The 61,560-nt window shown below is 38.5% G+C and overlaps 1 protein-coding gene, 1 long non-coding RNA gene, 1 other non-coding gene and 1 pseudogene across 3 annotated transcripts; 3 read left to right on the top strand and 1 right to left on the bottom strand.

The window, feature by feature from the left end:
• Nucleotides 1-13,352: 13,352 nt before the first annotated feature.
• Nucleotides 13,353-16,270, top strand: LOC112177824 (annotated as a pseudogene).
• Nucleotides 16,271-16,457: 187 nt separating this feature from the next.
• Nucleotides 16,458-17,738, top strand: LOC112177822 (probable GTP-binding protein OBGC2). The gene is made up of 4 exons (XM_024316073.2): nt 16,458-16,683; nt 16,850-16,941; nt 17,099-17,182; nt 17,372-17,738. The coding sequence occupies exons 1-4, from the start codon at nt 16,458-16,460 to the stop codon at nt 17,465-17,467; spliced, it is 498 nt and encodes a 165-aa protein (XP_024171841.1). The 3' UTR covers nt 17,468-17,738.
• A 9,203-nt stretch (nt 17,739-26,941) lies between these two features.
• LOC112181100 lies at nt 26,942-27,048 on the bottom strand. Its single transcript, XR_002928705.1, has one exon. It is a non-coding gene; the product is annotated as a small nucleolar RNA R71 (small nucleolar RNA).
• Nucleotides 27,049-39,582: 12,534 nt separating this feature from the next.
• LOC112179972 lies at nt 39,583-42,589 on the top strand. The gene is made up of 6 exons (XR_005804181.1): nt 39,583-40,493; nt 40,767-40,959; nt 41,038-41,126; nt 41,222-41,311; nt 41,473-41,547; nt 42,309-42,589. It is a non-coding gene; the product is annotated as an uncharacterized LOC112179972 (long non-coding RNA).
• The last annotated feature ends 18,971 nt before the right edge of the window (nt 42,590-61,560 follow it).

The raw sequence follows: 61,560 nt of genomic DNA, 5'->3' as shown, positions 1-61,560 counted from the left end.
ACCGGCCACTCTTAAAATTCAGAGCTCGAACGAATTGGAAACTGAAATAATGGCTATCTAGCTAGCAAACCATTCCACTTTTGAAATCTTCAGAAACAGTGTAGTAGGAACTGAAATTATAGAGAGCAATGGAATAATAGAGGTTCTGAGAATGTGATGATGATGAGCATCTCAGAACCTCAGAAGGAAGATATGAAATTGGTTATTTTTTGGATCCGAGCCATCATATTGTCCGCAAATATGTGCCACAGTTTTGATTGGCAATACTCAATCATCATTTGCGTCTGCATGGCACATCGCGGGTCCATGTGAGCTGCCATGTATAGAAATCGCATCTACTAAAAGGCAGTGGTGTTGTGCAACACGTGCTGGAATTTCAAATATTAACTATACATTAAAAAAAACGCAGGCAAAAATATATTCTTTTTTGGAAGCCATCATAATGTAAACATAAGAATTAGAAGCCAAATTCATTACGGCAACTGTTGTTACATTTTAATATTTTATTATTTTAATTAAATTTGAGTGAATTTATTTTGTATTTAAATTTTGAATTTATTTGTGTGTTTAAATTCAAAATTTATTTTGAATTTTATTTTTTAACTCATGGTGTTTTATTTTGATTTATTTTGGGTTTTAATTCTTGTAACCTATGACTTTTAGTTACTACCTTATTAATTGTAGGGAGTGTCCTAAGAGCCTATAAATAGCACCATTTGTTGCATGCTAATATATATATATATTTATTTTTTACGTAATACTATTACAAAACACCACTATTCACCCATCAACTTCTTTCTGAAATCCTCCAGAGTGTCTTGTGTACTTTTTGGCCAAAGAAAAGAACTTTGGTGGAGCTTCGGGTTCCTCCACTTTGTGCAGATTGGTGTGAGCCACACAACTTGTTATTGGGCTGTTGTATCCTGGAGGGGACAAGTCAAGAGATTTCTGGTGCACCGGCATTGTTCCGCAGAGGGCTTGAATCTCCTTAAAGAGAGCGAGATACCCGCGCCTCAGCCTATTATCAACGAGTTTCTCATATAGAAATTATAATTTTATTGTAATTTCACAAACAATTTTAAGGAGATTCATCGAAGATGGAGCATGCACAAGAGAAACCGTATGACAATATGGGAAATCTCAACTTGAGAAAGATGAGTATAACTATTCTTTTTTATCGCTTGACTTATTTCTCATATAATGTGTATGATTATGATGATTTACTCACTGTTATTCAAAGAAATATTGAGAAGTTTTGTAGATTAACATGGAGAGAGTTCCAAAAATCCATGCGTCACAAACAAAATGAGATTTCCTTGGAGATTTTGATCACTCACATCCGCGTTGAGGAGGAAGCAAGAGATTAAGATGTTCTTATGCAAGATACAAACATTAATGACACCTCTAAGGTAAATTTAGTATCTTCTAATAATAATATGCCCAATGGTCATTTTCATAAAAACTCTCATATGCAGGCAAAGAAGAAAAGTATGAAAAAAGTTGGTAAACCTCACCAACAGAATAAAGGCAAACCAAGCTATGTGAATAAGAATGTGCATATTTAGGCGATATAGAATCCTTGGACTTATTATCAATGGGAATAAAGACATGAAATGCAAAAACCATTGAATTTCACTCAAATAAAGTGTATGTTTAGGGTTTGAGAGAACGCTGCCCTGATGGGTGGACGTTTCTGCAATTTTCTCCATCTCCGATGGAGATCAATGTCGGCTCCTCCTTTGGTGACGTATACCTCGAGTGCAGTGCAAACTGTCTCTTCTATCCTTCCAGTTTGCTTTTCAAAGGCGTGGTTTTCGACTCCTCTTGCGGCGGCGGATTGCGATGTGTTCCCTTTCTCTCAGATCTCTACAACTTGGGATTCCAGGCTACGGTCGATCTGGGCCTGTGGTCGACGACCTTCCACCTGGAAATCGGAGGTGTTGGAATGGATCCGGATCTGGGATTTAGGGACTATGAAGACTTCTTGGAACCTTGGCCGTGCCTTCTTGGACTTTCTGGTAGTAGGGCTATGGGAGGGGCTTGAGATAGGAAGGTTCACGCCTCAGCCTTTCGACGGAGTGCAGCTGTCGGGTTTTTTTTTTCTGGTTTCTAATTCCCAGATCAGATCAGAGGGAGTTCGCGGCAGGAGACGGCGGTGCTGCAGTCCGTGGGTGATGGTGACACGACGTTCTGGCTCAGAAGTGGGACGTACAGGCTTGGGGCTCCAAGGGTGGAACGACCTCGGATGGGGCTGTATGACTGGTGGTCAGGGTAGTGGCGCTTGGAGTCATGTGAACGGAACTGGGACCTATGTTTTCTGGCGTTGCAGATCTGGCAGGTTGGTCGGACGGAGGGCTGAAGCCAGGGTGCTCAAGTGCTTGGGTGCCCAGATAAGATTGAGTTGGGCTTGCGCATTTGTCAAGGTTGACTCGTCAGCCTTGATTTTGGATTAGAGTCGAATTTGGATCCGCATTTAGGATCCGGGTCGTATTCAAATCCGGATCTTGGATCCGAGACGGCTGCTCATATTGATCTGGTATTTGTTCTGGTTCTTGGGAGTTCGTTTGCTAATTTTTGAGTTTCTGACACCCTCGGTTACTTTCGAACTCTCGGTGAGCGAATCATCTCTCCTAGGTGATCATATCAACGGTTACGGTTACTATTATATTTACACTGCTTTTGTGACATATGCAGTGCAACGATGTCGTTTGGCATCAAGTCACATGGTTACCTTTCATTCTAGATGCGTCTATGCATCTTGTTATCTTTTATTGTTTTCCTACACTTTAGATGCGTTTGTGCATCTTGTTATGCTTTATTGTTTTTATTTCGATGTTTTTGCATCTCTCCATGTACTTCTCAGTTTCACTTAATATAGTTTGTCGTCTTTCCCTTCAAAAAAGCTATGTGAATAAGAACCAATATCCTCCTTCAGAAAATAAACAATAATATACTTATTGTTATGTTTGTGGCAAAAGTGGGCATATTGCTCGAAATTGCAATTATCGAAAACGTGAGGCTGTTCCTCAAGCTCACGTCATTGAAGAATCATATGTGGCAATGATAACTGATGTAAATATGGTTCAAAGTGTTGAAGGATGGTGGGCAGATTGTGGTGCTAATAGGCACATCTGCTATGATAAAGATTGGTTCAAGAAATACACTCCTTTTAAGGAGCCCAAAACGGTTACGCTTGGAGATTCACATACTACTCATGAGCTTGGAACTAGTCAGGTGGAACTTAAATTTACTTATGGTAGGGTGCTAATTTTGAAAGATGTGTTGCATACACCCTCCATGAGAAAAAATTTGATGTCTAGTTATCTTCTTAATAAGGCTAGTTTTAAACAAACTATAAATCTGACCACTATGTGATCACCAAAAAAATGTGTATTTGTGGGCAAAGGTTATGCTTGTGATGGCATGTTCAAATTGAATGTTGAGAATAATAATAAAGCATCTACTTCAGTTTATATGCTCTCTTTTCTAAATTTTTGGCATGCACGTTTATGTCATATAAATAGCAGATATGTAGGAATCATGAGTAGATTGGGTTTAATTCCTTCAGTGCAAATTTTTTTTGAAAAATGTGAGACTTGTAGTAAAGCAAAAATTACTAGAAGGCCTCACAAAAATGTTGAGAGGCATACCGAGCTATTGGAATTAATTCATACAGACTTGTGTGAATTTGAGGGAATTTGAACTCATGGAGGTAACAGGTATTTTATCACTTTTATTGATGATTGTTCTAAATATACTTATGTCTATTGTCGAAAAATAAAAGTGATGCTTTTGTCAAATTTAAAGAGTTCCTCCTTGAGGTTGAAAATCAATTTGGTAGAAAAAAATTAAAAGGCACCGAAGTGATAGTGACAGGACCCGCCCCGACTTTCACCCTGAAATCCGAGGTGGCCCTGTGGGGCCCACGTTAGGGATAACTCTACCAAAAATTTGGCAGAGTCACCTCTAAAATGGACTACCCAAAAACCTGTAAAACACACTAAACACTTCAAGCAAACCAACCTTATACTCCTGGAGCCACCCTGCTCCCAATTACCAACAACTCCACTTTCACAAAACACAAACTCAAAATACTAATCCCAAGGTTATGCAGAGCAATACTACTATACACAGGGATATAAAAGAAGAGTAAAGGATCAAGCGATCCTACACTGCGGAAGTAGTGACAACTATGCCTCAAATGTCATGTACGCCCGACCTCCACTAATTTGCCTGCAAACTGGGCATTAGAAACCGAAAGGCCCAGGGGAAAGTAGACAAAAAAACGTTAGCGTGAGTGGACAAAAATAAACAATTTAAAGGAAAAAGGATTTCATACTTTCCCACATTTATTCTCTTTAACAACCGATGCACGCAACAATTAGAAAAAAATACATTTAGCTTTAAATCCAAGAATTCCAAAACGATAAATCGACCAGCCTCGCTAGTCACCACATTCGAAAACTATATCGTAAAACCGAAATCTCATTTCTCAAGAAAATACGACCAGCCCCGCTGGCTACAGTGAAAATCGGACTAGCCCCGCTAGTCAAGCAACGATAATATATGGGGAAGAAGTTTCACCATACAAAAGAAGGGAGCCTTATTGGCTCGGGTCGGAGTGTCCCACACTCTAGAGCATCCCATGCTCTCCTCTACTCGCCTACGAACACATAGTAAGTAGGGAGGAGTACTAATAGGCTAGCCAGTAATATAATATATATATAACGACCCTGGGTATGGTGGTTAAAAACCGATAAATCAATAAAGCTTCCCCATGTCCACGTATAAAGACAACACGGGTACGATTCCCAACCGCACCCGGAAATTCTCGTAAAGTCGTATAAATTAACAGCGTGTCCCACACGCTAAAGAAATAAGTAGATTGTCAATGAGGCATTCCCAATGCCAAAAATCGAATAAATAAACAAGAATTTATTCCATCGAAATCCCATTTCGAAAATCTTTCAGAAATCTCAAATCGACGATTATAAAGATAATATAAACAGTATAAATCTCGAAAATCACATCGAAAATCAATTCGTCGAAAATCAACATCATTTATAAATTCGGATCCGAGCATAACATCTTCATAACCAAAACTCACAACCGGTATAAATCATACTTATTCATGAGAATTATTATTTAAAAGCAAATCCATAAGATCATTTGCAATCAACTTTATATGCTCGGAAAAATAATATGTTGATAAAATAAAACATGCTTTAATAAATAAATGCATGCATCACTTATTTAAAAACAAACGTCCACTCACAGTACTATTGGGCAACCACGCAGACGAGTTCCTTCATCTAACCGTAGCTCGCGACATTGCCCTGTACACAATTATATTTCCATAAACGGCAATCCGATAAAATAATTACGAACTTAAACGAAATCCGAAAATCCCTATCTCCAATACTTCTCAAATTCAACCCAAATCTCTTCCACAATTCTAATTCCTCAATTTACATATTCCATAATGAAAACGAGGGAAATCCGACGGCCGGATTTCCCATAATTCCACCACAAAACTCCAAACTTTGAAAATTCACAAACAATTCCAAACTCCTCCAAAATTCACCAAACTTCATATATAAGCTCTATGATAATTATAGAATTTAACTAGCTAAAAATTAAAATTTATAAACTACCCTAGCCGCCGCTACCGCCGCCCACAGTGGCGGCGCCGCCGCCACCATCTCCGATGGCCACCAAAATTTGACAGTAGCACCTTCTCAACACACTGATTCAACTTCTCAACTACAACATTCCCAAATAACAATTAAAAACGGCCGAAATCGATCAATGAACAAAAACCCAGAAATCCTCAAGAACCCTAGAATTTCAATTCGTCGATTCGGCATCTACACAACAAATCGTGATACAAGGCCATAGGGGAAATGATCAGTGATGAAAACCGAACCTTCGACGGCGAGATGGGGACCGGAGGTGGCCGGAATCGCCGGAAATCGGCAAAAGTACCCAACTGCCACCGCAGCTTCCTCCGCTCCAAATCGAGGTTCTCCGGCCAAATTGTCGTGAAATACCTCCACAGACGTGACAAGGGGAAGAAACCGAGCTTGGGGGTGGCCGGATTGTGTCCTGGGTCGGCCGGAGGAGGAAGAAACCGGAGGAAGAAGCAATCGGGCCGAAGAGGAAGGAATCGGGGGAGAGGAGAGAGAAACAGCCGGGTAAGTTTCCAAAAATGGAAACTTACCACAGTAACTCGGCTATTTATAGAAACTTACCATGAACAGTAACCGTGAACAGTAATTTTGTATTTCGCTTATAACTTTTGCATACGAGCTCCGATTTTAGCGTACCACATATCCACGCGCTCGGTTTAACGTCCCCTACAACTTCCATGAAGAACATTTTCTCAAATTTTGACCCGAACAAAAAGTCAACTTTTAGGGCCACTAAAAGTACTAAACCGAAAGTAAAAGTGAAAGTAAAGGTCGTTTACCGTCCAAATGACTAGTAAACACGTGGATTTAGGTTCGGGACGTTACAGATAGAGGGAGAGAATATGATTATTCTGAATTCAATTCATTTATTCAATGTTTAGGAGTGATTCATGAAGTTACTCCACCTTATTCACCTGCATCTAATGGTGTGGCAGAAAGAAAAAATAAAACTTTGATTGAGTTAACAAATGCCATGTTGATTGATTCAGATGCTCCCTCTAATCTTTGGGGTGAAGCAGTTTTAATTGCTTGTTATGTGTTGAATAGAGTGCCACATAAAAATACAAAAATTACACCTTTTGAGGTGTGTAAGGGGCATAAACTAAATTTGGGTTTTCTTAGAGTTTGGGGTTGTCCAGCCTTTGTGAGGTTAACTGACCCTAAAAGACCAAAATTGGGTGCTAGAGCTACTACTTGTGTTTTCGTTGGATATGCTTTAAATAGTACAACCTATAGATTTCTTGATGTTGTTGAAAATCATGTTGTGATTGAATCTGGTGATGCAATTTTTAATGAAGAAAATTTTCCTTTTAAATCGAAAAATAGTGGGGGTCAAGAATCTAGAGAAAATATTTTTACCCAACCTTGTTCTTCTTCTTCTAATTTACATATACAAGAAACTTATGAAAATGAACCTAGAAGAAGTAAGAGAGCTGGAGTTGAAAAAGATTTTGGCCCTGACTATTATGTTTATAATGTTGAGGAAAATCCTATTTCTTTACATGAAGCTTTATCATCACCAGATGCAATTTTCTGGAAAGAGGTTGTGAATTATGAAATGGAGTCTCTAATGTCTAATAATACTCGGAAATTAGTAGATTTACCAACAGGTTTTAAAACCATTGAAAAAAGCTCAAACCGGATGGAAGTATAGACAAATATAAAGCTAGACTTATTGCTAAAGGCTTTAAGCAAAAGCTGATCTAGACTTTTTTGATACTTTTTCTCCGGTTACAAGGATTACATCCATTAGATTATTGATTGCTATTGCTGCAATTCATGATTTGATTATTCATCAAATGGATGTGAAAACAGCTTTTCTAAATGGTGATTTAGATGAAGAGATCTATATGGACCAATCAAAAGGTTTTATAGAACCCGGTCAAGAGTACAAGGTATGTAAGCTATCTAAATCCCTTTATGGTTTAAAGCAGGCTCCTAAACAGTGGCATGAAAAATTTGATTCCTGCATGATTGAAAATAGTTATAAATCAAATGAATGTGACAAGTGCATATATTATAAATCTTGGAAAAATTCACATGTTATTATTAGCCTCTATGTGGATGATCTGTTAATTTTTGGCTCAAATTTGCATTTAATTGATGAGACAAAAACTATGCTTGACAGCAATTTTGATATGAAAGATCTTGGTGAGGCTAATGTTATTTTGGGCATGAAAATAACAAAAACATGTGATAGTATTTTTCTTGATCAGTCACATTATGTTGAGAAAATTTTGAAGAAATATGATTATGTTGGCCACAAGCCTATGTCTACTTCTTTTTATTCTAGTGTTCACTTATTTCCTGTTGAAAGTGAAAATGATGTGATTAATCAAAAGAAATATGCTAGCATAATTGGCAGTTTGCGCTATGCAACTGACTGCACTAGACCTGACATTGCGTATGCAGTTGGAGTACTTAGCAGGTTCACAAGTAAACCAAGTAAAGAACATTGGCATGCAATTGAGTGTGTTATGAACTATTTGCTTGGTACTAAAAATTATGTATTATTTTATAAAAAATATCCTGCTGTACTTGAAGGCTTTTGTGATGCCGATTGAAATACTCTGTAAGGTGATTCTCTCTCTACCACTGGTTATATTTTTACATTAGGTGGATGTGCTATTTGTTGGAAATCAAAGAAGCAAACAATAATCTCTAATTCAACCATAGAAGCTGAACTTATTGCTCTAGCTTCAATAAGTGAAGAAGCAAATTGGTTGAGAGATTTATTGCATGAAATTCCCTTATGGGAAAAACCTATACCACCTATATTGATTCATTGTGATAGCACTACAGCTATTGGTAGAGTAAATAACCGTTATTATAACGGTAAATCCAGACCTATAAGAAGAAAGGTCAGTACTGTACGTGAGATCATATTTGAGTGATGGAATTATTAATGTGAATTATGTTAAATCATGTGATAATCTTGCAGATCCTTTAACTAAGGGTTTGGCAAGAGAAAATGTTTGGAGTACATCGAGGGGGATGGGATTGAAGCCCATATCGTCATGAGCCATATATGAGGACACCCAACCCGGTAATTAGAGATCCTAAAAACAGGCTTCAATGGGAAAAATGAATCATAAGGTGGCCGTAAGAAAAATGCACTATATTTTCTTACTCATCCCTATGATGTAAGTGCATTAATCTTGTAACGTATATGAAGGTTGAGTTTACTTAAAACTCTTAATAAAATCTGTAGCTCATATGAGTGGGATGTCATAGTTACAAGAGCATCCTTGAAGGATTTTACCTATATGAGTGTGAGAGTGGGGTCGCTCTCTATAGAATTGGGCTTATTCTTGAAAAGCACGCATGAAAACCGGGATAAGCACAAGGCCGTAACGTGCTGGCTAATAAAGCTCATATTAACACCTGAATTATTATGTGTGAGCAGTAGTTCTTATTTTCACTTAAGCAGTTGTAGTTCAAGTATGAGACCACTATCAACTCTGGAGTAGGGATTGTTGTTTCACTAAGTGAAGGTTCAATGCAGAGCACACCTTCATGATGCATAATGGTTCGTCTTTGGCCGGTAACTTTGGTTTATATTTGTTTTTAAAATATTAAAATGAGTGGGGGAATGTTGTTACATTTTAATATTTTATTATTTTAATTACATTTGGGTGAATTTATTTTGTGTTTAAATTCTGAATTTATTTGTGTGTTTAAATTCAAAATTTATTTTGAATTTTATTTTGTAACTCATGGTGTTTTATTTTGATTTATTTTGGGTTTTAATTATTGTAACCTATGGCTTTTGGTTACTACCCTATTAATTTTAGGGAGTGTCCTAAGAGCCTATAAATAGCACCATTTTTTGCATGCTAATATATATATATATTTGTTTTTTATGTAATACTATTACGAAACACTACTATTCACCCATCAACTTATTTCTGAAATCCCCCAAAGTGTCATGTGTGTTTTTTGGCCAAAGAAATGTGTTCTTTTGGTGGAGCTTCGGGTTCCTCCAATTTGTGCAGATTGGTGTGAGTCACACAACTTGTTGTTGGGCTGTTGTATCCTGGAGGGGACAAGTCAAGAGATTTCTGGTGCACAGGCATTGTTCCGCAGAGGGCTTAAATCTCCTTAAAAAGAGCGAGATACCCGCGCCTCAGCCTATTGTCAATGAGTTTCTCATATAGAAATTATAATTTTATTGTAATTTCACCAACATCAACCTACTAAACCCACATTAGAAAAAGTGAAGAACAAAATATTTGTATGACAAATATTTTTCTTTGGTTTTATTGAGTTAAAGAAATAATATATTCATCACAATCCATAATAGGTCGTTACATACCCTTCCGCTGTCATTTAAAGCATAGACAAAAAAAGCTAGTGCTAGTACCCACAAGTGATACGTACATATATTCCTACTCATTATACATTCAAATACGTAGGGGTAGCGTAGTTCCTCCATTGGTACTTCTCCAGAGGCGCTAGAGATACATAGAGTGCACGTCGGTACTTAGCTTCCTAAATACAAGAAATTTATTGTAATTAGACAAAACTAAAAACATAGGCATGGGTCTAGGACAAAAACCTTAGCCCAAATACTAAGGTCCAAAAGCAGCCCTAAGAGGAGAGGTCCCCTCCAAATCCATCAAGTCGGCCCAAGCCAAGCCTCAGCCCAACCATGCCATACAGCAATCCCACCTTGACCTAGCGTCACCGCCAACAAAGCAATTATGACCACCAAGGAGCCCAAAAATCGGAAATCTAAGCAAACCTGAAGCACACCGATTTGGGTTCACTCGAATACCCAATCGAAGCATCCACCAGAAGCCAGCACCGTGTCTTGGAAGCAAAAGGGCCGAGATCCATCCCCTTCCAAGCCGTTGAAGACACCCTAGAGACTGATCAAAACCGATCACCATACAACACATCTGTTGCACTGGAAACTGCTGAACTGTCCACCAAGACCTCGAGTACCACTGTCCCAAGAGAACCTGCTTTGGAACCATTGCATCACCCGTCCGACAGCAGTTGCATAGCGTAGCGTCAGGGAGACACAGGCTCGCCACCGGACGAGAGGGAGATTGGAGAATTTTTCTTTAGTGTGTACATAGCTTTCGCATTAATAGTAAAACCGGCAGTTATATTTGAAATTCCTAATAATGTCATTACTCATTTATTAATCAACAAAATTAAATTACAAATAATGACATATTGATTGTCAAAAGAGTCATTACATAAATGAAACTATCTTACACAACTCATGAGAAAATAATAAGAGGCACAAAACTGTGAGAGATAGAGAGACCCTAGATTTTTGGTGTCATCCAACGATGCGCCTTTGGGTTTCCATCGTTAGACGGATTAGTACCTTGTGAGGGGAGCAGCAGGGTTGTCACGCATGGACGGGATCTTAAGCTGGTTGGTGGATGGATGTTTGTGTGGTGGTTGGTGATCTGCTAGTTGAAGGACATGGAGGCTGGTGGCTTATATCTGGTCATTGCTTGGTGCGAGATGGTGGCAGGTTGGCTAGGCGGGTGGTGGACTTCGGCTATGATCTAATGCAATTGCATCGTAGTCAGAGACTACGGTCTTAGATCTGGGGTGGGCGAGGAGTCGCCTTTTTTTGGATTATGTCCTAGTCTTCTAGGCTACAATGTTGTGGCCGAGGCTCGTTGTCAGTCGCCGAAATAAGGACGGTGGGTGATATGCTAAAAACAAGTACGCAATTTAACCCTGCAAGAGTATCGAATTATATAGAATAACTAGGGGATCGTTCAAGGCTAAGGATTGAGGGTATACAATTAATCAGGCAAACAAACTATCTAAAATACAAAAAAAAAAAAAAAAACCTAGAAGATAGGAAGGAAGAAGAGAAAATTCACTAAAAATAAAAGAAAACAAAGTTTAGGGTTTTACGGTTTTTAAGAATTTAAAATAAAACAAAGAAAGAAAATCGATTTAGCTAGGGTTTTAAGAAATCAAGATAAAAAGAAGTTAGAAGCTCAGTAATCTACCACCAACTATGCTCAAAACAAATTATGCATCCTAGTTTCAATTACTAAGTTTACGAGAAAGAAATCAATCAAGAAACAAATCTTTCACAATCATGTACGTCCCTTATTAATTTACTTCTCTTAATTACTTAGTCTACGAGAACACCTCAATAGCTAAGCCTATCAAACATGAAATCAAAGTATAGAATGCTATCCTATCAAAGACATATTTGAAGCATTAAGTACATGTGGAAGTTTGATCGATTATAGAATTACACCCCTAATGTGGAATGCCTACCTAACATGCAACTCTAATTGTTTGAAACTTAACTTTCATCCAAAAGTTTTTACTACTTGTGAACATAGAAGACAAAACTGTTAGGTGAATTTTTTCTTAGTACTAGCTCCAATTCACATAATATATAAGAGTTTTCCATAAATCGGAACCAAACAATTAGTCTCATAAACTAAATTTTGGAAACTAAAATAGCATAACTAAGAGTTTATCACATAGTTGGGGCTTCAAACATTTCCCCTAACAAAAAGAATTTAGTTACACATTGTTCTGAAAACCAAAATCAGAAACATAGAATAATAAAAATAGAGAAAAGGAAAAAAAAAGAAAAAGATGGTGGCAGACGAACAACAAAGTGAGATAGAAGAGAAGGTCAATGGACAGGCGCCCCTCTAACAAGAAAAGGTATAAATATGGAAACTTCTCTACCATTTGGATCGAAGAATTTATGGAGGAATCAGGTGAAAGGTGTGGTTGTGAATTGTATGTGTTGATACCACCTATATAACATATACAGCCAAACATAAGCAACGACCTCGTAGGTGGTCCCCGTGACATGGTTTACCTCGCCTACATCATATATCTGGTAAACCGACACCCGAGCTACCTTGCAATGGTGGAGGTCAAACTATTTCTCGCCAGGAGGCCACCCTCCCATGCTCTCCAAAAGGCTTCAAGAGAAGCAATATGTGTATTGTGTCCCACATCGAAAACATGTAAATGGAATGGGACCTCTTTTGCTATAAAAGGGAGTCCTCCCCTTCTTAGAAATGATAGAATCCGGCCATGATTCCCACACTTCACAACTAGAATTATGTTATTAGACATCGCATGTTTTAAATCGGTCAGACTTGCCCACGATGTAAAAAAGTAATCTAACATCGTTTTACGAAAATATCGATTTAAATGTATATTATTAACATCGGTTCTTAAAATGACTGGTGTTAAAAGTTTTGTTCGAAAATTTGTGGGAACCTATTTTTGCAAAAAGCGCTAAGTCTTTTAAGTGAAATGAAGAAGCGGGTACTAAAACTCAAAACTTTCACACTTAGAAAAAAATTGCGCCCAAACAGAAACAGATCGAAAACCCTAATGTTACTCTCGCTCGACTCCTTCATTCTGAACTCACCCCAAACTGGATCTCCTCCCAAACTCGACCTCCATTCTGGACCCTAAGCTCACTCGAACTCGCCGCCATTCTGGAGCTCCTCATTGCTTCCTTCATCTCCCTCTCTCTCCCTCCCTAGTTTCACAGGTAGCTAGCTCACACAAATCGAGCCATGGCTCCTCCTAGTATTCTCGGTCCTCCCGAGTTCCACAAACCCTCACCCACCACCACCGCTCCGCGCGCCACCCCAACCCAAATCCAAACCCACCATCGGCAAACCCTTCGTGGACCTGATGGTGGCGAATTTCAACGACGTCGGAACCAAGCACGACCTCACAATGGGCCTGACGGAAAACGAATCTGCCACGTTTCTCTCCACCGGCAACCCCTGCCTCGATCTCTTCTTCCACGTCATCCCAAACACTCCAGGCGACTACCTCACCGATGGGACTCCAATGGTGGCCAGTGTCGTGTCATTGGCTTCTTCCTTTATCGCAATCACTTCATCTTCTTCACCTTCATATTCTTCTTCGTTTTTAACGAAACTAAGGCACGCGCCGAGTCTGTGACTTTGTTTTGCAATCTCACCCTTGAGAGGGAAGAAGCACATGGCTCACACAATTGCTCACACCACTCTCGGCCTCACTCAGATTTCTCCGGTCTTTGAAGCCCCAAAGGTTTTGCTCTACTCCGTTTCGCTGAAATATTTGGAATTCTAAAATTGCTTGGCATGCATGTGTTATTTGTATAGAGATTTTGTTATCTGGATTAGTTTTTGGTGTTAATTTTGGGAAAATAAAAATCTGATCTAGAACTACTTTGTAGTTGTTCATGATTGTTCTTATTAGTTGTTTGATTGATCTTGAGCTTTATATATGTAAAGGATTGATCTATTTTGATGTGGTGATTCGATTTTTGTGTTTATGTGATTGACTTTTGTGGAATTGAAGCTATACATAATATGTGAGCAATTTGATTTGATTGTAACTGGATTTCGTTGTGTGATGTATTGATTTGATTGTGATTTATGAAGCTCACTTTCGCGACGAAAGAGATTGATGTAACGGAATGGAAAGGGGCAGGTGTTGGTGTTACGCAGAAGGATTTGGCGAAAGATCAGAACTCGAAATTCGAAAATCTGATATTGAAGAAGCTGGATTCCTGTTTGGGTGGGGTGTTGGCTGAGGTCTTGACTGAGGAGGACTTCACAGGATAGTCTGGCCAGTCTACGGTTGTTAGGCTTCCTGGTCTTGGCTCGAAGAGGGTTGGCTTGTTTGGGCTTGGACAATTTGGTTCGTCTACAGAAGCTTTTAAGAGACTTGGGGAGGCTGCAGCAGCAGCGGCAAAGACTACTCAAGCAAGTGATATTGCTATGTGCTTGCTTCCTCGGAGGGGCTTTCTGCGAAATCTTGCAAAGCTTCTGCGATAGCATCTGGTACTTTGATACAGAATTTTTTTATTCTAGGTTCAACTGTTCAAGTTATGGTGATAGTTGTTATAAACAGTGTGGAATTGCTTGACTTGTTGTAGGAGCAGTTTTGGGTATATATGAAGACAATAGGTATAAATCTGAGTCAAAGAAACCAGCTCTTAAGTCTGTGGACAGTCTTGGTCTTGGAATTGGACCTGAACTTGAGAAGAAGCTCAAGAATGCTCAAGATGTTGCTTCTGTAATAATACTTGGGAAAGAGCTCACAAATTCACCTGCCAATGTTCTCACACCTAGTTCGTTTTAGCTTTACTATTGCCATTTTGGTGGGCCATACTTGTAATTTTTATGTTGATTGAGTTATATCTGGTATTGGATGGATGTGATGCTCATTATGTTTTCAGGGAAACTAGCAGAAGAGGCCACAAACATTGCTTCCTTATATAGTGATGTTCTACAGGTAGAGGTTCTGGGCTGTTGGTTGGGCTGATTGGGAAAAGGTGAAGTTTTCTAAGGTTGAATTGCTCCCAAAAGGCTTGGAAATCCGGTTTCAATTGCTCGCAATAGGCTTGGAAATCTGGTTTCTTTCACAGAAGGTATGGCCTTCAGCAATATTAGTTGCTCTCTTTTCAATTTACTTTACAAATTGGTTTCCACGTAAAATATAACTAATTTCTTTTTATTCATGAAATGCACACTATAGTATCATGCTCTATTTTTACTTGTATTTCTTAGGCAAACTTAGTCCATGGTTTTTTAGGCTAAATGTTTTCAGTTTCGGTATGATTCGATTGGTTTTAATCTTTTGTTCCTTCAGGGTCTTAGCCTAGCTATTTTGTTGTACTTGCATGGTGCTATGAATCCAGATTTCTTTATAGGTGAAAAATTTGTATTTTGTAAGAAAGTTAGGGTGAAGCGATGAATGCAAAGTAACATTATGAAATTTCAGTTTATGTGTACGCTAGCTATTCTGCATTATTTACTTTCTCTGTTTGTTTTACTTCTGTATCTAACAATACAGAATAGATGAATAGTTTTTTCTAGGTACCCTCTCTCAGATTATCTTTCTCCTATTTTGGTTTCTGAAATTGGTTGAATTTGATGTCTGGATGAAAATGAAAGATACCTATTTTGTGCTGGACAATACGTAATTTTTAGCTGTTTTTCATAGGGTGAGGTTTGTAATTTCCTGGGTTCGTCGTTTATCTGTAGTTGTATGTTCTTTTGCCTGAACCCAATGTTTATCAGAAAATTACAAACCCAGAATTTGAGAATTTGGGAGATGCATTGGGTGTTATTCAGTAATCCCAGTTGTTATTGTTGTTGTTTTTCTTTTTTCTATTGGGGTTTTGTGTGGTTCTTTACTTTCTTGACTCAACTACCCGCCTAATAGTGATTGTGGTGATTTTGATTAATTGTCAGGGTTATGGTAACCAGGACATAATCTCTTATATGGGATCTTATATCTCTTATTGCCTAGTCAAGTGTACAATTAATTTCATTCACTCCAAGCTTTTCGACTTGGTCTATATGCCTGTGTTACCAATATTTAGACCAATATGTGATTGTAGAGGGTTTTTGCTTTTGTCTGCAAAAAAGGTTCTACCTGCATAAATATTGAATGAAGAGCAATGCAAAGATCTGAAAATGGGTTCCTATTTGGCTATGGCCGCAGCCTCAGCAAATCCTCCACATTTTATTCACCTAACCTACAAACCCCCTGGTGAACCTGCTAAGCTTAAATTAGCATGGGTGGGTAAAGGTCTGACTTTTGACAGGTGATTACAGATTTACTTAGAACAATGTATTTTTTACCCTAGACCCTAGTCCTCATAAGTCATAACTCTTGGAATAGAAGAATAGCATTGTTAGTATATTGTAGATGCCTGTAAATACAGAACTGATGTCCTATAAGTGGTTGGTATTTTTTTAAATAAAAGTATAATGCTTCTCTTATTCAGAGCTTTCCATGGTTGCCAATTCCTTCATTCTATGGTCCCTCATTCTTTCCACAGGTGGCCATGGAGGTGATGTGGTGATATATGCTGATGAGGAGGAAGATACATTGCTGGAGTTTCACAAGAAAGGGAGGTACAATGCGAAGCGCGGCGGAAATGTGGCTGCTATGGGGGTTTTGACCTCCCAATTGAGAGATGGAGTTGCTGCCCCAATTCTGCGCATTCCTGTGCCTGTAGGTTTGTGGAAGAATAGAATTCGGAAACTTTGTTTATTGAAGAATTTTGGTTGTATTCGGAGTTGATATGTTCTGTAGTGTCATTAGTAATTAGTGGAACTATGTGATAGGATGGTGAATGTGATTAATGTGCATTTGGCTTATATATGAATCTGTGCTTGTGTTAGGTACTGTTGTGAAGCGGAAACGAGGGACGCTGTTGTGTGATCTAGCCCAGCCAGGTGATGAAATCCTTGTAGCAAGGGGTGGACAAGGAGGGGTGAGGCATCATGCATCTTAATTGGAGTGGAAATTTTCAGTATTTTCTGTGCAGATTTAGAACTGTTTGAGTATTATCGAGACTATCTTTGCATAATACTAATTTGAATATTGATGTGCATTTGCATTTGCATTTGGTTCTCTTGGGTTTTGTGCAGATTAGCTTGGTAGAAATGCCAGAGTGTAGCAAGAAAAAGTTGATGGCTTTGACCACTAATGTGATGAGAGATGATAGTGATAAGGTAAAGTGGTCATGCTTATTCTCACTTGGTATTCCGATGTGAATTATGTGTATTGAGATTCACTGCCTTTTTAGTACCTTTTAAGCTCAGTCATGTCGGTATTTCTTTTTGTTGAGTTTAGTAATACCAGAAATCACTGTCATTAGGTTTATGTTGCACTGTGAAACTGACTTTGTCATTCTCTTGCAGGGCCTTGGATTACAAGTTGTGAAATATTTGGCTGCCAAATATGAAGAGCTAGGGTGTGAAGTGAAATGGATGGGCAAGTCTGATAAGGTGATCTAGTCACATTGGTCTGGTTACCGCTGTTAACTTCACTTCATGTGAACCTTTAGCTTAACATATTTCTCTTGCACTTGACTACCAAGATGAATTTTGAGCAAGGCTAATTTTTGCTTTGAAGCAAAGTTTGGTGTAGAAATTTTGTAGATTGTTGCTCATATGTTTCTAGGCTATCCTTTGTAGGTTTTGGGGTTTTCTTTTGTGACATATGTTCAATCATGAATTTGGAAAGAAAATTAATGGAAAGCCCCAATTTTTGGATGATTATGAAATGCATTTCTTTTCCCAGCAGCAGCTAGATGCAAACTTAGCTCATCACGCTTGTCAAAATGAAGTGAAGTATATAAAAGCATAACAAAATAGTAATGCCAAGGAAAACGAAGTCACTTGAGAGATTAGAAATCAGTATCAAAATGAAAATCGATGTCTTATGATTATTAATGTATCGAGTTGTGTCCGCAGAACCGATGTACTCAAAACCAGTGCACATCGATTTTACAAAACAAAAGCGATGTCTACAATGAAACAACACATCGGTTCTAGAAAAAGCAAGCGATGTACATAAAACCATTGAACATCGTTTTGCTTAAATGAAAACGATGTGCTGTGTTAAATGAAATATCAGTCCTTAAAAAAAAACCGATGACGCCTAAAGATACAGACATCGTTCCTAAGAAAATAATGTGCCAAGCTACATGTAAAAATGGCCACGAACAAACAATAATCATGGGAACTGATGTCTAGAAGTGTACTAGACATCGCTTCTGGAATAGAAATCGATGCAAATGTTCACGTAGGTATTGTTCGACATATACTTTATTAAGCATAAAATGTGAAAATATGAAGAATTAGACATACCTAACAAACAAAAATATGATGATTCACTACTACAAAAATTGAATCAGACGACACCCCTTAGAAGACGCATCATAGTTTTCCGTCGTCTGATTGATTTTTATTTTTTTGGACGTCGTTTTTATAAAATCTGTCGTCTGATGTGAAATTATGAGTTAGTTCATAAGACGTTTAAGGACTGAACCATTGTGTGACCCTAAAAAAATTGAGCGGCAAGTTTCCCACCATGTAGTGGTGCCAAATCCCATCTCAAACCCCAAATTTCCTCCTCAACTTTTATTGATCATACGACGAAAAATAATAAAACTGTGGTCTGATCAATATATTTGGCTGAAGGAGGGAGATTTCCCACCAGCATATTTCTCTAACTCCCCAAAGAGGGAAGTCAAATTGATAGGAGACAAATCCTAAATTTAAAATGGTAGTCTTCAGACCACATTTTTATAAAATTCTATTGTGTGTCTTTGTCCAAATTGATATAAGCCCTAACACTTGAGCAAAAGAACAACAAAAGTTGCCACAGGTCCTCAATCTCTCCACAGCGCCTCACTCTCTCGAGTCTCGACACAGACCCATAACCAAAACCCACAACTATCAGCGCCCTTGCCCTCTCTCCCTCTATCTTCTACCCCTGACCCCAAATCCATCATTTTGAAACCTTGGACCTCTCTCCTCTCTCCTCTCCTCGACAACCAAACCATTTTCCGCCTCATACGATTGATGGTGAATTCATCCCATCACTCTTACTTCAAAACAGACTGGAGAGAGCCCTAGATTGGAAACCTTCTCTTCTCCAATACTTTGAGTCCTCTTTCTCTTACATAATCTAAGGCGGCCTCTCTCTATATATGAGCAGAAGAACCAGAAGCTCGAGCTCCTACAAATGAATGGCTCGATTATGGGCATTCAATTCGAGTACTTGGGAAGATAAGGGTTCGGATTCCTGCCTTAGTTCATTGAAAGAGGTTAATCAGGTGATCTAGGTTTAGTTAATGTTCATACTTGAATTCACATCGACCCCAAATCCATTAGGTTTTGCTTCGCATTCGTTAAACTTATTGTTCTTCACATCTCTTCCTAATCGAATCCAATCTTCACTAGTAGACCGCGTCTACTCCATTTCCAACGACACCAGGTACTCTCTATCTCTCTCTCGCTCTCTGATTTTGAATCTAGGCTGCTCAATATAAATCAAGCCTTTGTTTGGTTTATTTGTTTGATTTTTGTGGGTTTTGGTGCATGATAGGGACTCTTTCCCTCTGCCTCCTCCTCTGCTCTCACCATCTCCACCACTACTCACATTCCCTTTCTAACTTCACCATTCACTGAAATTTCAATTCAGCCACTATAAACTCCCAAGCTTCCATATTTTGGAGCTCCGCTAATCGATTTGTGTCGGGTTTTTTGTTCAGGTATATGGCAAGTTTGCAGAGATGTAGCAGTGTGTACCTGAGAGAGTTGGTTCTCTTGCTTCCGTGTTGCAATGCTAACGATAGCTACAAGAGGTTGGTTTAATCTATATCATAAGTTTAACTTTTGTAGTTGATTAAATAAGTAATTATTTCTCAGATTCATTGAGTTTTGTTTTAGGTTCTACTTGACTCAGACTAGGATTCAGGTTAAGTTGCAGATTGTGAGGGAAAGAAGAAAAGGGTAAGCTTATTTGATATTCCAGGCTATATGCAAATACCTCTTCAAATTGAACACAATATTAAAACAAATTGCTTGATCTGTCTAGTTTTGGAGGTACAGAGCTGGGTTGCTTTTAATCGGTGGTGTAGATATCATTTGGGTTACCTCTATCGGGTTCAAAAAATTTTAATTTTTCGGATCATTTTCATTTGCTACAGCTTTATGTTTGATCTGTTTTGAGGAATTTGATTGTGTGTGGATCTTTGTTTGGTTAGTGAGAGAGTCAATATATGCTTTTGATATAGTTTTCTGGCAATGACCATAAACATGAGCTTCATGTTTCTTGGAGCTAAGGTCAAAATATCGTCGAATTTGACCATAGTGATGTGAGTTTCAATGAAGTCTCACGAAGTACACCACCCTTTGTGTCCAGAAGGGACCTTCCTCATGCAGCACCATTTGATTATATTTTTTAATGTTGTACTGTATAAAGAATCTCTTAATTAATTGTATTCCTTCACTCTATGTATTTCATATTTGTGTCCCCAAAGTCACAGATATAATAACAAAGCATAATGGGCATCTCTTCCGAATAATTATAATGAAGCAAAGATTAAGCTGAGAGTTTTGGATATAATATGTTAGTGATTTGATTGTAATATTTTAGTGCTAGGATTTAAGTGTGCCACTGATATTGAAACCATGAAATCATATGAGAAATCCTACAAACTAGAGCCATGCCGCTGGTATTAGAATTTCCAAGCCAGGTTTTGTTACCTATTTTTCATTTGTGGTCTTCTTTTTGTTGGTTTGAAGTAGTAAACTTATTCCAATAGTCATGCATATCTTCCTTCATGAAAACACAAAGACAGTGTTATAAACAATCTTCTTGATGAGAAACCTTAATTTGTTCCAATCGAGTTTTCATGCTTGGCCTTTTTATCATTGATGTCAATTTTTAATGTGTAATTATCTGTATTTGCAGGTGATTGTTTTGAGTGACAAATTTCATTTTTTGCAGTTTAATGTTCCTTTAGATATCATTAGTGAATTATCACTGGTTTCCATGAGTATTATATTTTCTTCCACCGATGACTGATAATGTTGTGAGTTTCTGTTTAGGTGAAAGATCCATTATACTTTAAAGTTAGCAACTGATGTATAAGTATGATTGAGGAATGAATTAGAATCCTTCTTATTTGAAATATAAAATGTACGAAGTTGTTTTTACTTGGTTTCCATGATGATTATTATATTATCTAAAGAAAGTGATTTATATGGTTATTTCAAATATAGAATATGAGGAGCTATTCTTATTTGGTTTTCATAATGACCAACTATTCTTTTCTGTTGTTATCTTATCAATGTTTTATGAGTTCTTATCTATGTTGTGATTCGCTCACATCCATGTTGAATCAATGACTTCAAATCAGTTTATGCTTGGTGTATTGATGAAGTTAACTATTATGTGCTTTTTTTGCATATCCAGCAAAGTTAAAACGTTTTCATTTTTTATATAAACTGAAAGTAGTTGATTAATTGTTTTCTGAGATGTATTGGTAGTGATCATTAGAGATTGGCATGGACTAATTGTCATTTTGCTATAATAAGACAATAAATTTGCAGTGTAAGTTGCCACTGACAACGGCCAGTAACTTTGGAGTGCCTACCAAGTTTTGGGATTATGCTTTATAATGCATGCTCTAGTCAAACTTTCTTGCTGCTTCTGTACATTTCAAATTTGGCTTTGTCAATGTTGCCAGTGTCGATTTGAATAGATCGATATTATAATATGAAGAAATAGATCAGTAAGTTTTTGAAACCTTGATTTCTTATATTGCTAATAATATGTCTTGTTGTATCTAAGGTAAGATATTGTATAAGATATTGTAATTGGTTTTTGGTATATGTTTATGTTTTTGTGTTAATTGATTGTTGCACAAGAAAGTATGCATCATGAAGTACAAGTAATATCTGATAGAATTTTTCATATATGTCATGATTAATTTCATAATCTCATTACCATTCTGTTTTTCTTTTGCAGACCATATGCAAAAAAAGTTTGATCCTAATTTTTTTCTGCCACTCCTTTATCTGTGCTTTCGTAGTATCTTCATCCATTGTTTTTCATTCACGTAAATTAGCTAAAGCTTAGTTAAATGTTTTTGTATTAAATTTACAATATCTATAGCAGTGGTGATGTTCAATTCTTAACTGTTAGTGTTTGATTATTTAGATTCTGGAAACAATAGAAATGTACATATCCTATATTCAAAGACTTTGTGTACAAGAATGAGCGTCATCCTAAGCAATTGGAAATATTTCCTAAGCATGCTATTCCAGATGGTGAGAATGCATTTGATTGACCAAAAATATAACGCATTTCCTTTCCTAAATGATGAGAACATGTATAAATTCAGTATTTCATTGACCACATATATGAATATTTCTGTTGTTTCCTTGTTTCTAATCTCAGGTACATGATCCTAGCATTGACTGGTGAGAAAGGGTATAATTGAATTGCATGTAACTAGTGTTCTGCCCATGTTGGTCCAGTTTCTGGTCTGGCATGTGTATCCCTCAGTGAACTATTGATCCATATGCAGTTGGAACTGCAGAAAGAGAGGAAAAAGCACCTACAGAAGCTTCCGAAGCTAGACTCCAATGAGGCCATGAGAGCAGCAAAGCTAGACTCCTTTAAGTAAATTTCTGGATGTATATTGTTAGGAGAGTAGTATTAGATGTACTCCTTTTGTGGATGAAAGATTACCTTTGCACAATCCATTTTGGTGCATGATGTGGATTATAACAATTTCTTCTATATATTGATAGCTACTGTTAATTTGATCATTTTCGATTTCAGTTCCAACATATATAATGCATTGAATCATTCTATTGGGACAACAATAACCACAAAAAACTGTCGTATGTGCACAATGTTCACAATGACCCCAAAATAAAAACTGTCGTGTGAATAAAAGTCACACAATGGTTATAGAAAAAAAACGACTTCTGAATTGCCTTCACACGACTGTTTCTAAAGTTGCCCATTGTCTGAATAACACTCACACAACAGCTAATGCTGCACCCCATGCTGCCGAGCCCTTCACACGACGGTTCCCTACAATTGATCTTCATTAGACGGCGCCTCGATAGACGACGCTTTACCTCCATATCAGACGACGGTTTTTAGCCATCGTCTGATTCAATTTTTGTAGTAGTGATTATAACGATTATACATCTATTTGTTTTTTAGAATCGATGTTGGTTGTTATCTGGGACATCGGTTAAAAACGCACTTATACTGATGTCTATATCTTTCTCTACACCCACTAAGACATCGGTCGATAATTAGTTTAACATTGGTTCTGAACTGATGTCTATGAACAAAATTCTAGTAGTGCTTGTATTACTACAAAGGCTACTTAGCCTCACTCATAGTGAAATCTCTAAGTGGACGTAACCTTGCCTCATGGGCAAGGTGAACCACTATACACCTTGTGTCACTATCTCTCTACTCTATTGTGCTTCTTCCTTAGCATATAAATTCACGAAGAAACATTGGCGACGCCGTCTGTGGGAAACAATACTAAAAGCCGTGTCGCTTACTCATGTAGCTCTCTTACTCATGCATGCAACCATGCAGCAACTCCAGCCTCATATGGGATACTTGTCTATAATTGACCCGCATGGTCACTCTTGGGCCATGCAACACAACTACCCATCTAGAAATCAAGGTCCAGTTGCATGTGGACTCGAACAGAACCACTGGCCACATTCATCAACTCGTCCGGGAGTCACCAATTTGTACTTGGACCCTCTAGAATCATTTCTTCACCGGCATCATCAACCATGTCAACCGAGGTTCCATCGGCAGTACACCCAAAACTCCTCACTAGGCACCCATGTCTCCTACACCACTGCGTCGCTGATTACAAATATTTCTATGCATGTAATTGTATTCAAAATACTAGAAATAAGTTAATCTTCAAGTTAACTATTATGTAATTAATCCATTTTTATTTATTTTGTAGGAAATAAGCGGAATTGAGGAAATCAAGAGAAAATGACCCCAAATTGGAGCGAAATTGAGTTTCCGACAAAAGGACGAAATTGTCAATGCGGGTCAACCATGGTCAACGCCATCAAGGGAGTGAATCCAATTGTCTCTGATAACATATGCGGAAGTGCATTGAGAAGAGAGAAGAAAAAAGCAAAAAGTAGGAAGAAGAAAAGAAAAAGAAAAGAGAAGAAAAAGAAAAAAGAAAAATGACTTTGCTAACGTCAGCATCAGAATTCTTCCCCCCTCCCCCCACGTGCATGTTCTTCATTTTTCTTCCTTTTTCTTTTTATTTTCCTTCCTTTTTCCTCTCTTCCTATTACGATATGACACGTTTCCATCATCTTCTTCTCTTCCAGCCCTACACCACCGAGCATCCATCCATTAATTCGAGACCTAATCAATCAATCAATATATATACATCCTCCAACAGTAGCCGACCCATCCATATATACTCTCTCACCCAACCATCAATTAGGCTATTCTTCTTCACCTCCTGCCGCACACCACCACCAAGACCCCAGCTCCATTACTCTCTCTCTCTCTCTCTCTCTCTCTCACACCTTTGAACACCTCTCCACACCATTTCTTCTCCTTACCAAGATTCACTTTCCTCCTCACCAAGAACCTCCTCACGAAGATCCATTTATCACCTCACCAAGATCCATTTTCCTCCTCACCAATATTCACCTCACCAAAATTCCATCAAATCCTCATCAATTTCTCAAAGGGATTTCAAGGAGCTTCAAAGGATCTCATCTACATCAAGACTTGAGATTGGGTATAGTGGGAAGCCATAAATCAAGGCTTGTCATAATTGCTCCATAGCAATTTGTGACTTGTTCTTGTTACTTTTCACTCTTCTTCACCTTTACCTCTTTAATTAATTGATGAATATTGTTGTTGATTTGTGGATGGGTTGTGAGTAGTCTATTTAGGAAGCTAGGGTTTGATCCCTAGCATGATTTAATGTAATAAATATGTTTTGATTTAATGGTTTTCAATTTCGTGTTTGGCATATGTTCTATTCTATAATATTTGGCTTAGATGCATGCTTAGGAGCTTGATTAACTCTTGAATGTGTAGATGAGCATGTCTAGAACAAATTAGGGGACCTAATCACTTCTCTAATTTATGGCTAGGACACTTGTTTAGAACATGGTTAGCTACAATACCAATTTCGATTGCCGTATTGGCTAGCTTGGGAATCTTGATTCTAGGGCTCTTCGCCTTTTGGTGCAACTAGAGACCCTAACAAGGCTCTAGATTGTCCCAATTGAGTTTCTACGACCCTTGATCCGGAGTAGGAATACCCTTTAAGGAATCTATTGACCCATGAGCCTTAAAAAGCCTTGGGTACGGTTCTTGATGCCATTATGAATTGAATGACCATTGTCAGAATATATTTGTATATTAAATTTGGCTAGGAGGATACCCTAGTGGCCTAATTTCCATTTCTTGATTAGTTTCTATTATCTTTATTTTTAATTTTAATATTAATTTTCAACTGTTAATTTTATTCTCTTCGCAATTAAAAAAATCAAATTTCACAAACCACTTTCATTGTCCATACCATTTGGTTGTGAGTTTCTACATTTATTTGTGGTTCTCTTGACCAATTTTAGGCTTGGTTGTTCCAAGCCGGGCATGTAAATAGCTTGGTGCTATTTTTCTAGGTTTTGTTTGTTAAATTGTTGGTGACTTAGTTATCGGCATAACCAAGGATTGAAGTTAGCTTTTCAATCCTCGTGGTACGATAATTTCGGATTCAAATATTTCCCACTTCTTTGATGACCGTGCCCTTATTGCGCGTAAGCTGCATTCCAGCACCAAATCAAATGGCGCCGTTGCCTGGGATTAAAGTGATTAAAGTGTAATAGCTTTAATCCCTTGGGTTTTCAGTTATTAGGTCACTTACATTATTTTCTTAGTTTTAGTTAATTTTTCTTTGTTTGTTTAGATTTAAAAAAAAAAAAAAAAGTGTGTTCGTTTATTTTACTTTTCTTATTTTGTATATTTCATACTTGTGTGTTTGTTTGTTGAGACATTGTGATTATTTCTATCGAAGTGACGGGGTTTGTATTACTTTGTAGTACATGTAAGACATGAGCATCGATAGCGATCGTCACTTGCCTTGACTTGTTTGCTAGTTTTTTATTGGGTTTCCTACTTAGTCATTAATTTCTTGAGTTGTTAGTTTTCATCATTTCTTTGCTTTTGTTATTTTATTTTCTTGTTTAATTGTTGTCTTACTTTCTCTTCTTAATCCCTCTCATTCATTGTAAAAAGTGAAATTTGATTCTCATTGCCTATTTTGTGAATTTTTGAGTACTTATCACGTGGTCTCATTTTTATTTCAAGGTGTATGAACGAAGCATCTTCTTCATATCAACCGATCACTCTTAGAAGCGGAAGGGTATTGAGTGAGGATACTAGAGGGAGACCAAGGAGGAGGATCCGAAGGCCATTAGTGACCAAGAGTGCTCCACATCGAGATCTTGATCAAGAGAGAGTACCTTTAAGACATTCACAAGGACAAGTCAACATGGGAGACGCACAAAATCCTCCCCAAGGCAAGACCATGAGGGAGTACACTAGTCCCACAATTGTTGATCACCCTTCTTGCATTTGTACTCCTTCCATGCGAGCATCACTTTGAGATCAAGCCAACTACCTTGAGCATTCTACCCACATTTAATGGCATGGCTTTGGAAAACCCTTATAAGCACATTGCGGAGTTTGAGCAAGTGTGTACTACCGTTCAACCTAATGGTCTCACTTCTAATGGTTTGAAGCTTAGATTGTTCCCTTTCACACTCAAAGACCACGCAAGGAAGTGGTTAAGCAAGTTGCCTCCTTGATCCATACGCACTTGGGTTGAGATGCAAGAAACTTTCTTGGGAAAATATTTTCCTCCTTCCAGAACTTCCAATGTTAGAGATGAGCTCATTGCATTTAGACAACACCCTCAAGAGAGTTTTCATGAGTGTTGGGAGCGCTTTAAGGATCTTGAGATGTCATGTCCTCACCATGGGTTAGAGAAGTGGTTTCTTGTGGACAAGTTCTATAGAAGATTGATGGCGGACAAAGACAAAGAGTTGACACTTTTAGTGGTGGAACTATTGCAAGCAAGCTTCCCGATGCCGCTTGGGACACATATGAAGAGCTTTCACTTAATTCCCTTCATTGGAATGATCATGATGCAAGGAGACAACAAGCACCTAGCAAGGAGAACACATCAAGCCGTGGTGGGTCATTTATCATCTAAATTTCCAAAATTTATGGAGGAGCATGTTAATCAAGTTGGGGTGCACCAATCAAGGAACCAAAGAAATGATCCTTACTCTAACACTTATAACCCCGGTTGGAGGAATCATCCCAATTTTTCTTGGAGATACCCGGAAGTTCATCTAGTGCATTTCAAGGGGGAAAACAATGCTTTAGACGTGGCCAAGGTCAAGACTCATCAAATTTTTCTCATTATGGCAATGCACACCAAGGAAGCACTCATTTTTCACAAAATGGTCAACATGGACAGCAAGCATATGGGGCTAATTATCAAGGTCAATCAACCTCAAGTCATGGATTTCATGGTCAAAACACCCCTCCCGGGTTTACACAAGGTGTTGGCTATAGTGGTAGCAAGTTTCAAGGCAATCCTAGCTCATTTCAAGGCCCCCACCAAGGCGAGAACTACAATTCCCCTCCTATTCTTCAAGTCATTCCTATTCAAGCTCCAAGTGAACAAAAGAAGCCTAATTTTGAAGATTTGATGGGAGAGTTTCTCAAGGTTCAAACTTCTACTAATGAGGAGACCAAGCAAAGCATCTCTTCACTAGTTCAAGGGTATCAAACTCTACAACAAGGCATGGCTAGACTAGAGGTACAAGTGGGCCAAATGGCCACCAACATGAGTGAGAGACCAAAAGGAGCCTTACCTTCACAACCGGAGCCAAATCCAAGAGGCCAAATCCGTGAATGCAATGCCATTACCACTCTACGTTCGGGGAAGGTATATGATAATCAAGTTTACATGCCCACATCTTCTAGTTTCCATACAAATCCTTTATTTGATGACGATGTTGATTTGCATTCATATGGGGCCAAGAGGGAAGAAAATGTACCTGTCACGCCCCGAATTTAGAATAAAGAAATTCAAATCCGAAAGGCGAAAACTTAACCAAATGCCCAAAATACTTAGAAACTTTTTCAAATAAACCTGAGCGACAATAATCGTCAATAAAGACCCGATCACTTAAGTCGAATATCACATCAACAAGTGTATACAAAACTCGAGAGAACTAATATACAAATGTACACGCTCACAAAGAGCATACCAAAAACAGCAGTACGCTAACAAAATAGGTTATGAACCTAACACTGCTACACTCCACGCCCTCGTACTCAGCCCTGGTGGTCCTCACCTGCAGGAATAACCGCTACATCATAGAATAGTGCACCGGGATTGCAAACAACAAACCCGGTAAGCTTTTTAAGCTCGTATGAGTAAACTCAATTAAAATGACTCATGTCACTCATGCTTATAATTTCTCAACTCGTGAGATAAATTAAAGCAACAACATTTAACTCCACAAAACACAACCAAACATACAATCACACTTGGTAAAAATTAGTAATCCATGTATAGAGAATTAGTTCAGGAGATCACCCAAAAAGCACACAATTCAAAAATTAGAAATCATAGTAATCCCTGCATAAATTTTAGTTCAGGAGACTACATTAAAATCAATCAATAGAAATTATAGTAATCCTTGCATATAGCTTAGTTAAGGAGATTACTTAAAATTCAACAATGAAAAGGAAAAGGAAAATCAATGAAGAAGTCAAACAACTCACACTAAAGTCAATCATCACCCATCAACTCCAAACTAAAGTCGATAGTCGATGATCACCCATCAACTTCGACTAAAGTAAATGATCACCCATCAACTCCCAATAAACACCAGATCCGAAGATCAGAAAACATTTAAAACAAATCCCACATGACTCAAATACCTTCCTCAAGCAAAACACACTTTTACACAATAATCAACACATCATGATAATTGTATGCTCGTAAGAGAAATGCTCGACATAACAATTCAATCAACTCTCAATCATTACTTCACCAATGTCACACTATCCAATATATATATTCCACGTATATATATATATATATATATATATATATATATATATACGTAGTCATTCACGCAGGAATGACCACTAATACCAACTATAGTTTTATAAATTAGACTTCTCGAAAATCATTTTATATCAAAATATTGTTTTAACTTACCCATGAACCGTTGTCGATCAAGTTCATATATTTTAAAACAAATAATTTGTTTCTAAAATGATTTAACAATTAAACAAGTAATTCCGAGTAATAATTAAATCCGTTTGTAAATGAACCACGTGAGATTTACTCACCTCTAATCCAGCTGCGTCTCCTATACAGCTCAAAATCACAACCGTCCGCCCAAACAAAACTGTCAATCACCTAAACAAATACGATCCTAACTTAGCAATTGATTCATAACACACTTAAATGACCATCCAACGGTCGGATTCTCACGGATCGCCCTTGGGATCATCCTATCAAAATTATACAAAGATCCAACGTTGGGATCCTCGCAGATTGCAAACCGAAGATAACTTATAAAACCGAAACCCTAGCATGCATCAACTTTCTCCAAACTGACCTTATAATAAATCAAAACGACTGTATCGATGCATAGATGAATAAACTAAAAACAGAACACAAAAAGGACGCTGGACGCTCCGCCACAGGCCACCACAAGCGGCGGGTCAACGTGTGGTCAATGGTGGTGGTCAACGCCGGGTCAACCACCTCCAATGCAAAAGTCGTCAACTACAAACTTGTTCATATTGAAGAGATGAGAAACCTTCATACCTGGAGCTAAACGAGATTCGGTCTAGATCGTCCTAGATGAAGCTTGGAAGTTGGATTAATCTCGAGCGTTTGATCACGTTTCCAGATTCAACCATAGCTGCCGATTTTCAACGCTTGATCTTTCGCTCCACACACCAAATCGTGATGCAAGGCTTATATGGGGATGCTCAGGAGGAGGAGACGAACCCAGAACCTTGAAGAAATACGCCGGTAAGTAGCCGGAGCACTCAAAACCTATCGGGTCCCGATCTCGCGTCTGGGGGCTTCGATCTCTGTCTGGGGATAGCGGCGAGTGAAACGGACACTAGGGGTCGACGGCGGAAGAGAAGGCACGTCTGTCAGGGCCGGGTCCTCTGTCGTCGGCCACCGGGAAGACTGGTTTCCAGCCAAGTCTGGTCGTGCGCAACCCGTCGGGTCTGAGGAGAGAGAACGGAGAGAAACCTGGGGAGGAAAATGAGAAAAAGGGAACTTTTGGGATTTAATGAAAAATCCAGAATTTTCTCCTATTTATAGAAATTTCCCCAAATTTCAATCGTTCATAACTTTCTCATACGAACTCCGATTTCCGCGTTCCACATGTCCACAAACTCGTATCGACACGCTCTACGACTTTCGTGATGGAAGTTTTTGGAGATACCCTACAAATAAAAGTCAACTCTTGCGCCCCCCCTAAAATGACGCTTCCTGAATAATTATTCGTCCGAAACACTTCCGCTCAATCCACGAGCCACGAAATCGTCCGATAATCAGTAAATTAAGTTCCGGAAAATACTCAGAAAATAAATACGAAATTCCAGGGCATCACAGTACCTCTTGACCATGTTGTTGATGATAATTTGCATTTGCATCATGATTTTTTATATTACAAGGAGGATGGGACAGGAAGGGAAGAAAATGTACCTTCCGGTAAATATGGAGTGGGTGATGTGACTTTGAATGCCAAAGGAAGAAATAAGGGGGTGTATAAGGTAGCTGGAGGGGAAGAAAATGTACCATCCGGAGAAGCTATTCTTGGTAAAGGTTATGGTTTCTTGTCCTTTGAGAACAATGCAAGCAAATATGGGTTGATTGATAGTGGCAAGGAAAGAGCTTTGTTGAGAAAGAAGACTTCTAGGGATGAGGATGTCTCGGACCCTAAATTAGATGGTGAGGCCATGAAGGCTAGGGACCCATCTACGGCCGATGACATCTCTAGGAAGGCACTCATGAGTTTGAGCCATCTACTTCTAGAGAAAAAGAGGGGGAAAATATGGAGGAAGACCTACATGTGCATGATAGCTCTAGGGATAGGAGTGGTCCGGTCTACTCATCACTAGGCGAGGCCTTGAGGGCTAAGAACCCTAGTGGGACCGTGACTACCCTTAGGGGCACTATCGGAAGTCTCACATTTGATCCACCTCTTGATTTGAATACATTGGAGCCACCACTTCCTTATCCTAATACCGCAAGAAGAGATAATTCAAAGAGGGGTAAGAAGAAGAGTGGCTTGATGAGAGAGATACAAGAAATATTTAAGAAAGTGGATCTCAATATCCCATTGATGGACCTTATTCATCAAGTACCAGTGTATACTCAATTTCTCAAGAGCTTGTGCATGAACAAAAAGAAATTCAAAGCCGATGAGACATTTGAGTTGAAGGGGGAAGTAAGTGCAATTATCCAACGAAGACTACCACCAAAGATGCAAGAACCGGGGAGCTTTACAATAGGGTGTACTATTGGGGAAAAAGTTTTTGAAGGAGCTCTCATGGACTTAGGGGTGAGTGTCAATTTGATGCCCTTGGCTATATATCGGAAGCTACAAATTGGTGAGTTAAAGCCCACATGGATTAGATTGAAATTAGCGGATCGTAGCACAAGGCGTCCGGTGGGAGTTGTAGAGGATGTGGTAGTGAGAGTAAATAAATTTATTCTACCGGCCGACTTTGTAGTGTTGGATATGGGTGAAGACCCCTACCTTGACAATGAGTTACCTATCATTCTAGGCTGACCATTCATGGCAACGGCGGGTGTGAAGATTATTGTGTTGAAGGGTACCATTAGACTCAAGGTGTTAGGTGACAAAGTGAAGATTAAAGTGTGCAATCCATTCTATCCCCTGGACATTATGAGGGAGGTATTCTCTATTGATTTGGTGAAGGGTAATGAAGCCAAGAGTGAGCGGATCTTTGGACCCTTGAATCCTTCCAAGCCTACAATCTGTGCACAAAATTATTTCTTACCTATTTGGGGTTATGACAATGAGCCACCATTGAAGCATGATGATGTAGTTCCTACTTCTACTTTGGAGCCTACTATCGAGCTTGAAAAGCAAACAACCCCTACTCTTGAGACTTATGAGCAACACAAGAAGAAGAGTCCACCATTAAGTGAAGCACAAGAGGAGTCCATCAAGAAGTTAAGGGAGGTTTGTGGAGTTGTCAAGAAGAAGGAAATATCTAAGAGGTATGATTGGCCTCCACCTCCAAGCTACAAGCTCACTTCTTCAATTTCTATATGTTTTGAAAATGATAGTGAGGCTAGCACAATTGTTGTGGGTGGTAAGAAGACATCCTTTGAGCCACCTTGAGGTAGAAAAGTGAAAAAGACCGGCTTGGGGTCTTTAAAAACAAGCGCTTCTAGGGAGGCAACCCTAGGTGGTTTTGAAATTTACTTGTTCATTTTGCATAAATAAGGCTATTTAGCTATCTTTTTGGGAGGATGGGAGGTGTCCGGAGTTTGAAATATGAAGGACAGTTAATTTGGCAGTGTGCAGTTTCTATCCAGAAAGTTCAGTTGAATTTGGTTGACTACAACTTCCAATCCACATGTGAATTTGAGCTGAAATTTTCTGGAGGTATATCCCTGTGTGTCTATTATCGATTTTCAAAATTTCAGCCACTTTCGGTCACTGGAACTCTAGTTATTTAATGGTCAATACATAGAGGTCAGAACAGAGACAGTTACTATAGAGTGAATTTGAGAAGCTACTCCCTCTACATATCAAGCTATTTGGAGCTAAAAATTTTTGAAGATGTATCTTCACATGTCTTCTATATGCTGGCACAAATTTTTTTAATTTGAACCTTCCTAGCTTCAGATTTTATGTTCCAAGTGACAGGGGTCAGAAACAGAACAGCAAAAACTGTATAACAGATCAGTGAGTTTGGAGGCCAACGATTTTTGACTCAGAATTGATTTTCCAGTGAAATTTTAATTGAAAGTAGCTTCATGAGTCTAGTTTTATATCCATTAGTCTCACCCTCTATTCACCTCTGGAGCTTCAGATATTTCTGTTTTGGTGACTGAGGGTCAGCAAAAGACTTCATGACAGATCAACAATTTTGACCAGCTTTGGTTTTCATCTCATTTGGATATAGCTGGCTTACTTTATATGGATAGAAAGCTTTCTGAGTTTAATTTCTATTCCATATATAAAGTCTCACTTACTTATCTATTTCTGAGTTTGAGATATCGGTATTTGAAGACAGAAAGGTCATTACTGGAAGTTTTCTGCACTCAATTGTTTTTGTTCACTCGGGTTGGTTGAACTTCTTGCACTTCAATTCTTCAATGGAGAGTAATATATGGGTAGTCATGAGGTGTGTTGGATGTGTTCAAGGCCATGATCTTAATGGAGGACCTTGTCCTTATTCTTTGGTGGTCTATTTGTGACGCATCGCTCTTTGTACACTATATTTCTCAAAGGAGTTGATCTTTCATGAGCACCTAGAGCTAGCTTGGAGCATACGTTAAGGAAGTCAAGGCTCTGTGCCTTGAGGTTGGTGTCTCATATTGGGCTTCTCCGAAGGTCGTGAGCAATGGAGGTGTTGACAAAGGGGGTTTCCGTAACTTTACTCCGCATTTAGATTTTTATTTTCGTAGTTAATTTTTGTGCTTTCGCCTGGACTTCACTCTCATGCCTAACTCCGACATGGATTTAGCTTTCGAGCTCACTTTACAACATTGAGGACAATGTTGGTTTTGAGTGTGGGGGTGAGGGCTCGGGCGCCTATGAAAAAAAAAAATAGATTAGCTTTATGTAATTATATTTGAGTGGTTAATGCCTTTTCCAACCCCAATGACGAGACATATGGACTTGTTATGATTGTGGATAGATTAAGCATGATCTAGGACTTTGAATTTGTTTTGTGATTGAGTGTATATGTGATCTATGCTTGATTATATGTGTGCACATAGCCTATGTTAGGTTCGTTCATCATAGTTAGAGAAGCATATAGATTATTCGATTAACTTGCATGCCTTATTTGTGAGCTTTTGAGCCTAATATCCATAGTGTATGCATTGTTCATTCACTTTTTCTTCATGTGTGTACAATTTCATGACATTGCGTATCTAGAACTTGCTTGAGACCTCTCGAGGCTATTTTTGGCTTATGACGGGATAGAAAGGATTGAGGCATCAGGCATAATACCACCTTGGCCAAAGAAGCATGTGTCCAAAGATATTTACCACTAGATTGCCACTTTGAGCCTATTTATTTAGCCTTTTTATTCATTTGCACTACAAATCCCTACCTAGCCTAAAAAAATTTATCCTACCCTTCCATGGTAGTTGGTGAAGCGATTCGAGAAAATGACTTTATGTTTGAGTACTTCAAAAAAAGAAAAGTCAAAAGTGTGAGGTTACAAAAGAATAAGTGTGGGGGTGAGTGATTTGTATAGAAAAAAAGTTCTCAAAAAAAAAAAAAAACAAAACAGAAAGAAGAAGAAGTTGTGCAAATAAAAAGAAAGTTGAAGGAAAAAAGGAAAAGAAAGTAGAAAAGGAAAAAAAAAATTGTCTTGAAAAAATAAAAAAAAGAGGGTATAACATAGTTTAGTTAGTGGGTTGTACATTGGGATTAGAGTGAGTGATTTAGCATTCGAAAGCAAAAGTCTTAAATCTCTACAAGAGAGAGTTGCTTCATCGACTTCTATGGACTTTGTCTTTCTTATCCTTCATTTCTCTTAACCACTTGCCTTTAGCCCCATTACAAGCAAATAAAAGACCTCTTGATCTTGAATGTTGTGGGCTACCCAGCGGAGATGAGATCGAAGAGCAAGCATACGGCGGCGCATGTTGTGAAATTGTTTTTGAGTGAAACACATATAGCCCCTAAACACTTGAGCGGTAATATTTAGTGAACCTATGTGAGTTTAGTGGGTTATGTCGGGTCTTCTATATGCCTATTTGATTATAGTGGATTGATTTGACACATGGTCAATGCATGCATATACTATGCATGCATATACTTGAGCATCTATTACACGTGCATCTTAATTGTCTTACAAATTCAAAAATCTTATGTTGTGCTTACGTCTACTTCATAGTCATGTACATAATTAGTTCTCCAAGAGTTATGGTTGGAAAGGCTAATACTACACTTTCTTTATATTTATGAGTTATTAGATTTTCGGATTATATTTCATTTAGTTTGCTTGAGGACAAGCAAAGTTCAAGTGTGGGGGTGTGATTACACGCATTTCTATGCATGTAATTGCATCCAAAATACTAGAAATAAGTTAATCTTCAAGTTAATTATTATGTAATTAATCCATTTTTATTTATTTTGTAGGAAATAAGCGGAATTGAGGAAATCAAGAGAAAATGACCCCAAATTGGAGCGAAATGGAGTTTCCGACAAAAGGATGAAATTGTCAATGCGGGTTAACCATGGTCAATGCCATCAAGGGAGTGGAATCCAATTGTCTCTGATAATATATGCAGAAGTGCATTGAGATGAGAGAAGAAGAAAGTAAGGGAGTGGAATCCAATTGTCTCTGATAATATATGCAGAAGTGCATTGAGATGAGAGAAGAAGAAAGTAAAAAGTAGGAAGAAGAAAAGAAAAAGAAAAGAGAAGAAAAAGAAAAAAGAAAAATGACTTTGCTGACGTCAGCATTATAATTCTTCCCCCCTCCCCCACGTGCACGTTCTTCATTTTTCTTCCTTTTTCTTTTTATTTTCCTTCCTTTTTCCTCTCTTCCTATTACGGTATGACACGTTTCCATCATCTTCTTTTCTTCCAGCCCTACACCACCGAGCATCCATCCATTAATTCGAGACCTAATCAATCAATCGATATATATACATCCTCCAACAGTAGCCGACCCATCCATATATACTCTCTCACCCAACCATCAATTAGGCTTTTCTTCTTCACCTCCTGTTGCACACCACCACCAAGACCTCAGCTCCATTACTCTCTCTCTCTCACCTTTCAACACCTTTCCACACCATTTCTTCTCCTTACGAAGATTCACTTTCCTCCTCACCAAGATCCATTTATCACCTCACCAAGATCCATTTTCCTCCTCACCAAGATTCACCTCACCAAAATTCCATCAAATCCTCATCAATTTCTCAAAGGGATTTCAAGGAGCTTCAAGGGATCTCATCTACATCAAGACTTGAGATTGAGTATAGTGGGAAACCATAAATCAAGGCTTGTCATAATTGCTCCATAGCAATTTGTGACTTGTTCTTGTTACTTTTCACTCTTCTTCACCTTTACCTCTTTAATTAATTGATGAATATTGTTGTTGATTTGTGGATGGGTTGTGAGTAGTCTATTTAGGAAGCTAGGGTTTGAGCCCTAGCATGATTTAATGTAATAAATATGTTTTGATTTAATGGTTTTCAATTTCGTGTTTGACATATGTTCTATTCTATAATATTTGGCTTAGATGCATGCTTAGGAGCTTGATTAACTCTTGAATGTGTAGATGAGCATGTCTAGAACAAATTAGAGGACCTAATCACTTCTCTAATTTATGGCTAGGACACTTGTTTAGAACATGGTTAGCTACAATACCAATTTTGATTGCCGTATTGGCTAGCTTGGGAACCTTGATTCTAGGGCTCTTCGCCTTTTGGTGCAACTAGAGGCCCTAACAAGGCTCTAGATTGTCCCAATTGAGTTTCTACGACCCTTGATCCGGAGTAGGAATACCCTTTAAGGAATCTATTGACCCATGAGCCTTGAAAATCCTTGGGTACGGTTCTTGATGCCCTTATGAATTGAATGACCATTGTCGGAATATATTTGTACATTAAATTTGGCTAGGAGGATACCCTAGTGACCTAATTTCCATTTCTTGATTTGTTCTATTATCTTTATTTTTAATTTTAATATTAATTTTCAATTGTTAATTTTATGTTCTTCGCAATTAAAAAAATCAAATTTCACAAACCACTTTCATTGTCCATACCATTTGGTTGTGAGTTTTCGCATTTATTTATGGTTCTCTTGACCAATTTTAGGCTTGGTTGTTCCGAGCCGAGCATGTAAATAGCTTAGTGCTATTTTCTAGGTTTTGTTTGTTAAATTGTTGGTGACTTAGTAATCGGCATATCCAAGGATTGAAGTTAGCTTTTCAATCCCCGTGGTACGATAATTTCGGGTTCAAATATTTCCCACTTCTTTGATGACCGTGCCCTTATTGCGCGTAAGTTGCATTCCAGCACCAAATCAGTCGCTCAGCAATACCTAGATCAGTGTGGCAATACCATATCTATACAAACTGGTTTTGGTAGCCCATCCCCAATAATCTTCCCCCGACCCTCCAGCACCCCACTGACTCACTCTTCTGAGCTTAACTCCCCATTCTCGCTGGCTCATTCCAGTACCCAATCTCTTGCAGCTCTTGCCGACAAGTCTCTGTGAGTTTCCGGCACCATCAGCTCTGAGATTTGACATCTTTGTCTCAGTGACTTACCGACATCCTCATCATCTCGGAGTCCCAACTGGGGAAGGTTCCCTGCACGTGCTGAATGTCCTCATCCCGCTATCCTCACCGGGATCCAAAATAGAGGAAGCATAAACTACTCAATATACCTAGAATGACTTTCCAAGCTTCGCTGCCTTTCTCACATCCACCGGGTCAATTTTACAACGCCCAGCATCCCGGTGAACCACCCAGGAACCAACATCCTAGTGACCATCCCGATGGCCTCATCGGTAATTCTTTTCTCGAAAAGTAAGAGCTCGATCGTTATCTCCTCTCAGTGGCTCTTCCCTGCACCCATGCCTCACAGGCAATTTCCTCATCTCCTGTTGACTCCTCACTGACATTCCCTTCACATGTCTATGATCTACAGGAACTCAGTTCTGACTTCAAACCCTAAAACAACTCAGGCATCTGCTAGCCTCGCCAGCTCTAGTCACCCAAATATTTGGACACCTGCTCGGCAGCAAGCCTAGACTTCATCGGGGGAATCATCATCTCCAGGTCTGTGCTAACCCGGTGGGGGAATAATCTACTTGGTTTGCCTATCACTCTTGACAGCAGTCATAAAAAAAATAAAATTGGGCGCTCTGAATCTCTCCCTCCTCTCGGTGATCAACCCGACACCTCTTCATGGCCCATCCTGGCACATCCTGATAGCATTTTCATCTCGGCGACATAGCCTAGCGCAACGGGACGTTGACAACTCTTCTTCTAATGATACCAGCAGCCTCGATTAAATTCTAAAAGTGGTCCCGCTCTTGGTCTTCTCAAGCAGAACTTTCGTCTTTTGATGTACCTGGAACTATTCCAAAAGGGCTCTATCACGCCATCTCTCCAAAGCATAACACTCTAGTAACTTCAAAGTAGGTATCTCGGTGATGTACCAAAAAAAAAAAATAGAGAGAAGGGACGGGTTTTGCTCTAGACACCCAGACACCTACTTTGGACACCTACTCATCTATACCTCTCTTCTCCAAGCTCAGAGACGTGCGTTCTAAATAACAACAATACATCTTGCTCCCAGCAACAAACTTCAACGAGCCAAAGCTAAGTCTTCTTACTCTTACATCTCTTCAAAATCATCGATGATCATATGCCTATAGCTGCTACTTGTGCAGTTATTACCTATAAACTAAGGCTATATCTATCAATCTGATATTGAAGGGGTATGCAGATTTCGACCTCTTGCTACTGAAATACACTTACATTAGATGTTCTGGTTTCTCTTACGAAGCTAAACACATAGCCACTACTTTCTTTATTAACTAAAAATATTGCCCATATGTTTTAACTTCTGATCACGTGCGAGCTGCATTGCTCACCACGTAGGGGTCTTGAAATAAAGCTGTTGTATGTGTATATGTTGTCTTTCTAATATGCAGACTTATGACATAGAGAGGCCCATAAGTCATCAATTTTAGACATAGCCACCACCACGTGGCGCACACAAGTGTAATTGTTTTCACATGGACACTGTGCACAATCTTCATCTTATTATGGTTCACTCATATAAACGTTGTACTCTTGGTCGAGATGATTGATATATATTCACTTAAGTATCACTACTACAGAAAATGAATCACACGACACTTTTCATACGACGTCACACTGTTTTCCGTAGTATGAATCATTTCTCATTTTTGAGACGACGGTTGTAAAATTTCCGTCTTCTAATATGAATTCAACCAGCGGGTGTTTTTTATGCTAAACTTACGAATTGTTTCTGAAGACGTTTATAAATAGAAGCGTGATATGAGGTTAAAATGGAAATAGGGTGCCAAGTTTTCCACCATTTGGCAGCACTTAAATTTCCAGAGCACGTAGTGGTTATACGATGGTCTTTTTAAAACTGTGGTATGAATCCATCTGTTTGCAAGTGAAACATGTCCACCAACATTCTCCCCAAATATTTCCCCCCATTCGCTCCCTCCAAACCCATTTCCCTCCACCCAGACAATAACAGGAGGCAAACTAAAAATTTAAAATTAGGCATTCAGACAACGTAAATATGAAAAACCATTGTCTGAGGGGCCTTGTCCATAAATCAAATGAGGGAGCTGAATGCTGTCCAAATGAGCCCAATATAATTAAAGCGGTGAAAAAAAAAAACACTTAAGACAAAAAATAACCCTAGAAGAAAGAGGCAACCAATGCATATACCCCATTTGCAAAACTCATTAGCCCGCTGTTGTGTCGACTCTCTCTGCAAGAAACCCTTTCTCGACAAACCCAACCGGACCATCACTCTTCGACCAAACTTGAAGATCGCTTCCCTTCCCATCCCATCACTTTTAGGGTTCTTCCATTCCCATCTCTTCCCAATTCCATCCCAAAACGAACTCGGGCCTCACGTTACGAGGGTCGTGAAGAAGAGCGGGATGGCGGTGGTGGCGGATATGTTACGCGAAGAGGGTGGTGAGAGAGCGAGTTGGCGTATCAAAGAGCGACGGCGGAAGAGGGGGATGAGATTGGGGGTGGGTTAGGGTTTTGGTGCAGAGGCGTCGTTGGAGAGAGAGACGGAGCTTGGGGATGGGATTAGGAGTGGGATCGAGCTTGAGGAAGGAACATGGAGCAAAGAAGTATTTGAATTTGGGGGTGGGGGCCTCAATTATCTCCTTCATCTCTCTCTCAAATTTCGGTTTCCCCTAATCTGTTTGATTTCAAAATCCGATCTTTAGGGGTTGGTGTTCTTGAATTTGCCTTTTGATTGGTTTGTTTGCGTTTTAGGCGGAGGAGGAAGATTTGATGATAAAGGAGCCCAGCCATAAGAGAATGCATATGACTAAGGATAAGGCAGAGAATTAGAAAAGCAAAGAAGAAGATAAAGCAAGCTGCTCTTCATCTTTTTCACAGCTGGTGAGTTCCATGTGGGCTTTTTTTTTTCTCTTTCTCTTTCTCTTTCTTTTCTTTTCTAGTTAGTTCCAGTTCATTCGGACCATTCCCATGAGTGTTATTGATCATATTGTTTTCTGTCAATAATGAAAAGAAACAAATAGGGTCCTTGGTTGTTTGTTTGCTAGATTGGATCTTAATCTAATGAAGAAGATGTAGCATTGTTTCTGCATGCTTTGTTTGGCTGCTCTGCTATTGGTTACAAAAAGACAAACAACTAAATCATATGAGACGCAGGAGATGGAGTATTGTGGTGGAGATGTTCTCAGCTTCGCCCCCGATATCTGAGAAGCAGGAGTATGGGAAGATGGAGATTGTGGTGGAGCGGAATTCGGGAATTTTCGGGTCCAAGAGAGGTTGGGGATTATGGTGGAGTGGAATTCAAGGATGTAAGCCACGTTCCCAAAGGTTATGTCAAGAAGTTCAGAATGTAAGTTTCTTTTTCTTCTTCTACCTTTGTTCGTTTTGGTCCCTGAATTTTTGGTCAAAATTCACTCCTAATTCGCAGGCCAACTTCCCAGAATTTAGTCCCAATTCGGGTCGATTTCGAAGTCAAAGGCCAGAGGTTCAAAGACGCCTTCACTTGGAACCCATCTGGTAAAAGTTTCATTCTTTATATGTTTCTTTCTATCTTTGTGTTTTTTCAAATTTTGGGTTTGAGAAGTTTTTGAGTTTATGGTGATTGATGACAGGTGGAGAGATTTGCAAAGTTTGCTAAATTAACTGTTAGAGACTTGAAGCTGTCTTCGAATTACGAGAGAGCCATTGTTAATTCCATTCAGGTTTGACATTGATTCAACTCTGGGAAATTGTCCCAGCTTGTACATGTGTTTCTTGAAGTTTCAATAATCTGGTTTTTTTATGCATTACTTTTGGCCTTGTCTTTTTGTTTGAGCAATACCCCTTTGGGGTTTTAGACTGGCTGTAAAGTTGGTCATTGCAGGTTTTGGTCAACAGGGAAGAGGATCAAGGTTTCCAGATATCAAAGAGGATGAGTCAGAGGATGATGACATTGATGGTAATGTTTCTAGGACACTTGCTTCTTCTGCATTTTAACTTTATTATATTTAGTGATAATTAGTGATGATTGTAATGAACCTGAGATGAATCTGAATCATATATTTTAATCTGGTTTCTGTTCAAGAAGACCAACTTTGAGGGAGATAATATTTTGGTTATTAGATAATTGTTTTAGTTTATCATTTTTGTTATAATTTTTTCTTTTAAATTTGGGAAGATAAGAAGGCTGGTTGCCTACTAAAGTGAGGGAGGGAGACAGGAAAGATAAAAAAAAAAAACAAAAAAAAGGAAGAAGAAGGGGGAGTCGGATCGAATAAAAAGAAACAGAACATAGAGGTTCTCTCGCTTTTTGTATTGATGTTGTTGGTGTTGCCCATTTGTTTTTTTAATTGTTTGATTTAAACAAGTACTAGTTAAGTTCTATGATTTCAAAGATTCAGGGAGGGTATGAAATATAACATTGTAGTGAGTAGCACTTTTATCTATTGCTTTGCATGTGCATGATTGTTCGGTTTTGTTGTTAGATGGAAGTTCTGTTTTCTCTTGTTTATGAAACTAATGATAGAATAACTTGCACGTAAATATATATTGTTGTGTACTAAGTTTACAAATGCATCAACATGTGGCTTGGGCCTTGTAGTTTCATAGCATCTGTCAGCTGAAAGACGTTCTTTGTAATGAAATTTTAATGTTATTGTGGTATATCTTTTACCAGTGTTTCAGGTGCTAAGCATGTAAGGATTTTTTTAATTATTGCAGGATAGTAAGTCAGATTCACGGGGACCAAAGAGGTGAAGTATGGAACTAAGGCAAATAGACTGTAGTCCCAAGGGTGCTTGCAAATGGAACACTAAGCTTCTTTGGAAGATCTGGTCAGTAATCAAGGTGTTTAGAGATGTGCTTGCAATGCTCTAGTTTCTGTGATTTATTAGAGCCGGGGTGGGGAGGTTCTAGAACTCGGAAAAGGGAGCTTTGTACATTAAGTAATAAGTAGCTGATGGAATTTCATTAAGTAGCTTTGAACAACTCAGAAAGACCAACTTTTGTCTCACCTTTTTCTTATATGTGTAATTATTTAATGATTGCATGGTAAAATACAGTAGTGAAGTAGAAAGCATAAGAAGTGTTCTTTAGTTGCTGCCTATATCTTTCCTTTTTCTGTTTTCTTTAAGGTAGCTGTCTATTTCAGCAAATAATTCTTTATTCTTTTGGATGGAGTCTGTATATAATATGGTATGTAGTTTGTTTGTGTAATATGCTCCTATTGTTTCTTTTAGATACAATGCTCTGGAGAGGAGAGAAGCTTGCAAGGGCCACTATGCCAAAATCCTTATCAGACGACAGACAGAAACTGTTGTCTGATTTGGAGTGCCACCGTTATAGAGCTAGCCGTTGTCTGTTGAATATTCAGACAACGGTGGAACACAGTTGTCTGATAAACAAATAGGCAACGGGTATGTGTTATAATTGTTGTGTGATGGCTCGACAGATGGCTCGGCAGATGCCATGCACAGCTGCGCAGCAGTTGAAGCGCTGCCTTCAGACAACAGTGCTTGGTTTCAAGCTGTTGTATGTTAAGCATATCAGACAACATACTTTTATTTTTTGTGTTGTCTGATTGATCCTCAAACTTCAGTGCTTAGACTATATCTGTTGTATGATCAACATTTGGGACAACGGAGTTCAATTGCAACTGTTGTCTGATTTAGTTTTTGGACAACAGAGTTCAATTGCTTCTGTTGTGTGAGTATAAATTAAAAGAGACTGATTTGTTAAAAACTGATGTGTGATATGAACGATTGCAGTGTGTTTGTCCCAATTTTGGCCATTCAGACAATGGGCAGTTGTCATTATATCTCTATTCTGTTGTCTGATTATTTGAACATCCCATTCCTGAATTAAATTGTACATTCATTTGGTCCATTTACTAAATGAACAGTAGTTCATCAAATATAAACATTGCCAACCATCAAATATAAACTTTGCAAACCACTAATCATTGAAGCCAACATTTCAAATAAGAAAAGCATTCTAGTGCATGTCCATCTACTTGGGACATCAAAAAGCTGATACATATATATGTATTGTTCCAAAACATGTCACATGGTGCATGATAATGTACCAGCAGAGAAGCACAAAAAAGATGCTTTCCATATCAAAATTGTACCAGCAACAAGCGCGCTACTTCAAGGCTCATGCACATATGAGTTGACAACAAACTTCCCCCACTCATTTCGCACTTGATCAATATCCGCTTGGGTTGGCTGCTGCCTCTCCTCTCCCACTGAAATTGATTTAATATATCAAAGGGTTTACTTAATCATTTTGATGAATGAGGCATGAACATAATAACAAAGTTATGAGAAATTGAGTCAAGTGACTATATTTTCTCTGCCAGATTTTTGTACCCACCAGATTTTCATACCAAACTAACTAACTGCCAGATTTTTGTACCTAAACATGAGAAGCGAAGGCATGCCACTGAGAATCATATGAATGGTTAAATAAAATTACCATGCTTGGGACTCAAAAACTTACAGTTAACACAAAAGATCCCTATATAAATTAAAATCACTGAACTAGATACGGAGTCAACATTAGTAGTTTTGAACATAAAATTCTGAACAAAGCATGTTACGTGTATCCCATAAAAGCTAAGTCAACCAACAATATATTCTGACAAGGAAATTTACAGATCCGGTTCCTCTTTTACTAAGAAGAAACCCCATGCTATTAGTTATTTCAAAGTAGCAAATAGTAATGGCAGTACACACCTGATTTTGCTCAAAAAAGTTTGTTAGGACATTATGCTCCCCAAGCAGAACTTCACCTGCTATTGGCTTTTGTAAACCCATTATTAGTTTCAGCAAAGTACTCTTGCCATATCCATTTGGGCCAATAATGGCCAGTTTCTCTCCTCTTTCAATTGTGAGATTTGCTCTGCTAAACAACACCTGGTAGACCACAGATATGGTTGCAATTAATACACACAATTTGCAGATGAATAGATCTTTTTAAGATGAAAAAAAAATGGCTTGTAGCACTTTTACTTGTGAACAAAATATGTAAACCCACCTTACCTCCAAATGGAGCAAATCTCCCACTTCTTCCCCATTCAGGAAACCTGATCCTGATCTGTTTCTTCTTGAACGGCCTTTCAACAAGATCCTCTCCCTGAAGTTTCTCCAACTTCTGTTCTTGCAAAGAAAAAAATAAAAAAAAGTTAGATAAAGAATTAGAGGTGGCCAATTAGATGATCTATGTAAATACCTGGTGAATAGATAATCAATCTTATTAATGCATACAGATGATCTATGTAATGCATACAAACATTACAAGGTATACATTAGAAAATGAACTGCAATTTCAGCTCATGATAAAAGAATAATCCTTGACCCAACAAAACACACCTGAAGTTCAACAAAACAGTAACGATATCCTATAGCATTGACATCGATTTTCTTCAAGACCCACTTTTAGAATCCCTTGTAGATTTCGACCAAGATTGGTTATTATTAGAACTTGGATTCCTCCCTGCAACTCAAAAACCAAAATCAGCTTCAGAACAACAACAAACAATCAAAACTTTATCTCAATCTAAAACCTCAAATTGAAATCAATGTTTACCCAGTTCTATAAACATTCTTTAAGTTGTTTATTTATCCTAGGAAACCAAATAGAGACGTAGCAGAAATTAATGATGAATTATAGGAATAAGGAAGAGACCTCGACAAACAGACCAACTCGAGCAGAGGAGCAGAGGATTTGGACGATGATCTTCTTCTGCTGCTATTCCTAGTAACCTCCTTGTTGTTGTGGTTATTGTTGCTGCTGGGTCTTCTTCTTCCAGATTTATAGATCAATGTACCCGAGAAACCCCCTCCCTTTTTCCTCCTCATTCAATGTATCCTTCTGGAAATCCCTCTACGAAAACTATCTTCATCATCTCGATGGTTTCTCTTCCTAGAACAAGCTCCCCCCATGGTGAAAATCTGGTAATCAATGACTCAATATATACCTAGAAACTGCAGCAGAACAATACTCTATCCATTCAATTACCAAACTTGAAAATACACAAGTAGAGAGTACAGAAAATAAGTAAGTATCCAGTACAATCAATTCACCCAAAACTCTATTATAATCATATTCATTATGATTAGCACTACAGATTGAAAATATGAATTGGTATTGACAGCCAGTGTCAATCCTTCATAATCCCAATTTCCTTTAAGCAACGTCATATATTCCTACCATTTATAAAATCAACCAGGAATAATGAAAATAAGAACCGCAAGCAAACATTAATTCTATGAATCAGTCGAGCATAAAAATCATTAAGAACCTATTTACTGAGTAACTAACTTGCTATTCTTTTTTTTTTTTTAATTGATACTCATTTGCTAGTGGTCACGAGAATCTGGCTCTGAACTTCATCCTCACAATCAGATCCACCTCTTACCTTGCATGGAGTGAAGAAACAACCAGAACACTGTAAGCGGTCAAACAAATATAGCATATAAGCAAAATGGGCCTTTTAGTTTTCATGTTGACGAAGTACGTAGACACTGGATTGAAAGTAATATCAACTGTTATCCAGGGTGTGAAATCAGTGTTCATTTAAATAAATTTAATAAAAATTACAGAAACACACACACACACATGCACATCCAGTGTTCATTTAAATGAATTTAATATAAATTACAGAAAAACACGCGCGCGCGCACATATGTGTGTGCGTGTGTAGAGCAACATAATGTTCATACAGAACTGCAAGACAAGGTATGGCAGGCACAATTGAATCAATGATATTTTGTATAAAACAAACCTGTTGCCCAAATTCAAGTTCTCCAACAGACTGAATTAATGAAGAAAACCAGAACACATCAGAATAAGAGTTCCCATTGTTGTCATTGTAATGTTCGTACAAAACAAAAAATAGAGTTAGAAACAGAATAAACCTTTAGAAATTAATGGCGGAGGAAATTAAATAATATATAGAAAAGTGAGTGTTTTACTGTCAAAGAAAGGTCGTGCATAGTACAGAAGCAAGACAAGGAATAAGTTCACAAAATTTTACTTGCTTATTAAGTTTGGAAAGAACTTTTCTGAGACCAATTATAGGCTTGTATGACCATATAGGCCAAGTGAAAGTTTTGTTTTTGGTAACCATATATATCTCTGCTCATGCAGGTATGATAACTACCCAAAACGTAACTACCTTCAACAGTTGTAGGACAAACTCAACAGCCTCTCTTGGGCTTTTCTTGTCAGCAGCTCTAACCATAGCTACAACATGTGGAATTGCCTGCAAGTTATAAAAACAACTATTATATCTAGAAGGTCCTTGACAGCTTCACATGCATATTTTAACATTTCTTAGATATGATGATAGCGATGTATATCTCACAAGTTGAACTGTCAGATAGATGAGTAAGACACATTTTTGAAATGATTCTTCAGCTCACTTAATCCATATTTTTAGCCTTTTAGGGTTGTGGACTTGTGTTAGGTCCATATCAGTTGAGAACTGAGCATGGGTAATGAAATGCTACGGTATTTCTAAAAACAGAAGAATGTCCAAGTATTTTACGGAAAACTGTTCAAACAGGTGATATACAAGTACAAATGGTATGTTCCTGCTTGCACTTTGTTTCTCTAATATAGACTCTAGTTCACTTGTATCATACTTCTTGGGTTTTTGATGAATATAAGTTGTATAACAAGAGACATTTCAATATTTCATATGCACTGTGCAAATCATACAAACCAGCCAACCATGGCACATGACGAACAACTTATTACATATCCTACCTCGTTGCATTACCTCAAGAAAGTATTTGGGAATATCATGGAAGTCATTTGGCATGGCAACAGTAACAAGAAACAAAATTGTTAATTGTTATTTTCTGGAGTAAGATCACCACAACAAAAATAATTTAATAAAAAAATACTGAAAAATGAAAAGCTATTTGGAATAAGCCAATAAGGACCACTACAAAAAAGGAACATGTATTAAAAAACTATAACATGAGAGAAACTATTAACTTGAGTTCAGCAGATCTTTTATCCACCAACAGCTTGCATAATTCAACCTTCAACCACACCACCTGCAGGTAGAACTTATATAAATCTCAATATCTAGTAGTGCATTTATAATATTAAACAAAAATTCAGAGCTTGGACCCAATTATTATGAGGCGAAAACCATTAAACAAATCTAATTTTGTTCAGAAACATATGAACAGCAAAGCTGAAACCAACAAATGCAACTAAATTTCAAATTTTCAAGTCAAAAGTCAAAACAGAAAGGCAAAAAGTGACAGATGCAATTCGAACCCAGAAATCCAGAAGGACAAAACAGATCACATATCCAATTTTAATCTCATATCAGTCATATGTATAGCGTATAGCAAAAGTAACAGATGCAATTCGAACCCAGAAATCGAAGCAAGAAAGATGGCAGCAACTTACCAAGCTTGAAGTTTCCGAAATTGAGTCGAAAATTGAAATCAAAGCTGCTTCACCTAGTAGAGTTCGAGCCAAACCCAGACTTGAAGACTGAAAATTGAATACCCAGAAGAAGAAATTAAGAGGAAGCCATAAATCGATTGAAGAGTGAAGACCCAGAAGCAGAAATTAAGAGAAACAAAAACCCAGACTCAGCGCGCACCGTCAGTCCATCACGGTGTCACCGTCGAAGAAAGAAAAGGCGTCGTGCGGCCGTTCCGGAGAGAGACACACAGAGAGAGAGAGAGAGAGAGGAGAGCGGGGCTGCAGGAGAGAGAGAGAGGCGAGCTTTAGTCGAAAACTTTTAGGTCAGATCGAGTTTCAGGCGTTTTACCCTAATCAGGAAATTAAAACATGGTAGAATGGGGCGAAGAGACCAAATCTAGAGAAGGAGAAGAGGTAGTTACCTTCGTGGTGATGTTGCTTAGAATCAAAACTTTGGGTTTCTTCCTTTTTGGTTTGCAGGTGAGGAGAGATGAGAGAGGAAATGGTTGGCTTCTAAGAGATAGACATGAACAAGAAGAGGGGCCTGAAGGCAGAGTTACTTTGTGCAAGCCGAGTGGGGAGACAAAGTCACAACGCATGTATGAAATTAAGTTGTCTGATCATGTACATGTTAAATTTGAGTTAAGGGAGCAAGGAGGGAAAATTCCCGCCTATGTGCAATCAAAGAAGCAGTTTTAACGTTAGGGACATACATTTCTCATTCAGACAACACAAATAAGTCATTCCGTTGTAGGAGCTTAAATCGTGTACCAGCATTTCACTCAAATATTGGCCTTTTTGGGGCTACTCACTCACATTTTGGGGTACATGTGATTTTCTTCCAAACTTGCACAACGGAAACAAAAAAATGCGTTGTATGTTGTTTTGCAACTTACTCTCATACAACATATACAACAATACTGTTGTGCAAGGTGAGTCAAAATTTCGACCCAAATTTGAGCAAGGTGAGGGGGAAATTTTTTTACATTCAGACAACAGACAAATCCTTAAAACTGTTGTACAATAATCTTGGACCCAAAAAAATTGATGTACGACCTCCTTATACAACGCAAATCTCATTAAACCTGTTGTGTGAAGCAGTTTCAGTGATCACACAACGGAAATTTTTTTTTCGTTGTCTAAAAAGTGTAGTGTGATGCAGTTTTTGGCATAGTGGGCGGTAAAGAAGGAAGCAAGAGAGCTGCTCAATCACAATCAACCGCTAAGAGTACAGCAGCTTCCCAAAGAGCTCATTCCTCTCACAATTCTAGAAGAAATGGTGTACCACATTTTGGGAATCAATCAGTAACATGTCTTTACCTTTTATATTTCTTCTTAAGGATGAAGTCCCAACTAAGCCAAGATTGCCATCAAGTCCATACCAAAGCCTGAAATCAGTAATGCTACCACTGATTCCAACTAAAGATGAGCAGGAGAAGCAAGAAAGCATCAGTTGTTATATTATTTAGCATAAGAAGAAAAAGAAAACAAGGTAATGAGCTCATGGCCTGTAAAGTCTACTGAAGCTCATGGCCTGGAAGCTCTGAAGTGCAATAGGCTTGAAATTTATGTTTGGGGCTGGCCTAACAATTTTTAAGTACATTTTTGGATTTATTTTGCTATGGGAGTTTCTTAGATGTACTCCTTTTGTGTATATAATATTAGCATTGTCAAATCCATTTAGATACATTTTTGTGGATTATAACAATATTAGATATATATTGATAAATTACTATTTATTTGGTATTTGATTCCAGCATTGAATATGAATCATTCTATAAGGACAACAAGATGAAAATATGTCGTTCGATAAGGTTTACAGCTTAAAATCAAACAAAATTTTCTAGAAATCAAACGACTGTTTCTAATAAAATCATTGTCTCAAATGTTATGGTACAACGGTTAGAATTATATGTGTTGTGTGAAGGCACATCTGCACTGAATTAATCAAGCCACATTTATGCTAGAAGAACTGTCGTGTGTATACAATTTGCACAACGTCTTAAAAATAAAAACTGATTTCTGAATAACAAAGAGACGATGTTAGAATCCTAAAAACCGTGGTATGAATAAAAATCACACCACGGAAAATTTTTGTCGACAGATTTGTCGATACCATCAGACGACGAAGTTAGCTGCACACCGTCGAGCCAATGATCGGTATACGACGGTTGAAAACCGTCGTTTGACAGCGTTTCATCAGATGACACCTCGATAGACCACGAAAATACAAAACTTGAGACGACAGTTTTAAACCATCGTGTGAAGCTTTTTGTGTAGTAGTGTATGCATATCATTCATACAACTCTAAACGAGTTCATGTTCAGCCTATCACATGATCATTCTATGCCTTTTGCCAACTACTTGTGCTCTCATATTAATCTGTACACAAACAAATTGTGTTTAACTAGCCAATTAAATCATCTAAATAAGTTGCTAATCACTTATTTTGTTTTGACTTTGGAGGAAGCAAAATCACTCTAAACCGGGCATTTTCTTGTGCATACAAGGTCAAGCAAACTATCGGCCATTAGTTGATTACATGGAGTGTGATGCTTGGACAACTCCAACATGATTTAGTATATGGGTCAATCCCAATTGTCACCTTCTTCAATCGGCACAAGATAAGTTTCATTTTACGCTTCTCCAATTTGATTTATCTCATGCTTTTACATGCTTCAAAAAAGATTACTATAATCTAAACATGTCTATAAAATGAGTTAATTTTTGGTAGCATATCCGTTTATGCCTACGTGTTAATGCTTAATTTAATTTCAATCCAATTGAAATGGCTACATGTGTATGTATGACACTAAATAAGTGTAACATGCGACACTTAAAATCCTCGCCCTAAGCGAGGTACCCTTTTAGGGTAAGCCAATGTCAAATCCTTGCTGCATAAATCTCCTCTACTTATGTGAGGAACCCCAACGGGGTTAGGAGGCTCAAGCCCTCATTCTACCCGGGGCCACGCTACCAGGTAAATGAGCTTCAAGCCCTCATTCTACCCCACTGGTTAACGGAGGCCCAAGCCCTCATTCTGACCTCACGGGGTCAAGGAGGCTCAAGCCCTCATAAATCCTCTACTCGAGCGAGGTATCCCAACATGATAATAAAAGGGTAGCTCCCTTACATAAGCCAAGGTCCAATCCCTTGCATCAAAATCCTCACCCCGAGCTACCCCTAAGGGGTAAGCCAAGGTCCATTCCTTTGCTTTTGAGTCATCTCAATTCCCGAGCGTTCTCTACACTTGGGGGATTTATACATACCACTTGTCACAAGTGGAGGTAGCACCCGAATGAGATTATCATTGAGCTTCACGTTCATGCTTTCCGGACATCTCCAAACATCACACTTATGCCTCACCCGTACGTGTGAGTTTCATGTTCTGGTTTATTAACGGAAATATTGAATTTTTCACCTATTGTTGATCCAACAATTAAATTCTTTTTACATCCCATTAATAAGACCATAGGACAAAACTCAAACAACCTTTCACCCGCTCAACATGAGCGAACTCAACTCTTACACTCCCTTCGCACATGAGCTAAACAATCGAGTTATGGCTTATACGTTCGGGTTAAGTAAGTTAAAATTTCTTCCTCTAACCTATACTTGGGGGCTATCAGGGCCACGCCATAGTCCCACCAGAGTGACCAGCGGTTACTTCAATATCAAGAGCTCAACGCTCATACCTCAGCGGCATCCTCAAGCTTAATACTTGTGCCTTAGCGGCATCCTCAAGCTCGATGCTTATGCCTCAGTGGCATCCACGGGCTCAACTCTCATGCCTTACCGGTATCCTTGAACTTTACGCTCATGCCCAAATCCTCGGCCTGAGCGAGGTACCCTACGGGGCTAATCCAAGTCCAAATTTTCATTTTAAGACATGACTTGGGGGACTCGACGAGGAACCACACTCCCGATCCTAACACATGTGCATCATATGCATACAACATTTACATATCATTGTGTATGTGCCATCGTGTTCATCATCCATTTGTGCATCTTATGCACTTTGTATGCTATCACAACCACATACATTTCAGACTCATATGTCGTATTTCAACACTACATAATACGAGCATACGCACAATGTGCACCTTTGTTAGTGATCACTATTTATGGGTTGTCATACCATTCATGGCCGATTATCTTCACATTTTGAAAGCTGCATACTCAGATGGTTTTGAGGAAGTAGTTATAGCCACTATATTACGTGACATTCTGAAGGGGAGTATATATGCACCATCATGGTCACATTCATCGAGATGTCAAAGTATGCATGTTTTTCTTCCACCCTGATTTTTATATAATATAACAGGCATCTCATATAACCATTTATATAACTCGATGCATTTGACTCAAACATCACTTAGATTTCCCTAGTGCAATCATTATGCTTTTCATACACTTTTATCTTATTTGCAGGTACTAGCTCGATGATGAGCCCCTGTGGCATTAACCTGCCATGAAAGACTTTACAAGACCTGAAAAGTCACTTCTTGCTTATAGAGTTGGTGGACTAGTATGGGTATGACGTTCGACTAGATCGTCACTTATACTTGGCGACATCATGTTTAAACTCCCCAACCAAGAAGCACCTCTTACTCGGGGACTTGTTGATGCTACCTATATCACATACCGCCAAGCATAAGCAACAACCTCATAGGTGGTCCACGTGACATGGTTTACCTCGCCTACGGCATACATCCGGTAGACCGACACCCGAGCTACCTTGCCATGGTAGAGGTAGAACTATATCTCGCCGGGAGGCCTCCCTCCCATGCTCTCCAAAAGGCTTCAAGAGAAGCAATATGTGTATTGTGTCCCAAATCGAAAACATGTAAATGGGAAGGGACCTCTTTAGCTATAAAAGGAAGTCCTCCTCTTCTTAGAAATGATGGAATCCATGATTCCCACACTTTTATTACTACAAAGGCTACTTAGCCCCACTCATAGAGTCATAGTGAAATCCCTAAGTGGACGTAGCCTTGCCTCATAGGCAAGGTGAACCACTATACACCTTGTGTCACTATGACTTGATACACATTTACGTATCATTGTCAAGATAGGGAAGTATTAAGCCCAAGATTATTGTACCCAAGGGAATTAGTGGCTAACCCATAATCCTTGGGCAAGGTGAACCACTATACACCTTGTGTCACTATGACTTGATACACACGTACGTATCATTGTCAAGATAGGGAAGTATTAAGCCCAAGATTATTGTACCATGGGAATTAGTGGCTAACCCATAATCCTTGGGTAGTCTGAACTAAAGTCACTAAGCAAATAAAGGAAAAATAAAACAAATAAAAATGCTAACTAAGGCACCAAGTCTTAGCAATGCTCGGCTTAGGTTTGCACCGAAGCCTAATCAAAACTAAGAACCTAGTGATGACTATTTACAATGAGGTAGAAATTATGATTCAAAATTGTGATTTTAATTTTCTAAAAGACTAAGTCGAAAACTAAATTAACAACAACAATTAAAAATGAAGAAAAATAAAAGAGAGATAGATTTTGGGTGCTAGGCATCACTCTCAAGAAATTTCAATGCAACGAACACATTTCAAGCAAACAAACATATTTTCATAAGAACCAAATCCCGTACTTAATGTCGGTAAAGGCCACTAAGCAGAATTGAACAACAACAATTAAAAATGAAGAAAAATAAAATAGAGAAATTGATTTGGGTACTAGGGATCATTCTCTAGCAATTTCAATGCAACGAACACATTTCAAGCAAACAAACATATCTTCATGAGATCCAAATCCCGTACTTAATGCCAGTCAAGGCCACTAAGCCGAATTTCCTTGAGGGTATTCACATTTTCGGTTAGGACAAATATGAACTCTCTAACTTATGAATTAGTACTTACCAGGGCTACCAAAACATGAGCTAAAGGCATAGAGCTCTAGAAATTAGGGATTTAAGCATGCAATAGTTACAACCTAAAATGTAATGATTACGTAGTTCTCTACCTAATGCCGGTTAAGGCTACTAAGTCAATTTCTCTTATTTGGTATCCATTCTTCTGGTTAAGACAAGAATGAACTCTCTAACCCTAATCATTATGTCTTGTTAGGGCCACAACGTCTAGGATTAAAGGCGAAGGGCACAAGAAAATAGAAACTGAGGCAACCATTCATTCTCGATTAAGCAACTACTTGACACACCACACTAATTACATGAAGCTAGTGAACAAAAGAACCACCAATTGTATCACACATCACAAATCTCAACACATAACAAAGAGAGTGGTTAATTCCCTAAATTCATGCATCAAGAACCAATTAGCATAATAATTAGAGTGCACCCATATGAAAATACATTATTTATCACTTGAAAAATATGTCAATTACATCAAAATTGAGCTAGAGTTAGAAACCCTAGCCCTCAAAAGTAACTACTCACAACCCATATTCATGAACATCAAAATTACAAAATTCAAATAGCAAAGAGTAGAGAAGTGTAGGAGAAAACAAGGATAGTCACAAATAGCTATGAATCTAGCATGACTAGCCTTGAATTACAACCCCACAAAATACCCAAATCTTGAATCTTGTGGAGATTGAGCCCCTTGATGGATCCTTGAAGCTTTGTGTGAGTAGCCCTTCAAATTCCTAAAATAAAACTAAAGAAAATGTAGAAAATGGAGGAGGAGGAGAGAAGAGAAGTCCCCAAATTCGGCCAAAAGGCCTAGGGTGTAGAAAAATAGGTCTTAAGCTTGTGAAATGTGTGTCCAAAGGTGCTTAAATACCTCCTTGGGTTCAAGGGTCAAGATTGGACTTGTATCATAGATCCAAGGGCTAAAAAACAAGTAGAAAATTGGTAAAATAAAAAGACTGAAATAACCTAATAAAAATGTAGAGAATTAGAAGATTAGAAAATATTTTGGAAAATATAAAGAAAATCGGAGGGTAAAAGTGTAAGTGAGTGTGTGTCTAGTGTGAACACAAATAAATATCTGATCTACATATGTGATGTGTGGTCCACTGTTATTATTGTCATTACATCCATTTTGAATTTGAAATTTGAATACAAAGATGTAATACAAATGAGCTTGGGTCTTCACTTGTGCTTCTTTGGTCTTGGACCTTGGACTTCATGCTATCGGGCCAAGTTGACTTGATTGATCCGGTAGTCAACTAGTTGACTTTTCGTTATTTAGTCAAAGTTGACTCTAATTTGCTCCAATTTTGCACTATTTTATCTCAATTTCCGCAACTCCGCTTATTACCTACAAATAAATAAAAATGGATTATTACATAATAATTGACTTAAAGATTAACTTAATTCTAGTATTTAGAGTACAATTACGCCCATAAAAATGTCTGTCAGATGCTTTGAGGGAAATGGCTATAAAAGGAGGCTGGGAATATGTTTACATTAAGAGTGACAAAGTAAGGTTAAGGGTTGTCTGCAAGGAGGATGATTGCCCTTTTGAGTTGTTTGCTTCTAAAAAGCAGCGTGCAGCTACTTATTTGACAATCAAGGGGTATAATTCAAAGCATACTTGCACAAGAAAATTCAACAACAAAATGGTGAAGCTGAAGTATTAACTGCAAAGTTCAAGGACCAGATAATCATGAATGAAGCATGAAAACCATATATGAATTCTCTGCAAAGTTCTTATTCCATTCATGTTAATAATTTGGATATTGTGTTGATGCATGTATGATCATTTGACTATTGTTGTATGTTATTGCAGATTCACTAGCTAAGACAATGTCCGCTAATATTAAAGCAAGGGTATCAACTCAAATGGCTCATAAGGCCAAGAGGGCAACTTTGCTGGAGGTACTTGAGGGTTCCATAAGATACCAGTTTGGAAGGATGAAAGATTATGACAGTGAGCTAAAAAGGGTGGATCCGGATACTATCATAGATATAAAGTGTGATTTCAGCAACACAAGTAAGGAACCAATCTTCAAAAGAATGTACATGTGAGCCCCTGAAAATTTTAGTTAATTTCCGAAAGTAATTTCTTGCCAATAAGATTTTTCCGCAAGGTGATTCAAGTGGAGGAAATGACTTTGGAGATTGTTTTAATGTCGAGACCACCTATTGGGCCTTATGATTTAAGTTTGAGCCAGAGTCCTTTGTTTTGGGCCTAGAAGGTTACTAAAGTTTATTGAGGCAATAGCTTGTTGAAGTTTCGAAGACAATAAATTGAGTTGTAACAAAGTTTTGGATTTTGGATTTTTACGAGATTGAGTTTTGGGCCTAGGATAAAGTCGAAAAACAACTTAGAACCCCCGACCTCTCGCTCCCTCTCCTTTTTTCTTCTCTCTGCCAATGCCGGAAACCACCATTTCAGGCCACCACCTCTAGTCACCACAACCACCAATCGACGCAGCTCCTATATCCGACCTAAACCCAGCAAGAATTACCGGCATGCAGCGCCTCCAACCACCATATGTAACCGCCACAGATCCTGCCTCCATGCCTTGTCGAAAGGGCTACTTCCGATCACTTTATACACTCATCTCCAACACCCTTTGAACCAACACCCAATTCCGATCAACACCCGAGTCTAGCACCGCCATGCATCAACACCGGCCGCAAACCACGCCACCACTGTCGCTACTCCTTTTTAAATTCCGGCTACTATCTCACCACACCACCTCCACCGTTCAACTCAGCAAACAACGAGGAGAAAAACCCAGAAGCTCTTTCACCAACTAATGTCGGAAAACCGCCGTAAGCGCCATCGCCGGAGACGAGGATCTGTGGTTATCTATTCTTCAATTTCCAGGTCCTAATCGGACTACAATACCGACATGGATACAACCATCGCTTCACGACCTTCCAAACCCCCGAACTCTGGACCTCCGAATCTGACCAGAGCAGCTGCACGAGCTACACGTGCAGCCACTGGCGCGTCGACCACCATAGCTCCACCGCTCACTACCACCGGATCTTCAGGCCTTCCCAATTAGTTAATTATCATACCATCCATTAATAGAAACATCCAATTTCGATTCGGATTAGAAACCCTAACCCACTGCCATTTAATTTGAAATTGAGGATTGGATGGACTTCTGCATTCTGGGAGAATTTGGAGAAGAAAGGAACTGTTGGGTTAATTTGATTGATATCGAGAAAAGGGTAAGGACCTTGAACTCAGTCCTGGTTGTAAAGTTGGTTAGGTGTTGAATACTGAATGTATTGTTTTTATGCTAGAGGTCCGAATGGGGTGATAGTGGTGGACTGCAGCAACTAGAGATAGCCTCTGGCTGGGGAAAAGAAGAATGGTAAGGGACTGAGTATTTTGGAATCTATTTGGCCGTGTACTGTTTGTACTGATCAAAGATATGGTTTTATTGAGTATGCGTGATATAAATTTGGTTGTGGTACTTGAGTGATTAAAGGATTTTGTGAATTAACAGTTATGTTGGAAACTTGGCATGATTAAGTATGAATCAGCTTATTGAATAGAGGAGAATTGTCTTAAGAATTAAAAGGATGAATTTGTTATCGACATCGAAATATAAAATAAGAATGGAATCGGTGGTTTTGTCAAATGCATGAGAAAAGTGGTAAATAAGAATGGACCAGATTTTTATAAGTGAATTAATATGTGGGATGTTCAATTTAAGGTCCGTGAATAGAAATATTCCAAACCTATCATATCCCGGATTTACCGTAGAATGAAATTATTCGGGAATGGTGGTTGCTATTTAATTGCTCAAGGTTTAAAGGCTAAATAAAATGAGGTCAAACCTGTTGACCAAAACTTTAATTTGGAAAGAAGTGTGATCACCATATCCCGAATGAGCTTACTACGTTAAGTGAATTGTTTGGGAATGGTTACTATTAATTATTGGTTAGGGATAAATTGGTAACTTGCAAAGGAATTGAACAATTTGAAATTGAGTTTATTTCTTATCAGAAATTGTTTTTGTTAAAGGACTCGAGCGTGTGCACATGGGATTGGACGAAGTACTGAACGTTAGAAACAAAGCTAAGTTTGGGCAAGCACTCCATATCCAGGTAGGGTGAGCTGTCCCTTCCTTGTTAGAGGCTTTTCTATATGTGGAATGCTCTAGTATTATAATATGTTGCTTGCAAGTACGTTTTTGGTTGTTCATTAGTCGATGCCTCGTGATATCCTTGTTTCCATAACTGATAATTTCTTATTGCGAAAATCGAGGCTAGACTTGCGTGTTGAGATACTGTACCCTTTGTATGTTTGTACTTGTGACCTGAAAGTGAATGGGACCTAAACGCGTAGATTCTTAGGGATCCCACGGTGTCGATAATCGAAAACCTCCTGAGGGGGGCTGTGCTCTTATGTTTGTCGAGGAAGAGTGAGTACCGACAGTGAACCAGTCATAGGAGACTCAGGGTCAGGAAATGGACACTTTCGTTACTTGTAGTCACAAGGACTACAGAGTAGTTGGCCGGTTCTCGAAGGATGACGAACCGGGTCGGTCACCTATTTATTTTAGTTTAGCCAGTAGGTAAGTATATCGGAGCTCAAAGTTATGTGAAGCATGCTGCATATGTTTTATAAAAGAGAACAAATGTTTGTGGTTGCATCTTTTTAAAGTCTTTTCGATAAACGTGCACAATATTATGTAGTAAATATTTTCAAGTATATTATTTTTCAAACCTAGCATGGTTGGGTTGGCCCCTACTGGGCATGCGAGGACGAAAGCTTACCCCTACAATAGTGTGCAGGTTTCAAGCATGTGGTCGGGAAGCGTACAAAGGAGGCACATGGCCTGGCTTGGCGCATTTCTCTTTAACGATATCAAAAGAAGGTTTTGGTCCTTAATCAGACTTTGAAGTCACTTATTTATTTATTTATTTTTATTATTTGTTTCCTATTCGCTTATTTACAAAATTTCGAGAGACCCGCAACCCGGGGGCGCATCTCTCATTCCTATATTTATTTAGTGATTTGTTGTTTTCCAAATTAGGGTCCGATTGTAAGCCCAAATCCTTCAGCCCACTTTAAATTCCGCTTTTGAAATTGTGCTGTTTGGTTGATAGAATGATTTGTCCAAGAAAGTGTTTTGTAAACCAACAATCTAAACCCAAAAGGCCTTGCGATTTCGGGTTGATGAGTTATCGGGATGTGATACGTCCAAAATAGACGCTCAACTTAACCCTGCAAGATGTAGTCGTTAGCAATATAGAGTAAGCAGGGATCGTTCAAGCCGGGGATTGAGGGTAACTTTATAATTCACACAAAAGAAAACTAAACTAAACTAACACATAAAAAAAAGAATAACAAAAATCTGAACTAGACTAAAGAAAACGTCAAACACTAGAAAAGAAGAAAGAAAGATGGAGGGTCAGAGAGGGGATAGAAGAGGGCACTGCAATCCTAAGTTAAACAGATTTGGGGTTTTTAAGTTTCTACGAAAATAAAAGGAAAATAAGAAAGCAAAAACGATTTTGAGTTTATGGTTTGAAAGATATGGATGAAGATGTTAGGAACTCGGAAATCCACCACCAAAACATGCTTGAGACAAATTTATCATCCTAGTTTCAATTACTAAGTCGTGAAAAAGGTTTCAATCAAGAACAAACCATGAAGCATGCGTGAGTTCTTATTACTTCCCTGATTACCTAAGCAAGATGAACGCACCATTACTAAGCCTTTAAAATAAACAATCAAGGTATAGAACGCTATCCTATCAACAATTCATTCTAAGCATTAATCACGTGTGGAAGTTTGATCGAAACAAGTATGCAAAACTAGTGTGGAAAGCCTACCTAGCATGCAATCCTTTTTATTTGGTTTCACCTATTGTCCTATAGGTTTTACTACCATTGAAATAAGCATTATTAACCGTTTAGGAGATTAAAATACCTATTTCTAGCCTCACTTACAAGTTCATAATGTTCTATGCACGCGTTCATGAACATAAACAAGTAAGAGTTATCCATAAACCAAAACCAAATAAACAATTTCACAACAAAGCAATCACAAAACTAGGAATCAAAATATTGTCAAAAACATATCTTAGGGGCTTCAAACCTCGCCCCTAACAAAAGTGAATTAGCCACACATTGTCTCAAAATTCACAATTAAACACATGGGTTTGAATTACAAGAAAGTAAAAACCGTAAAGGGAAGAAGATGAAAGCCACGAATTCACTTTTAGGCAGCCTTGAACGCAAGAACCCCCCTCAAGATGGTACACGGCAAGGCTTGATGAAGATGGATGATGGTGTGCACGGTTTTTGCTCTTGGAGGACTTGGGAATTTCAAGACTTTGTGTGCTAGGGTTTAGGGCAGAAGATGGCGCTGTAGGGTCGTCCAAATTCAACGTGTACAGAACCTCTATATCCCACGAATATACAGCCCAAGTTTCCTTTTCCAATTCTGCTTTGAAAGCCTCCTCTAGTTGCTTGAGGATTCTTTTAATTGGTGCACAATTAAATGATTTTCAAGCCTTAGTAATTTTCGCAAAATCTTGGGGAATAATTCTAGGAATCTCCTTGATATTTGCATCAGCAATAACCTTCTAAAACTGCCCAAGAAATCCGTCCAAAGAAGAATCTCGGCCAAACTGCCCTGTTTTGACTAGGATTCAATTTCTGTCTCTGAAGCTTCCTTCTTGGACAAGGAACGACTTCGTTTTGCCAAGTTTCTGGATGGTTCTTGACTCCTACGTGTTTTATGACATCACATCTTCTAGAATGATCAATAAACTTCTGGAAAAACTCCAAGAAAGTCTCTCGAAAAGATCTCCCAAAAAGCTTCGTGAAAAGCTGACAGTTTCTGCCTTATCGGGAAGCTTACTTTGACTTTGATTTCCCACTGTGCGTTGACACTTCTGACCAGTTCTTTGGCTCTTGTTGAATTATAACATCATGTCTTTAATGTTCGCTGCCCTTTCTGCAAAGGTGCATCTGGAAGAATGCAAGAATTGCTCCTCAAAACTGTTCCCAGAAAGCTGATTATGAAACTGCAGTTTTCTGCTTTGCAGCAACTGTTTTGCACAAAGATTTCCGTGGACTTCCCTTGTAATTTCTGGCCAAAAGGTTGATCAAACTTAGTCCTCTGCATCAGTACTTCATGATCCATGGCTCCATTGCCCCCTCTACGCTCCTATTTCTCTTGAATCACTCCACGAACTACCTAAAAAGAAAACAAAGTTAAAACTGACTTTTTAAAGGAAATAGCTAAGAAAAGTGTAGAGGGTTGCACATTATTCGCATTTATGCTCCTATCAGGATGTCATTCGTGACATGTCGGTTTCTCATTCGCTCGGGGTCGCAGTGCTGTGGGACCCCCCCTCTCGGGTCACCACAGTACATATGCTTGGAAGCATTAAAAAGTGGAATAAAGGCTGGTTGTAGAAGTGTCATTGGATTGGATGGAGCATACTTGAAAAGCTGTTTTGGAGGGCAGCTTTTGACTACTGTTGGAACTGATGCCAACAAAACAAGTGGGGTTGTGACATATGCAATGGTGGAAATGGAGAGCAAGGAGTCATGGACATGGTTTCTAAAGCTTTTGTACAAGGACCTGGACATCAAGGAAAATGG

Source organism: Rosa chinensis, chromosome 7 (genome assembly GCF_002994745.2).
Source record: "Rosa chinensis cultivar Old Blush chromosome 7, RchiOBHm-V2, whole genome shotgun sequence".
Lineage (NCBI taxonomy): Eukaryota > Viridiplantae > Streptophyta > Magnoliopsida > Rosales > Rosaceae > Rosa > Rosa chinensis.
Note: the sequence above shows the minus strand (reverse complement) of the source record. Positions and strands in the feature narration are given on the sequence as shown.

What these genes read in the sequence shown, in the direction of transcription:
- LOC112177822 (XM_024316073.2), top strand. Translation starts at nt 16,458, where the DNA reads ATGGTTGCCAATTCCTTCATTCTATGGTCCCTCATTCTTTCCACAGGT. An exon ending in GCGCATTCCTGTGCCTGTAG is followed by an intron (nt 16,684 to 16,849) that starts GTTTGTGGAAGA and finishes TGCTTGTGTTAG; the next exon opens with GTACTGTTGTGAAGCGGAAA. An exon ending in TGAGAGATGATAGTGATAAG is followed by an intron (nt 17,183 to 17,371) that starts GTAAAGTGGTCA and finishes ATTCTCTTGCAG; the next exon opens with GGCCTTGGATTACAAGTTGT.